This window comes from Hypomesus nipponensis, chromosome 14 (assembly GCF_054491055.1).
Source record: "Hypomesus nipponensis isolate SF chromosome 14, ASM5449105v1, whole genome shotgun sequence".
Classification (NCBI taxonomy): domain Eukaryota; kingdom Metazoa; phylum Chordata; class Actinopteri; order Osmeriformes; family Osmeridae; genus Hypomesus; species Hypomesus nipponensis.
The window spans coordinates 19,745,320-19,815,932 of NC_140374.1; the positions used below are offsets into that span (position 1 = coordinate 19,745,320).

At 49.6% G+C, this 70,613-nt stretch overlaps 2 protein-coding genes and 1 long non-coding RNA gene across 3 annotated transcripts in view; 2 read left to right on the forward strand and 1 right to left on the reverse strand.

Annotated features, from left to right (window-relative positions):
• Positions 1-2,376: 2,376 nt before the first annotated feature.
• LOC146259077 (LHFPL tetraspan subfamily member 3 protein-like) lies at positions 2,377-19,266 on the reverse strand. The gene is made up of 3 exons (XM_084671878.1): positions 18,345-19,266; positions 3,234-3,477; positions 2,377-2,491 (listed from the first exon to the last, which is right to left on the reverse strand). Exons 1-3 carry the CDS (start codon positions 18,769-18,771, stop codon positions 2,377-2,379), a joined length of 786 nt encoding a protein of 261 aa, XP_084528004.1. The 5' UTR covers positions 18,772-19,266.
• A 29,175-nt stretch (positions 19,267-48,441) lies between these two features.
• LOC146259078 (uncharacterized) lies at positions 48,442-64,054 on the forward strand. The gene is made up of 3 exons (XR_014729755.1): positions 48,442-48,579; positions 49,039-49,185; positions 63,920-64,054. It is a non-coding gene; the product is annotated as an uncharacterized LOC146259078 (long non-coding RNA).
• Positions 64,055-65,210: 1,156 nt separating this feature from the next.
• reln (reelin) overlaps positions 65,211-70,613 on the forward strand; it is a 70,447-nt gene continuing 65,044 nt past the window's right edge. Inside the window, exons 1-3 of the mRNA XM_084671879.1 lie at positions 65,211-65,282; positions 66,614-66,773; positions 68,218-68,325. Coding sequence (XP_084528005.1) covers positions 65,211-65,282; positions 66,614-66,773; positions 68,218-68,325 — 340 coding nt within the window. The remainder of the gene's footprint in view (positions 65,283-66,613; positions 66,774-68,217; positions 68,326-70,613) is intronic.

Below are 70,613 nucleotides of genomic sequence, written 5' to 3' on the forward strand. Positions count from 1 at the left end.
CACCTCGCATGCACATAACACCACCTCTTTTCATACCCTGTATGCCCCTTTGTTGATGGAGAAAGAAAGAAGAGAGAAGAAAGCGATAGAATGAAAAAGAGAGGGTTTATGGTCTGGAACTCTTTTGACTGTGAGGAGAGGTGGGTGTGTAGACAAACCACACACTCACAAATACTGAGACACACAGCAGCTACTAGTTATGGAGCAGACATGCCCATATTCAGTATACACATATGATCCCATCACAGTGATGAGAAGACAATAAACTACAAAATACTGAGATTCTCCTCAATGACAGCGCTGTGCAAAACAAGCTGGACAGGCTTTTTAGATGGGCTTACAAACAAAAATCTCTCTGATTTGATATTTACATTTTCAGACCCGACTTTGTAAAACTATTATTTTTTTGTTGTTGGTATTATCTATAATCATATAATATTAGGATGGATTACAGGGTTGTATTTTCACATGACTTAAAAGGAGAACAACCAGACACATTTTCTTTGTAGTCCACATATGAAATATAATAAAGTTCCATTAAATATTACATGAGAATGAGTAGATTCCTTATTTTATACAACTAAAACATAACACATACTCAGGCAGTGGCACACAAATCGAGCTATTGTTGTTGAACGTGATAGCATAATGGGTATGTTATAATTACAGGGTCAGTGTTTGACGATATTGTGTGTACTTTGTATGTGTGTGATTGTGCCTACCTACTTTGGTGTGCATACATATGAATTTGTGTGTGTGTGTGTGTGTGTGTGGAGGGTGGGGGGTGGGTCTACAGGGTTTTCAAACCTGTTCATCATGATGTACATAGACCATCTTGACTCAGTCAAAGTCTCTGGTACTGGCTTGGTCTATGCTCCTAAGGGTTAGGGGTATCAGCAAGGGGTTTGTGAAAAGCTGTGGGCTCCGTCTGAAGGCCGGGAGACAAGCGTAGACAGAGCACAGGGGACTGTGAGAGGATCAGGGTCCATCTAGAGGGTTGGTGTGAAGTAGATATCACTGGGATGCTGGCTGGATGGTTGGCTGGTGAATGGCTAGTTAGATGGCTGGTTGGATGGATGGGCTGGTTGGCTGGCTTGCTGACTGGAGGGATGGCTCCATAGCATTAGTCTCTCTCTCACTCTCTCTCTCTCTCTCACTCTCTCTCTCTCTCTCTCTCTCTCTCTCTCTCTCTCTCTCTCTCTCTCTCGCTCTCTCTCTCTCTCTCTCTCTCTCTCTCTCTCTCTCTCTCTCTCTCTCTCTCTCTCTCTCTCTCTCTCTCTCTCTCTCTCTCTCTCTCTCTCTCTCTCTCTCTCTCTCTCTCTGCCTCGTTCCTTCTTTTCCCCCTATGTCTCTCTTGGTCCTCTCCCTCTCAGACGCAGCCATGGCCAGACTTGTTCCTCAGGGGAAATGATGGGATCTGGTTGTGATGAGCACACACTGGGAAACACACACAGCTGAGAGAGGACAGAAAGAGATACAGAGGTTAGGGAATATGTACAGCATGTCTACATCATATCTGTGATTATTATTTCTGTGTTCCCTCTCACGGTTTATTGCTTTGTTACTTCCTTGAAAAAATACACAGCTTTCATAACTATTCATCACTCACCAGTGGAATGTTCTACGCATTTCCTGCCTCTGTGGAAGAAAAGATAGAGAAACACAGCTGTTAAAAACCCAACAATTTTAAGGATGCGTTTGGGAACATCAAAGAGACAAACTACTGTTTCTGACCATGCAGTGTATTGTCTTTAGTGTGTAATACAGGTAGTGGCCAGCAGATGGCCTCATAGGAGACCCGTTCCATGGACTCCAGTCTATACATAATTTACACTCAACCTCTAAAAAGCTTTGTCCACAGATTGGCACAGAGGCTAATCAAACCAACCACTTAATTTCAGAGACATAGATATGAGTATTTTTCAAATAACGTCTCCAAACCGGCTGATAATGGTTTTGTCCACATTTCAACAGCTGGATAACAGCGGCAGCAGCATGAGAAAACGAAGATGGGTTCCTATTCCCTGCCTGTGTCTCACAAGCAAGCCAAGAACTCACACACCCACAGAAGGACTGCAGTGATGTGTGTGTGTGTGTGTGTGTGTGTGAGTGTGAAGGTATACTATGCACTTTGTTGTAAAAAGGCAACAATTAGTAATTCATCACTTGATCCAAAAGCCTCTGGGCGCAAAGAACTTCTCCGCACATCTCTGCCCTCCAATATTTTCCTCCAATCTTTTCCTCCAATCTTTTCCTTTCATTTTTTCTTTCTCTGGCTTTCTCACTGGAGACTCTCACTCTGGTCGAGGAAAGGACGAGAGGAGAATGTCCATCCATGCTTGTCTGGCTTCTTTAAACCCTACAGGGTGTGGACACTCAGAGTACATTCTCTGTGACTGCGTGAGAGAGGCTTGGTGTGGACGGTGTCACCACGATGGTGGAAAGGGTCTGTGTTATGCCTAGGATGCTGTGTCTCTGAGGTGGGTTAAGCCTGAAGCACCAGACATGGGGACAGAATTTAAACCACGTGGGGACTGGCAGTGCTGTCTTCATACTGTCTAGTATGAACACATGGCATCCTGTCATGTTAGCATTTGAGTGTGTGTGTGTAGATGTATGTGAGTGTGTGTACAGTATGTGTGTATACAGTATGTGTGTGAGTACAGTATGTGTGTGTATACAGTATGTGTGTATACAGTATGTGTGTATACAGTATGTGTGTGAGTACAGTATGTGTGTGTACAGTGTGTGTGTATACAGTATGTGTGTGTATACAGTATGTGTGTGAGTACAGTATGTGTGTATACAGTATGTGTGTGTATACAGTATGTGTGTGAGTGTGAGTACAGTATGTGTGTGTATACAGTATGTGTGTGTGTACAGTATGTGTGTATACAGTATGTGTGTGAGTACAGTATGTGTGTATACAGTATGTGTGTATACAGTATGTGTGTGAGTACAGTATGTGTGTATACAGTATGTGTGTGTATACAGTATGTGTGTGAGTGTGAGTACAGTATGTGTGTGTATACAGTATGTGTGTGTGTACAGTATGTGTGTATACAGTATGTGTGTGAGTACAGTATGTGTGTATACAGTATGTGTGTGTATACAGTATGTGTGTGAGTGTGAGTACAGTATGTGTGTGTATACAGTATGTGTGTGTGTACAGTATGTGTGTATACAGTATGTGTGTGAGTGTGTGTGTGTATACAGTATGTGTGTGTGTGTGCCCCTCACCCTTGCTCTCGGCCAGCAGCTCCTCAGACATCAGACCGTCCTGCCGGTTGCCCAGGACGAAGGCCAGGAAGGAGAGGATGAGGGCGTCCAGGATGCCCATGATGGCCAGGATGTAGGCCCAGCGCACGGAGCAGGCGCCCAGGCTGTACTTGTCCGTCCTCTCGCCGCACATCCGCCGCACCTCATCCGAATCCCAGCCGTCGGGGTAGATCATGCATCCCAGCACCAGACACACGCCTACGGCACAGATGGGAGGTCATGAGGTAATGAGGTTCGGGGTAATGAGGTGTTGGATGGAGAGGGGGAGAGGCGAGGGAGAGGAAGAGAGGGAAGGAAGAGAGGGGAGAAAGAGAGGGGAGGAAGAGAGGAGAGGAAGAGAGGGGAGGAAGAGAGGGGAGGAAGAGAGGGGAGGAAGAGAGGAGAGGAAGAGAGGGGAGGAAGAGAGGGGAGGAAGAGAGGAGAGGAAGAGAGGGGAGGAAGAGAGGGGAGGAAGAGAGGAGAGTTAGCTGAAGTGCTCCTGCTGTCCGTCTCCTCGTGCAGGCCTCGCCATGCGCAGTGATGCCCTCGTCTATCTATTCCCTCGGGTAACCTATCCCTAACCCTGTCTGCTCTCTGCAGAGTAAACCACAGCAGCCCATGACGTTCACTACTATCAACAACAAGGGGTGTAAAAAAGACACTACAAATGCTAAGAGTTAGTTGACACCTCCAGACTGCAGAGAGAGAAGTCTCACCACCCCCCTCCCCACCCTCCCCTCCCCCCCAGGCCATGCAGCAGTCCCCAGTATCCTCCGTAGGATAGGGACTGACTGTGATCCTTCAGTGAGCAATCAGACACACGCGCACCGCGCTGTGCTGTTTGTTTGTTTGTTTGCAACAACGGTTCAAAAGCCTGTGCAGGGTGTCGCACGAGAGACCATGCACAGATGTGCCTCTTTGAATTTGCCTTTAAACCTCTTTACCCCCCCCCCCCCCACACACACACACACATACACACCCTTCTCCCCTCTTTAATATTTAGAAGCAGTTTCTCATTCGCTCTTTCCACCTAAGGGGTAAAACAACTCTCCCTCATCTTCAATCTGGATGGAATTCTTCTCTGAGGTGGTGCTGTGGCAGGGGAAGCAAGAGGGCTGGGAAAGGAGCTGACTACCCAGAGTGCAATGCACATGAATAATACAACATGCACTACACCCCCCCCAACACCCAAGCACCCCCCCCTTCCCCACACCTCCCCTCCATCCTTTTCCTCCATCACCAAACTTTGCTCACAACTCCTTACCTTTCAACCCCCCACCCCCCGGACTGTGTCACTGAGTGAGTTTGGGTGTTTGTCCGTGAATGTGATATTTTTTTTACTTACTCTTGCACTCTTCCGGCCTCTCAGGACCTTGCTCAATGGAATTCATTTGTTTGTATCTCGTGTTCCTCCCTCCTTCCCTTCCCTTCCCTTCCCTTCCCTTCCCTTCCCTTCCCTTCCCTTCCCTCCCCCCTTCTCTCTACTGCCTGTTACTGCGACTCACTCTCTCCTGCTGCTGTTTTAGAATCAATGATGTCCGTAGCAGTGCCATCTTAAGAATTAGAAGTGTGAATATTAAGGCAGGGTAGCTGAAAAAACACTCACGCACACTCAAACATGTGCACACACACAAAGCCGCGAGCGCACACTCACACACACTGCGGCTGGCGGTTACAGTAATGCTGCAGTCTTTAATATTCCTACAAGATCAGAGCGAAGGAGAGTACTACAATAGCACCACAGTGCGCCGCGTACAAACGTAGCATTGCTAACAGAATAGAGAACCCCCCCCCCCCCCTTTGGCCTCCTCTTCTACCCATCCCCTCTGGCACTGCCTGTCAGAACACATTCACACCAGACCAGAGAGCAGGGCAGGGCAGGGCACGGCCGAGAAGAGCAGAGAAGGAGAGAGGAGAGGAGAGAGCAGAACAGAGAAAGAGAGAGGAGAGGAGAGAGCAGAGCAGAGAAAGAGAGAGGAGAGGAGGAGAGAGCAGAGCAGAAAGAGAGAGGAGAGGAGGAGAGAGCAGAGCAGAAAGAGAGAGGAGAGGAGGAGAGGAGAGAGCAGAGCAGAGAAAGAGAGACTACAGAAGGAGAGGGCCCAGGTAGATGCATTGACTCAGATTCAGAACTGAGGCCTGACTCACAAAATTCAGCAAAAATGGCTTGAATACAGTTTTAAGCAATGCGGGTTGGCACAGTACTAGCAAGTGGTGCTATTTCCCCCCTCTCGCTTATACATGTATTCATGGTAAAGGTAAGAAAAGCTTGCAGATACTCTGGGGATCCATTCTGTGGTTCCTGCTTGACTTGACATTGACATCAATTTTACATTGTGGTGGAGAGACAGTGTGAAAAGAACACAAAGTCAGAGTAGGCTGGCACAGCTGATGAAGGACAGGCAGACTGGGAGGGGGTGGAGAGGTGGAGAGAGGGTGGAGGGGGAGAGAGAGAGAGAGAGAGAGAGAGAGAGAGAGAGAGAGAGGGGGGGGGGGCGAGGGGAAGAGAGGGACAGAGGGAATGAGAGAGGAAGGATGGGATAGAGAGAGGAAGGGAGAGGGGGAGAAAACCAAAGCCCACACAATACTGTTATAAAACGCTGGCGGAAGCAATGGAGCGCACCAGATCGCGGTAACACGCTGGAGAGAGAAAGAGAGCGAGAGAAACTGAAGTGTGGAGTGGATCCATCACGGTCGGCCACACACCTTGCATGTTGGATGAGGACATGTACCACAGGGTGAGTGTGTGTCGCGTCGAGCCGGCTGGAACCACCAGAGGGCGACATGTGGAGCCCCCCCCCCCACCCCCCCCCCACCCCCCCAAGACAACACGGCACCACAGAAGACGCACATGTCCCTCTCGCATCTGAGCAGACAGCCTGGGGCCACAGACAGTACCACAGCACCTGCCAGGTAGAAGTCCTGTTTCACCACAACGGCCTGCCAGGTAGAAATCAGTCCTGTTTCACCACAACGGCCTGCCAGGTAGCAGAAGGCCTAATTCGGCATTTCAACCATCTGAAAGGACAATACATTTCACCGGCTCCTAAATATGACGAATATCATCATATGTTTGTGGGATTTTATCATGCAACGAGCGAAGCCAAGGGCAGGTCTGTCCATCAAGGTCATTCTGAATGAAAAAGTCACGGAAGTATGTTCGTGGACTGGAACTTAAGTCCTTTTATGCGACAAACAGGCAAACAAAGTGTTTGATGTTACAGTCTAATGTGTAACACAACAGAGAATTAGTGATTGAGTAAGTCTGGATGCTGCTAACAAAGTGCCCTTCGTTTCCTCCGGCATACTCTCAGCCACAGCACCTGAGAGAAGGCAGCTGTCAATCACAGCTCTGGCATGGTATTACTAACTGATGGCATTTACTCCCCTTTTAGCTCTGCCCTTCTCTCCCACTCCCCCTTGAGAGCGGGAATAATAGAGAGCGAGAGAAAGAGTAAGAGGGAAGGAGAAAGTTGTTGACGAAAAGAGTTGGTATGAGACGAGAGAGTGAAGAAGAGAGATAGAGAGTAATAGAGAGAGAGAGAGAGAGAGAGAGAGAGAGAGAGAGAGAGAGAGAGAGAGATAGCTCGTGTGTGGGGTGCCTGGGCCTTTGCACGGCCCGCAGTGCGTTCCCGGGACGACCCACACGTCACAAAGGGCGAGCGCCATCTGCCGGCCCCCCTGGGCAGAGCTATTCTCAGCCACTCTCTGGAAGCATGGGGGTCCTGGGACTAGGATAACTCACCAGGAGAACAGGATATTATGGGATGGGAGACGATGGCGAAAGGACTGACTGACATTGGTGTGTGTTTGCGTGTGTGAGTGTGTGTGTTTGTGTGGGTGTGTGTGTGTATTTGTGAGTGTGTGTGTTTGTGGGGGGGGGGGGTCCGAAAGCAAGGCGACAGATGGCCTGACCGACACATGATACAGAGACTCTTATCATAAGCTGCAGGCATGTGATCTCATCTCATTTTGGCGTGATAACAGGGGACCCAGTCCATCAGGGTCCCTGGGTGGAGACCTGGTGAGGGGCAAGAAGAGCAGAGCACTGCTTAGACCCCGTGGAACGTCACTGGCCTTTCGCACCAGAAGAGAAAGACGGACATGTGACACTGAAGCCAGTACACCAGAGAGGACAGAATCTACAGTTGTATTGAATGCAGCTATGTAAACGCTTGCTAAATCCGCCCCCGTGTTTCGCTCTGTCTGCCTGGCTTTCAGTAGAGATGACAGAAAAGATGGGTTGCATGTCATTGGGAGTCTGGGAAATATTTTTAGCATCGGTTGTATGTCTCAGAGGAGAAATTGTGTTTGCGTGCAAATTGTGTGTGCAAATATGTGTGTGTGTGTGTGTGCTCATGCTTCTCTCTCTGCAGCGTTGAGTATCTCTGCTCCCCTCATCTCTCACACGACTGCAGGACATTCCAGTAGCCATGAAACGGGATTAACATTTTTCGGCTTGGGGTCTTTTGTTTCACTCGTTTTCTGTAGGGCCCTGTTTATACAGCTGTGACAAACTGAATGATACAGTACATACTGTCTGCACACAGTCACCCTCTTCTCTATCCCGCACAGCATATGGATCACCCTCACTCACACACCCTCACACACCCTCACACACATAAGCTGGCCCTTCCTTACTGCTGTGCAAAGGTAGACGTTGCGACCGCATATCTGATGGTGACACAACACAGTCAAATAAATAAATGAGCATGTTTACCAAGCAGGCGCTCTCAACATGCATATTCACTTGTCTATCAGGCCCACGGCTGACACCAATATGGCTTCTAAAATCACATTCTCTCTCGGGGGAAAAAAAATATGAGCACAGAATTTCTGAGATGAATGTCGTGTCCTGGGGGGACTCATATGAATATCAATATGTAGCGCCGACAGGAATGCAAAGCAAAGTCCTCACCCAACTGCAACAGTGACCCGAGTGAGGTCAAACCTCACTGATGATGACCGTGGCCGGCTCCTCGCTGCACGTGGATCCTAAGGCTCCCACGAGACCCTCAGTGTCCCTGGCTGTCTGGTGGCAGTGGGGCTTCAGGCTGCCGTGGGGGAGGGATGAAGGAATGGAGGAAGAGAAGGATGGAGGAAGGAGAGAAGGATGGAGGAAGGAGAGAAGGATGGAGGAAGGAGAGAAGGATGGAGGAAGGAGAGAAGGATGGAGGAAGAGAAGGATGGAGGAAGGAGAGAAGGATGGAGGAAGAGAAGGATGGGGGGAAGGAGAGAAAGGTGGAGGAAGAGAAGGGTGGGGGGAAGGAGAGAAGGGTGGAGGGATGGAGAGAGGGATGAAGGAAGAGAAGGATGGGGGGAAGGAGAGAAAGGTGGAGGAAGAGAAGGGTGGGGGAAGGAGAGAAGGGTGGAGGGATGGAGAGAGGGATGAAGGAATGGAGGAAGAGAATGGTGGAGGGATGGAGAGAGGGATGGAGGAAGAGAAGGATGGAGGGATGAAAGGAGAGGGATGAAGTTGGAGTGAACGGGTGTCGTGTGAGCGATCAATGTGGTGACTGTGGACGCCATGATTCATGTCCCGACAGAGAAGGGAACCAGAGACCCTCAGCCGCTGGCCCCCTCTGCTCTGCCCAGACTGTGGAGGAGAGGGAGGGAGCGAGGGAGAGGCCAAGGGAGAGAGAGGGAGAGAGGGAGAGGCCAAGGGAGAGAGAGGGAGAGAGAGGGAGAGAGGGAGCGAGGGAGAGGCCAAGGGAGAGAGAGGGAGAGAGGGAGAGGCCAAGGGAGAGAGAGGGAGAGAGAGGGAGAGAGGGAGCGAGGGAGAGGCCAAGGGAGAGAGAGGGAGAGAGGGAGAGGCCAAGGGAGAGAGAGGGAGAGAGAGGGAGAGAGGGAGCGAGGGAGAGGCCAAGGGAGAGAGAGGGAGAGAGGGAGAGAGGGATAGTCTCTGTGGATTGAAGGGGAGCTGGCGTTGTCCCTAGTGGCCTGCTTTCCTCTACATACTGTGAGGCACAACAGCAGCTGGAGATGGAAGTTGTAGTCTAACAAAATGCTCGTTAGACAACCAGGTCCACATACCCTGTGCCAGTGTGTGTGGACCTGAGTCACTTCTCTCCTTCTTTATGATCCGTCTCAGCAGAGCACAGGTCATCTCCCCAGGGGACAGAGATGAAGTTGGGGATGATCTCTCCACTGGCTGGCCAGAGACGATATTGATCTGGAACCTTGAAGGCTGAGTCTATGCCTAGACCTCTTAAAAAACAAGAGGCGCAAGGATACCTTACTACATCTGAAGACTAAAAGTACTTCAAATGTAAAATTATTTCATTCCAACCTTTGAACAAAATCTTTTCACATAGTTAACCTATTTTCCACCTCATTTCCAACCCGTAGTTGCTATACTGAGACCGAATGCCTTCCCTATCAGTACCGAGAGTAGATGCTGGAACGTTCGTTTAGCCTGCTGCGGCGATAACGGCACAGCAGCACTGTACTGCAATTCCGCAGTCCGCGATGCCAGTGATGAGCAGCGGGAAAGAGGCGATCACGGGAGACTCGGTCCTCGGCACAATGAAGATAAATCTGTGGTTTCTGGGATGAGCCCTGCGCGCAGGACTCCTTTACACAATGATGGAGCCTTAATTGAGGCAAGATAAATGGGGCAATTATAAAGCATTCTGTATGTAAAGCCAGTTAATGTACTGTGAAAATGTGTCACTCCATAAGACCGAGTAGCATTTGGGGTCCTGTTTTATGCAGTGTGTCGACTAATATGAGTAGAAAACATCAACGCCGTGGAGCGCGGAAACGCTTCCATTTGTTTTCTTTGTTTTCTATCACAGAGTTGGAAATAGTGTAACTTCACTCTTTTTGGTGACATTTTCTTGACTAATGTTTTCGAAACTTTCCCAGTCATCGCGTTAAAATGACAACTATAGCCTGTAGGTTAAGACAGTAAGGTAGCCTATCTGATTGGACAAAAGTTTCCAAAACGTAGGTTTCAACGTATTGTCATCTTTTTTTTACAGTATGCACTGTAAGGTACATGAGAAAACTTCCCAAATACAATTCTATTTCTGCCCCACTTATTGGCAAAACTTCAAATGCTTCAGGGAAAAGCGGAGCTTAAAGGCCCCTTCTGAAGCCCTCCCTGTCAACACCATCAGCTTTTTCGCACAGCAAGCACATAATGCCAGCAGCACCTATCACATCAGTACAAGGATTAGATAGAGCAGGAAACAGCTTACTCCATCAGCAACACCACCCAGATACTTTTTGTGGTTGCAGACACAAACTTCTCCCAAATCTGCAAATCTTGCAAAAATAATCTTTACAAACATGTCTTCGGAGTAGTGGCGAACCCCCATAGGCTGTTGAGAAAACCAGCTCGGAGTCAGATTAATTGTGACATGAGGGAAAAGGATCCGGTGGAAAGAATTCCGTCGTGGCCCTGCGCACTTTCAATAACGTCAAACGGAACTTCTCAATCAAATACAATTCTCCGTCATTAGTTACTTGTGTTGTCACAACCCATCTATCATCGCAGTTTTACTGTAACCTCCAGAACCGGGAAAAAGGTCAAATTGTGAATTGAACAATGCAGCACTTAAAAGCAACTCCTGTAAACCTAAGACTAATGTTGGTTTTGTTTTTTTTACCAGAGGAGACTGCCAGTAACATCAACAACAGCTACAGTCCTCCTCTCGCTGGAGCTGATGCCTAGCGACGTGGGTTAGCTTTGCCTCTGTAACCTTGTTTTTTTGCTCTGCCGGTTCTCCTTCGGACGGTTAATATATTCTGGGCGAGCGTGTCGCTTGCTCTGACTGCTAATGAGTAACCGAGTCCGTGCCCCGAGAGAGCCTCTCATTATCCCCTGTATCGATCCCCTCTGGAATGAGAAGAGAGGAGGGGGGGAGGACCACAGGTGACTGTGTGTGTGTGGGGGGGGGGGGGGGTTGGAAGGGTTGAAGCACGGGACCCTTTGTTTAGGAGCAAATATCAAAAGTCTGTTTGCGCCTCCGTGGGGTTAACCTTGATCTTAATCTGCCCTCAGTGAATGCTGACAGAGGCACAGCTCCAGGTCAGTGCAGTGCTTGGGATTGGAGGATGGGGGGAGGATGGGGGGATGGGGGGGTGGGGGGGGTGGGGGGGATCTGGTGCAGGCATGGAGTGCTGCATTAACAGCGAGCAAAGGGCGGGTGAGGTCTGAGGGCTTATGTAACTGGTCCACATGACGTCCAGTACCTTAACAGAGGGGAGGGGGGAAGGTAGTAGGGGGGAACAGCCGTGACGGCTGGGGCTGAAAGAAAGCTTTTGATTCATCTGGAAAAATAACGTTGGCCGGGTGGTGATCCACATCTTAGGGTCCGAAATCAAACAGGGAGGGTCTGAACATCGGCCAATCAAACAGGGAGGGTCTGAACATCGGCCAATCAAACAGGGAGGGTCTGATCATCGGCCAATCGCATCCCTCGCAGGACCCGGCGCTAGGGTAGCCACTCCTGTTTAACGAGGTCATTGACTAACGATGGGTTTACAACGCCGTCACGATGCCAGGACTGCTGAACAAGCTGAGACACACAGTATCTCATACAGCGGTGTCCTACTTTAACAGTGTTCCTGTTAGCAAACACAAGGATTCTCTCCCCTTCACAGTGTTACTTTCTAGTTCTTTCTGATTGGGAGAAGTATGCCGTCACTGTGATATGGGGATATGGTTTCTAATAGGTCACAGTATCCTTGTCGTCTCATCACCTCACTCTTCACTGGAATAAATCAGATGGCTGCCTGGCTTTCAGATCAGAGAGATTAAGTCTGATGGCCAATCTGTAGTCTGCACCAAACAGGCCCTTTTTACCCACAGGATATTTGTTTGTGTGAGACTTTGCAGGCCCTGGAGACGTGCTTTGAAACAAAGAGTGTCGTGTCACACACCACAGGAATGAATCCTCATCGATTCAGTTTGACTTCCAGAACCGTGTACTCTCTAACAATCTCTGTGAATCTGATCAGAAACGTTTCATGCAATGGCCACGTGTCGTCTTCTGCGTTCAGTCGACAGGTCGATCTCCCGCATGCAATCTGTACAGACTTATCCTCACAGCTTGATGGGAAGTTGGGACATTAAAGTGTGACCATAGAGCTGACAAAGCTTTCCAAAAAATTGGAAGAGAGAGATTCAGGTGTCTGTCTGTGTATCTTCATCCTCTTCCTATTTCTCCTCCTCTTCCTCGCTCAGCTGGGCTGTACGCTGCATGCCTGACAGCCCACCTGTGCCCCCGGCCCTAATTAGATAGAGTTCAATTGACTGTGTTTCTTAATTAAAGCAAAGCAAGTCAAGTAAGGCATTAATGCAGGGGTGGGTTCAAAACAGAATCAACTGAGCAGAGAGAAACCGAGAAGGGGTGGGTGGTGGTGGTGGGGGGGGGGGAGGGTAGAGAGAGAGAGAGACACATTTGAGAGAGAGAGACTGAGACACATGGGAGAGAGAGCGTGAGACACACGGTAGAAGGGTGGGGAGAGGAGACGAGGGCATTGCAGAGATATTTTTCGTCTCACCTTAGTGAGCGAAGTAACTTGCTGCAGAGGTTGCCATTGCTGAGAGAGAGAGAGAGAGAGAGAGAGAGAGAGAGAGAGAGAGAGAGAGAGAGTGACAGAGAGAGAGAGAGAGAGTGACAGAGAGAGACAGTGAGAGAGAGAGAGGTAGAGGAAGAGAGAGATCAATGGAGGGAGAGACACAGTGAGAGAGAGATGCGGGGAAGAGTGAGAAAGAGAGACGGAGGGAGAAAGAGAGACAGAGAGACACAGTGAGAGAGAGGTAGAGGAAGAGAGAGATCGATGGAGGGAGAGACACAGTGAGAGAGAGAGAGATGCAGGGGAGAGTGAGAGAGTGAGAAAGAGAGACAGAGGGAGAGATAGAGCAGACGAGCGTGCAGAGATTAGCGTGCAGAAGGCAATGTTGTGCATCCGACTCATTTCATTAAAAAGGGGTCATAGGTCAGCACGAGCAGTTTCCATGGCATTTGAAGAACACCCAGAAAGAATGCAGACGAACTTCGCTGTCATTCCAAAACGACTACTCCTTGCCTTTCCTCCTTGAAGAGCTCAACCAGCCTGCTTCAGCCTCCGCTCCCCTGGACCCAGGCCCAGTACATACTCATCCCTCCCAGCATGGACAAGCGCCCTCCACCTCCAACTGGGACACAGGACCTCGTCCACATCAGCTGTAGGGATCCTCAGATCTCGGGTGCCTTGTTAGCTCAGGTGCACGGATGCTAATCGAGCTCAGATGGGCTAAGCGCTGCACTGAGTACAGTGTGTGGACGAACTGACGCATCTGTGTCCAGACCATGATGACTGTGCCCTGTGTGCCTGTGTGACTGATTAAAGCAACGTTGAGTGAAGGCACCATACTGTGGGCCATATGTTCCATCAGGAGGAGAGGGTCATATGGAGTTCAAGAGGGCCCGCGCCACCACTGACATATATGCATACCAGGGGCAATTCTAGGATCAGACCTTTACGGGGGCTCAGCCCCCAATGAGAATGTGACATGGATACAGTGCCTTACAAAAGTGTTAAACCCCCTTGATAATAAATCACTAATTTCACTGGATAACAATTAATACATGTATGTATTATTATGCAAAACATTGAATGAATGGAAAAAAATAAGAAAGTCCCTTTCTTCATGAACTACCAGAATCAAATGAAATGATAATGATATGTCAACAATAAATAAACAACATATTATGACATCATATTAGTATTATTTTAAGGGGTGCTGAGATAAAATGTAGGTGTGCTTGAGCACCCCTAAAAAGAGTCTAAAATCACCACTGATGCACACAAACACACACACACACACACACGTGTCTCCACGTGTGTCTGCCGGGCCACGTGTGTTGTCGGCCCACTTGCTGGCCTTAGTCAGAGCGCCCCTTGCTAGAGCACTGTGGGGTCCTTCAGACAGGGCAACCTTCATATGTGTAGGAATCTGCCGCATCAGACCTAGTCAAACACCAGCCACAAATGCCACACATGCGCACACACACGCAAACACCCACACACAATCCAAAATACTAATAATGATGAATGAAATGGGAGGTTCCCTGCATATGAGTAAAGGTCCAGAACCTAACCAAGGCTGTCCATTAGAGCATTCAAGCTTCCACAAAGATGTGGAACCAGTTTCAGCAGGTGTAGATTTGTTGCAATGTATAAACCCAGTAAAAATGTGTTCTCCATCTTCCAGTTTAACTGGGATTTCATTTAGCTTTCAGTCCCAGCCTCAGTAGAAGAAAGAAAGAGCGAGAGCGAGAGAAAGAGAGTAATGACAGAACAGGAAGTGTTTTGGCTCGTCTCCTCTGGTCTTCTCCTTAGCTGCATTGTCAATTCAACTGAAGCTGTACTTTTCCTATAAGACCTTTCATCTTCCCTCTCCAGCTGTCTGTTTGTGGCGGCAGCTCCTTTCTCTCACTTCCTCCACCTTCGTTGCTCATTCTGTTTGTTTCCGGAGGTTTCGGGGTCTGTGCTGCGATGTATCGCTAGTGCCGGCCTGAAGGTGTTGATCTGAGCCTTACTAGGAAAAACAGGATGAAAGCTGTTTTCTCCATACCTCCCGTCTGAATTACATCTGAATGCTTACATGTCCACTTAGCTACGCAACGACAATCATACTGTACGCACTCCAAGGCGTTGATTTGAACAAAAGCTCGAAGCCGCTGTATACATTCAGAGCGTGTGTCTGTATGTATGTTGGTGTGAGTGTTAGTGAGTCAGGCATCCGTGCAGGTGTGTAATTACCAGGATCTAATGTGGTGCAGAATCAAAGAAGTGCCAGGGACCGTTTGATCAATAATCGATGGGTGAAACTAAGAAGTTCTCCCGATGTTCCATTCACAGACTGGGCTTTATCCTATCAGATGCTATGTGAACTTCAATCGAACAAGCAACGGAACTAGCATCAAAGTGTTAAGATGTGTGCATTGATCTGTTTTTAAAGCGATCGCTGAAACATTAGAGCAACAGAGCTAACGGAGGCACTGAGGGGATGCAGAGTGCTCTTTTGTCATCGGGGAGGGTCTGGCTAATACAATATGCTGCTCAGAATCACTCCACAAACAACGTGCTTTGTGCTCCCGGTCACATGGTACGGCTTGTTTGTTCCGAGCTTCCTTCGAATGCTCTCTGAGGAAACAGCGTGAAAACACAGCGGAGACTGAATAATGTGCACAACATGACAAAGAATTTGTAAGGGAGAACAGGAAACGGTGGAGTAATTATCATTGACCTCACGGTCTGGTTGCCTCTAAGGGCACTGCCAACTTTGTTTTGCATTTCTCAGTTAATTGGTGCATGGGGTTTAGAGGCGGCTGTAACGAGAGGGAGAGAGAGAGAGAGAGAGAGAGAGAGAGAGAGAGAGAGAGAGAGAGAGAGAGAGAGAGAGAGATGGAGATAAAGAGAGAGAGAGGGGATAGAGAAGGGAATGGAGGAACAGAGACAGGGAGGAAGAGAGGGAGCGAGAGAAGGATTGTGAGGAAAAAAAAGTGAGAGAAAGCACGTACTTTGCCAACTTACAAGTCTGTGAAAAAAAGGGGGATGGAGGAGAGAGAAAAGCGAAGGAAAGGAAGGCTGGGGATTGCTGGGTTTAAATGATCCAGAAATTCAGTGCTGGAGAGCAGAGGGAAGAGCAGAAATGGCATGAAGGTGATGGAGAAGGATGGTGGAATATCCCCTCGCATCCTACCTAGGCTACAGTGCTCAGCTCAGTGTCAAAAAACTGGATTTTTCTCCATCCAGAACATCAGACCTGAGCAGATGCCTGCACAGTAATCGCCCTCGAGAAAAGGAGCGGTTATACCCCCCAGTTCCAGAGGCTTTACAGTACTTGAGCACTTCTGCAGTCAAACTCGTTTGGCTGCGCGTGTTGCCGGCCTCACCAGGAAGACATTTTGAGAGCTTCCCTGCGGACGCTCCTCAAACGTCTCGTAGTGGTTCACTCTGTCATGAAACATTCAACCCTTTTCCTGGGTTTAACTGAGAGGAGATGGTTGGAGAGAGAGAGAGAGAGAGAGACAGAGAGAGAGAGAGAGAGAGAGAGAGAGAGAGAGAGAGAGAGAGAGAGAGAGAGAGAGAGAGAGAGAGAGAGAGAGAGAGAGAGAGAGAGAGAGAGAGAGAGAGAGAGAGAGGGAGAGAGAGAGAGAGAGAGAGAGAGAGGTACTGGTGAGAGGATTCCTCAAAGTTGTCTGAGTGAGTCACCTCCTCACCCTGCTGCAGGATAACATGTCTTGGGATTTGTGAAAGCTACAGTACTGTTCGTGCATGCAGTAGGCTCCCATCAATTCATGGATAGTGGGCCAACATGCATGACCTTGGTACTGAGCTGCCAATGCTAAGAGGGTTATAGTCTGCCTATGTAGACTGGAAGCTGTTTTCAAGTATGCACTGATTCAATCAAATCAATCAAATACCTAAGACTGTCGGCTGACAGTCTGGTTATGTCAAATGTCTTTGATTTGATTTTTCACAAACACAGCTGGGGCAAAGAGAAGAGCCTTTCTGCTCTGCCAAAACAAATTCTGTTTTTGTAATCTGGGGCTGTCAGACTATGACAGACTTTGGAACGAGAGAGAGAGAAAGAAAGAGAGCAGGCGAGAAAAAGAGAGGGACTGTGAAGAAAGAGACTAGGATGGAGGTAAACAAAGGATGGATGATAAATAAAGTAGCAGAGATGAAAACAAAAAGAGAATAGTGATGCCAGATTGTTAGCATCCTCGGTGGGAAGGAATGCTGTGAGTCCTGAGCAAAGCATTACTCTGTCCTTGGATCAATATTAGACGGGTCAGTGTAACGATCAAGTGTAACTCATTGTGATCACACAAACACACACAAAATCTCCTGGTAGCTCGTCAAGAAAAGTCAATGTGGAAGACGAGGGGCGTTAGCTAATCGTAAGATTTACGAGTCAAATCTCGAAGGCAAGAAAGCCACCTGTCCACCACTGAGCAAATACATGTCAGCTGCACAGCAGAGTAGTTAGCCTAACCTAGCCTGGAGCTAACGGTAGTGGCATTCGACTGTGAGGTGGAGTGAGTTCTGCTCATTAGCCGCTAATGCTAACGGGCTCCTGCGGTCAGGACTTCCTGTTACTCTCTTTCATCTCCTAACTGCAGAGCAGTGAGCCCAGCAGTGCCCTCGTTAGGGTGGCTCACTGCGTTAATTCAGTCTGAGACGACCAGGCGAGCTTGGATTGCTTCCAAATAATTCTCCTGAATTGTGCTTGTTGTTATCGGGGAAGGACAGTGGTTGACAGGGTGGTGAGCTGGGACAAACAGCTGAGTCTGGGTGTCTGGGCGTTTGGATGCCGTTCACAGTACGGAAGGTTCTGCTGATCTGTCAGTAGCTGTGAACAGAGGGTTTCTGGGCCCATCAAGTTTTATAGACACTGTGTAAATGTATAAGCACAGAATGGGCTTGTCAGTGAGCTGTTTGAGCGTCGTCCATTGCACAAGCTTGGCAAGCACATCAAGAAAGTGAGCTGGTGGAGAAATATGGTGTTCTCTGTGTGCACAGAGCTATGAGAATTTGTTTGTTACAATTTAGGAACCATTTGAGAAAGGTTTTATGGTATACCATCTGTTATTGTACAAAATAATATTTAGCTTATAGACATAAAAGCCTATCTACAATGAATTAACACAAAGCAACAGCATAGCGCAAAGTCGCTGTCCTTTCAGCACCACGTACACTCCGACGTAAACTTTACCATGGACAGCGACATCAGACGCTTCTGCCTTTTCAACACATCCTGCTGTCACTGAGGCTGAACTCTGAACTGTATGGACAAGTCCTGATTGAAAATTGCCCAAAACAATGTCACTAATTGTAACAATAAACCAGTGAAGTCGTCATACCAGTGTGAAAGACTTCTTATGGCTGGGAGAGGGCAGGACAACAGGGCAGGAACTATAGGCTAGATCTCTGTCAAACACAACCGTTTTAGTTTTTTTTGCTTACACACTGCCTTTCAATAAAGTATGCAGCTAGAGAGAACAGTTAGCCTAAAACACAGAGGAATGTATCATTGATTTTACAAAATAATAAGCCTACTAACAACAGCTCCTGGTACTCACTTGAGGACGCCTGCATCCAGCCACAAATCTTGTAAACGGTGGACGTGCTCAGGACAAAGAAGAGGACGAAACAGCCGATACAGGTGATGACCAGCGACATCGACATACCAACGAAGAAGGACGCGGCCTTGAAGGCGGTGGAGGGGATAGCGGCAAACTCAGTGAAGGTGCCTTGGCAGGTTAGGTCTCTGGCGATTGTCTCTCCGATACAGTAGTGAAAGAGGCCAAAGAAGCCGGCCTGTGGCGTGTCCACGCCATCCCCGATCCAGTAGGGCTGGCTGAAGATGATCACGTTGATGATCGCGAAAAGAATGGTGAAGATGGCCCACAAAAGTCCGATGGAACGAGAGTTCTTGACGTAATTTGTCTGGTATAATTTAGCAGCTTCCGATGAAGGAAGCATAGATGAAGGACCGCCTGGTATCATGTCTGTGCCGTTCTGTATTATTATTATTATGTAAAAATGGCAATCGATAAAAGAATATTCATTGGTTGTCTCAGTGGTCTACTGTAGCCAAGAATTACGTCTCATCTAAAGAGCGTGTACTGCAGAACACGAACATGCAACTAGAACACGCTAACATCTGTCAGGCGAATTCAAATCATGACGTTGCATGCATATATAGCACAGAGCTTGCTGCCTATACCCAGTTCTGATTCAGAAGTCGGATAACTTGTTTCGTGTGCAAGGTTACAGTAAGACTGTGAGAATTCCCCTCCCACCCCTAGTGTCTAACTGTTCAACTGACTGACAGGCATATTGCTACCGACACGTGTTCTCGACGCTTGTGTCAGATGGAAATATCAAACTGAAATGCAAATTAATGATGGCCCACATAAGAGAATAAAATCAATCTGATAGCTGACAATTGCAAGTCGCTTCTCCCCTCTTGATTTTAAGACGGCAGTGTTACATAGCCTATGCCACCTTTAAAACAATCTAATAGCCTATAATAACAATTGCGATTATATCACAGTAGTCTTATTAATTTAAAACAAAACAACAAGGATTTCAGGCCTACGCTGCGAAACAGCTCCCAAACCCCAGAGATAATTTGCATCTACCAGGATACCACAGCCTCGAGGATTAAACGGAGATCGCCTCCCAGGCAATTGCCTACTGCAGCCTCCGCCAATGTGATGCCGAAAATGGAGACCACGGAGAAATGATTTAAGAAACGCATCAGTCGAGGCGGATGTTGTTCGTGGTGTCGGTGCTGACGATGCTCGCGCAACCTATGCAGGCTTGCGCTGTCCCAAGAGTTGTTTAACTATGAGCTACTTTCTATGCGATACATCAAAAGGACCCGTAATTTATTACCGCTAAGCTTTTTCGCGTCATTTTCGTGGTATTCCAGTGCTAGAATAAAAATCCCTCTAAATCCCTACACAATCGCTCCTGCGCACAGGAAGTGTATTCAGAAACGAAACCTTTTTCAGTTGCTCAGTCTGGTAATATCTATGGGTAATATTGTCCTTAACGTCCTAGGAAACACATTGAGGTGCGCACGCGCATCCCTCTGCATCCCACTGATAAAATGGTACCTGCCATGGATAATCGAACGCTCACGTGAAGCAACTGGAAGAATGTGTCCCACTTTACTACAGTGCCCTCCAGCAAATATTCCACTATGATGGAAAACTGCCAAAACACTTTACATCTTAAATGGTGTAGGCGTAGTCATCATCGATCAATTGTAAGTAAAACTGCCATGTAGCTTGTTGAAAATAAATCAATGCAAGTCAACATTGAAGTTATCTGGTTTGCAAAGGGAAACTGACTTGAAACGGTATATTCTTCTAAACCAAACCCACACAGCGTAGACTTAAACAGGTAGGAAGGCTACAGCCCGATATAATTATTCTCTGAATCATAAGAGATCTTTCCCACCACTCCTTATATAGTTCTACTGTGCCTTCTACAGTACTGAGCACCATCCTGGTTACAAGCCATGGTTACATCACAGCAATGACTCATCATTAGGATTTATGGAGATTACCCAAACCTATATGCATGAAGACAGATATCTTTTGAGGGGGATTTTGCAGTAGAAAAAATACTGTACTTTTATAGCGCACAGATGGAACGCTCTTGAAAATTGTTTGTAGAGGGCAAAGAAATAAAGCAGTTCAAAACCACATTTAGTGGTTTAGTGTTTGTTCATACCACAACAATCATCGTTTTTACTTGACAATATGTCCTCAGTTTCAGGGACCTAATTTCTGGTTGTGGTCTGCAGGTGATTCATAAAATTGTTGTTATTGCATGTTTGTTGTTGGCCTAATTTATATCACAACTGTTGAGGAGTCCTTTATAATCCCCCATAATAAAACACATTTATTGAAGTGGTTGAGGGGGGGATTGCTCCGGGAGGCAGTACTCAGAATGAAAGGCCAACTTTAGATCAAACACAATCTCTCACATCCTTAATCCATATTTTTGTGTACATGCCAGACATTTTAATTTTAATCATAATATAATCTATTTTAAAGGAATGTGTACAATCATTCCCAGCGTAGTTTAGCCTATTGGGCAAATTAAGTATGAGCATGTTATCCTTATTCAAGGATGCTAGATTATTACTTTTAGGTTGTCAGCTCTTAAAATTAATTATCCTAATTATATACACAGGTCATTTTGATATTAGTTCTTGCGACAAGTGCATATTTGGCCACATGAGGGCGCCGCAAGCTTAGTTTTGATGACTTTTTTTACATTTACAGAAACATTTGAGTTTTTCAGTCACCTTTCTAACATGATTGTGAGCTTCTTGTCTGTGGTTTTTAGTGTGAATAGTCTTTAGTTTGATGCAGTATTAACACGCTTTTGGGCACAAGTCAATAGAATATATAGTGACACCACAGTATCCATTGCTTTGTAGAGAAGGCACACATGCTGATATAATCTTGTTTTATGAGACATGCTCAGGACACATAACTTTTCTGAAGCGTAGTTGATTGATGTAGTCTTCTTGGGTACGATGCTACAAGCCTGACACTTCTGCATTTGGGGAACTTCTCCCATTCTCCCATTTACATTTTACATTTTAGTCAATAAGCAGACAGTCTTATCCAGAGCGACTTACAGTAAGTACAGGGACATTCCCCCAGAGGCAAGTAGGGTGACGTGCCTTGCCCAGGGAGAGAACATCATTTGGCACAGCCGGGAATCAGTGACACAGTTTGTTCCGAGTTCCCATCAGTGGTCTGTCTAGACTGGACACTCACGACATGTCACCAGGTGGAAAGTGAACACGGTTTTCAGCGTGAGGTCCTGTGTGATTTGGAGTATGAGCACATCAAGGAATTTTTTGTACTTTTCTATGTTCATCCTCAATCTAGCCTCAGTCCTGATTGACCTGCCAGTCTTGACCATAATCTGTCAGCTCCAATAGTCTTGGTCTCATTTGACCAAATAATCTTGATTCTTCTGGTCTGAGACTCCTTTAGGTGTGTTGTGGCAAACTTCCAGCGTTCTGACGTCCTTCTTCTAGCGGGTTCATTGTTTGTTGATTGATGAAGAAAAAAATATGTGTAAAAAGATCAAACTCCCAGGTCACCTTGGAGGGACGCCATGTGCCCAGCAGGCAAAGCCCAGACTTACCGAGCTCCAGTCTTCCATCAGAATGTGGATAAGACTCATTATACACACTTGAAGCAAGTTTGGTTAATTAGCTGAGAACCATATAATGTCAGAGGATTCTAGTTGGGGGGGAGAGAGAAGTGACTGGAAGAAGTGTGACAGGACAGATATTAGTTAGTATGGAGGAAGTTGTGGATTATTTTCTTTTTTGTCCATCGACCCCAATTTAGGTTCCCTTGCCACAGGTCCTGGGAGAAGGACTGGTTCCATCATCTTCTTCAAGAAATAAACAAGCCAATTTGTGAGATTCTGCCTGGACAGTAGATTTGTTCCTGTTATCTGTTACAAAAGACAAAATATTGAATACAAGTTCTTTAGGAATGTACTGTATATTAGGCCTACATGCTTGGTTACTTTTGGTCATTCTATTGGATTCAAAGCTGCAGTTTTACAAATGTTCAACAGGGGGCAAAACAAGATCGTTTTGGACAGAAGTAAACCTCTACAACAGTGATTCTCAACCCTTGCACCCTTGCAAAATGTGTAAGCAAATTCTTACACTTTTCAAAATACATTTTGTAGTGAATGCGAACTGTTGGAGCAGCTGAATTCTGTTCTATTTGAATTTCTGAAGTTTTTGTTATTGAATTTTGGGGATCTGAATTTCCGAAACGTGGGGAAGGGGAGGGGAAGGGAAGGGAAGGGAAGGGAAGGGAAGGGAGGGGAGGGGAGGGGAGGGGAGGGGAGGGGAGGGGAGGGGAGGGGAGGGGAGGGGAGGGGAGGGGAGGGGAGGGGAAGGTGGAGGGGGAGGAGGAGGAGGAGGAGGAGGGGGAGGAGGAGGAGGAGGGGGAGGGGGAGGAGGGGGAGGAGGAGGAGGGGGAGGAGGAGGAGGAGGAGGAGGGGGAGGAGGAGGAGGGACGAGGAGGAGGAGGTACTGGTGGGAATTTGGAGAGATAGAATGGTTGGTAGGATGAGAGAGATTTGGGGGTGCTTCTTCAATGCATTTAGGATAAAAAGACAGCCAGTTAACACTATGCTTGGCAGTACTGTGTGTTTGTGTGTGTGTGTGTGAGAGAGAGAGAGAGAGAGAGAGAGAGAGAGAGAGAGAGAGAGAGAGAGACCAAAAGAGTGCCAAAAAGAGAATGGCTGTGTGTGTAGAGATAAGGATAGGTCGTAGGGAGGTTCTCTTGTGTGTTTGGGTCTGCGTACACTGTGTGTTTGTGTATGTGTGCGTGTTTGTTTAGTTGTGTTTGTGTGTGTTTGAATGAGAATACTGCTGTGTGCTCATGTGTGTTTGTATAATTGTGCTCATACTGGATGTGTATGTGTGTGTGTGTGAAGGGGTTGTGGCTGGTTTGTTGATTGGGGATTTGGGCCTGTTCAGCCCTCTTTGAAATGTCAGCCTTCGATGGCGCCACTCTGGACGAGGCTCTCCTATTCCTCTCTTCCTCTCTCTTTCTCTCCCTTCCTCTCTCTCTCTTTCTGTCCCTTCCTCTTTCTTTCTCTCTTTTCCTCTCTCTTACTCTCTCTTCCTCTCTCTCCCTCTCTCGTCCTCTCTCTTCCTCTCGTTCTCGTTCACTATCCCTTTCTCACACCCCATCTCTCTCTCTTACCATCACTCCCTCCAATACTCCGCCTCCTCTCTCTCTCTCTCTCTCTCTCTCTCTCTCTCTCTCTCTCTCTCTCTCTCTCTCTCTCTCTCTCTCTCTCTCTCTCTCTCTCTCTCTCTCTCTCTCTCTCTCTCTCTCTCTCTCTCTCTCTCTCTCCCTCTCTCTGTCTTTCTCTCTCTCTCTCTCTCTCTCTCTCTCTCTCTCTCTCTCTCTCTCTCTCTCTCTCTCTCTCTCTCTCTCTCTCTCTCTCTCTCTCTCTCTCTCTCTCTCTCTCTCTCTCTCTCTCTCTCTCTCTCTCTCTCTCTCTCTCTCTCTCTCTCTCTCTCTCTCTCTCTCTCTCTCTCTCTCTCTCTCTCTCTCTCTCTCTCTCTCTCTGTCTCTCTCAGCCCAGATGCCCTTTCTTCTTCTCTGAGAGCCGAGTGTTTGTGTGAAAGTTCTTTCTTGTTTTTTCTCCATCCCTGCTGTTGTATGCTAACTACTTTTTTCAAGCTGCTAAAAGTGTCTCTTATCTCTCCCGGGCTGGGAATGGTGCCTGTTTGTGATCTGGTAGTTGGCAGACTCTAATGGGCCTTGTGAGACTCCCTCTCTGCTGGGTTGTGCTCTGTGATGGCAGAGCGACCGGCTTTGGCCTTTTGTTGATTAACGTTTCTCCAACAAGCAGCTCTGGACATGAAATCTCCCCTCTGGTCCGTTCAATAGGACAGGCTGTTCGGATGGATTGACAGTGAGCGAGCTCTTGTTATCGCTGCCAGATAATAAACAACTTCACATGAAAGGAAACATCACAGTATAATGATGACGAGGGATGTGTTTACACCAAATGCTGAGGTCTCATCTTACAGGGGTTTTACCTCATCAAGAATCTAATGAATCTTGATATCAATTCCGGCCTTACCTGCCTGCCTGTCTGCCTGCCTGCCTGTCTCCCTGCCTGTCTCTCTGTCTCTCTGCCTGCCTGTCTGTCTGTCTGCCTGCATGCCTTGTTCTGGGTTGATGAAAAGTTTCCGGAATCCGGGTGGAAGTTCTGGCTGCTTTGTGGTAGACACACAAGGGCCGCTCTCTGGTGATCAATTTAGCATCACAATGCCTCACCCCTCACTGTCAGGCCTTGTTTTATGTATTTTCATTGTAATTAGCTGTATTTGAGTATTTTCCAAAAGCCCCCCCCCCACCCCTTCTGCCCCCCCCTCCCCACGCCTTTCATCCGTAACTGCGGATCAAACCGGACCGCTGCCAACAGTTTGGTGGAGTACTGCCCTGCCAAAGCCGCAGAGAGTAAATACCCAGGCAGTAAACAAAAGATAAAATGTCCAAATGAAAGCCGGTGGTGGGGGGGGGGGGGGTTTGCAAAACCAACACAATGAACCATGGATGCTTGATGTGGGCTGGATGCTGTGCTGCCCTGCGTGCTCACAGGCTTTCAGGATGACAGAGTCGCTTCGTCTTGCTCCGGCTGAGCACAAATCTGCCATGTTGGTTTTGTGACCATGCCCTCTGCTGGAATTTGATTTGGTGTGGTGGACTGAAAAGGATGCTACGTCCTATGCACAGGCAGGATAGTCTCCTTGTTCAAAGTTATCTGGGGATGGGTATAGCTCTGTGGTAAAGGGTGACGAGGTCATGGGATCAAATCCCCCACCCACCCCCCCTCGTGCATCGTTTTGAAATGTAGTTAGTACTAGACCTCTACTTAGACAAATGTAAATTGAGGAAAAGCAGAGCTCATTATCCTGGAAAGTGACAGGGTTTACTGAAAGGGAGGAGGTTATCCACAGTTTTAGCTCCAGTGTTGGTCTCTTTGGGAGAGGAAGAAGCCAGACCTCCTGTCTCGCTCTCCCCAGCCCTAACCTCTGCTCTCAACACTGGGCTTATTTACTCCACTGTCATTACAGAGATAGTACACTCACATGTGTATGTGTTCATGTCTTTTTGTGAGTGTGTCTGTGTGAGTGTGTCTGTGTGTGTGTCTGTGTGTGTGAGTGTGTCTGTGTCTGTGTGTGTGTGTGAGTGTGTCTGTGTGTGTGTGTGTGTGTGTGAGTGTGTCTGTGTGTGTCTGTGTGTGTGTGTGTGTGTCTGTGTGTGTGTGTGCGTGAGTGTGTGTGTGTGTGTGTCTGTGTGTGTGTGTGTGTCTGTGTGTGTGTGTGTGTCTGTGTGTGTGAGTGTGTCTGTGTGTGTGAGTGTGTCTGTGTGTGTGTGTCTGTGTGTGTGTGTCTGTGTGTGTGTGTGTGTGTGTCTGTGTGTGTCTGTGTGTGTGTGTGTGTGTCTGTGTGTGTGCGTGAGTGTGTGTGTGTGTGTGTGTGTGAGAGTGTGTGTGTCTGTGTGTGTGTGTGTGTGTGTGTGTGTGTCTGTGTGTGTGAGTGTGTCTGTGTGTGTGTGTGTGTGTCTGTGTGTGTGTGTGTGTGTGTCTGTGTGTGTGTGTGTGTGTGTGTGTGTGTGTCTGTGTGTGTGTGTGTGTGTCTGTGTGTGTGTGTCTGTGTGTGTGTGTGTGTCTGTGTGTGTCTGTGTGTGTGTGTCTGTGTGTGTGTTTGTGTTGTACAACATGTAGAGATATTTAGGGGACATGTCAGAGTTTTAATCTTCATGTTGGGATCAACACCACACATAGAGTAGTGTATGGACTTCATTGTGGATGTGTATTCAAAAAAACACCAAAAAGCTCTCAAATGATTGTTTGTTTTCTGTTAATATCTATTACATATCATTAACTCAATTGCAAATAATGCTCTTTGGTTTGTCTTTTTTAGGAATTATTAGAAATGTCTCTTACCACATAGAAATCCAACATATTTGTACTAGAAATTTTGCTGCATTTCTTTGTAGATTTTGTGGACTGTTTGGAGCATTTGAATCCTCCTGCTGTAGCTGTGTGCCTTTGTGTGTGTTTTGTTTTCTTTATCCTCTCTTCTTTTGAAAGTTTCAAACATCACCCAAGGCTTCAGCTTTCTGCTTGTCTCTCTTGTCCCAGTTTAGAAGCTCAAAGCTCACCTCCCTGTGGAGGTCATGTCCAACTCTCTCTCTCTCTCTCTCTCTCTCCCTCTCTTTCTCTCTCTCTCTCTGTCTCTCTCTCTCTCTCTCTCTCTGTCTCTCTCTCTCTCTCTCTCTCTCTCTCTCTCTCTCTCTCTCTCTCTCTCTCTCTCTGTCTCTCTCTCTTCCCTGAAGCGCTGACTGCCATTTCAGACAGAGGTTTGCGACTGATTCAGTTCACTTTGGCAGAGTGAGAAATTTGAAATGGCACAGAAAATACCAACAACATTCATCTAACGGGACAGCAGGTTCCCTAAAATGTAACCTTTGAAGTGATTTCTCACTAGCGTGCCTGAAAACTTCACCTGAGTATTACGTGCTGGATATTGAAGGTTGGTTGAGTCATATTTCCCTTAGTGAAAACTAGACATCGAGGATGATTTTAACTGCATGTCTCTCCAAGCACCACTAGGTGGCAGAGTGGCCCTGATCACACTGATTCCCATTCTCTTCACATAGCAACAGCATTGTGCACTGCCAGTATAAAATCATACCGGATTCTGGATGCATACCCACAGATCTTTGCTGAATGCTGACTGGAAGGGCTACAAACCTATGTACAGTCTGTATTGACCACAATGTGCGCCAGGTTTCTATTGGGGACGGGCTATAGGTTTCATTCCCACCACCTTGAGAGATGTGTTAGTGTGTGAGCCGTGCTAGTGAACAGGCAATGAGTTTGTCCCTGAAAATACATACCGGGAGATTGATCAGGGCACGGTTTTCTTAGTGTGTTTTGGGGATCGATCTGGTGTGTTGATTTTGCCATCGGAGTGTGCAAGTGCTCTGATTGTGGAATGCAATCTACAAATGAACCATATGGAGTGTGAGAATGGGTACACAGTGTGTGCTGAGACTGGAGTGTGTGTAGTGTGTGTTTGTGTGTGTGTGTGAGTGTGTGTGTGTGTGTGTGAGAGTGTGAGTGTGTGTGTGTGTGTGTGTGTGTGTGTGTGTGAGAGAGAGAGTCTGTGTGAGTCTGCGTTCCAGCTCAATCTGTGTCGTTCCACTCATCAAATCTTACAAAGAAAGTCTGGCTGATTGGTCAGTCTGCTTATCTGGAATAGCACCCTAACGCCCCCCCTCCTCCTCCTCCTCGCCCTCGCTGTTTGTGCCAGCCTTGCCATTCCCCCACCCCCTCCCCACACACACGCTTTTTTCCTGAGTCCTCGGGAAAGCCAAAGAATGCCACAGGCCTCCAGATTCCTCCACAAAGAATAGATTGTCCTCCGTGGGTCCTGTTTTATGGGAACAAATATACCCAGAGGAGGCTGAGCGTGGTGGGGAGAGGTGTTGTGTGAGGAGTGGCCGTGGTTCTGGAGTGGTAGGAGGCTGATGGGGCCTGTGGTGGGCTGGGGCAGCGTTTGCTGTGCGTAACTGAATGAGAGCAGAGAACCAGGGGCCAGCCAGCTGTGTACACCCAGGGACAAAGCCTGCATCTGGGGGAGAAATGTTGCACGGTCGCACTGGGTCAAAACCCACCTCCAACTGCGCTAAACCATATTAACGTGGTGGCTCCCTATCTCTTCCCTCCCTTCCTCCCTCTGTCCCTTCTCCTGCCGTCCTTCTCACTGACCCTCTCTCCAAATATGTCCATCTATCACCCCCCTCCCTCTCTCTCTCTCTCTCTCTCTCTCTCTCTCTCTCTCTCTCTCTCTCTCTCAGCTCAATCACACCCCCACTGGCTCTCTTTTCTTAGCAAACCTTTCCCTCATCCATTATTGAGGCTTGTTTTTTTTCCCCGAGTCTCAGAATAAAGAAGGAGAAAGGATCTTTTGAATTTTTAATATCGCGCATGAAATATGGATCATCAGTCATTCTTGACTGTACAAACTGGTAAACTTTTAGCAGGACACAACACTGGAAGTCACGAGATTATGCGCGAGGAAAGAAAAGGAGAGCGAGGGTTGGCGGTGAGCCATGATCTCAGAGATGAAGGGAAGAGGAAAGGTGGAGGGGGGCGGGATGGGCGAGAGACAAAAGAGGAAAAACATGGATGGATGGAGAGAGAGAGTGGTGGAGGGTTCTCGGCTGAGCTGGGAAGGGAACCGTTGTTGACCAGCAGTGTCAGGAACCGGGAGCAGGAGAGAGAGAGGTCCCACATGGAGACTCTGAGAGAGAGAAAACAAAGAGAAGAAAAAAAGGGAGAGATTGAGCGAGACGAATTGACCATAAGGGAGAGGGCAGGAGGAGAGAGGATGTGATATTGCAGTCGCTGAATACCTGTCCAGACTCATTGGAATTCCAAAGCTTCTGGTAGTGTGCATCGCCTCCTGGGCTGGGGGTGAGTTTGTTATGTGCTCGGAGAACCCACCAGAGTTCACCATCCCCCCTCCTTCAGTGGAGCACAGCGCTACCTGTTTGCACTTCAAACAGCTGTCGGGTCAAGGTCGGCCCTGTGAAACAATAAGGACCCTGGCCACTCACTGCTGTCACTCTTGTCTGTTTCGGAACACACAAGGAAGGAAAACAAGAAGCTTCTGAGCAAGTCACGCTGGTACTGACACAGGTGGTGTGTGTGAACGTGTGTGTTTTTGCTCATCAGGTTTTAGCGCATGCTTGCGAGTGGGAAACCTGCTGTTGTATGGATGTGAGGTGTGTGTGTGTAGGGTAGAGGGGGGTGGAAAAGAAGGGGGAGAGTGTGTGTGTGTGTGTGTGTGTATCTTCTGATTTCCACCTCTCCCCATGGGATGTAATTCATGTCTCCGCAGGATGCAAAGTGCTGTAGCATATTTACATGATAACCGTTAAGCGGCGTGTGTCGAGAGACGAGTGAGGCCGGGCGTGGCAGCAGGAGCTGGGGGGGGGGGGGCTGGGGGGGGGGGGGGGCTGGGGGAGCTGGGGGGGGGGGGGGCGGCTGGGGGAGCTGGGGGGGGGGGGGGCTGGGGGAGCGGGGGCTGGGGGAGCTGGGGGGGGGCTGGGCGAGCTGGGGGGGGGGGGCTGGGGGAGCTGGGGGGGGGGGCTGGGGGAGCTGGGGGGGGGCGTGGAGACGATGCTTTCGTTCACGATTTCACAGTATAATGGGAAACGGTGCGTTCTGTTCCAGCTGCTATCAGACAGACGCCCACCTCAGTTACAAGACAGACCAGTCAGATGATTGTAAATACATCTCCTACCAACCCCCCCCCCCTCCCACACACACACACACACCTCCCCCTCAGTGCTCCTCCACACGTACGTGTGTGTGTGTGTGTGTGTGTGTGTGTGGGTGCTTGGGTGATGGGGATTGTATCCCTGCCCATACAAGCCAAGCCTGGAGCGTGTCATCTATATTTACACCCTCATATGAACTGTTTGTGTCTGCTCATTGGCCCTGCTGCTCTTACCTCATAAATACTACACCGTCAAATTGATTTAATGCTCTCGGCTCCTCCTCTGGAACGACCTTGCGGTTCCCCAAATGGGAAGTTAGCGCACATGCACGGCCAAGGATGAATGAATGCATGAATGAATGCATGAATGAATGCATGAATGAATGCATGTATGACAGCAACAACAAAAAAAGAGCAAAAAATGTGTTTGGATCTCTTTTGGTGAACTGGTGGAAGATGGGTGATGGATGATGTTACTGTGCAGCTGTGTGTGTGTGTGTGTGTGTGCGTGTGTGTGTGTGTGTGTGCGTGTGTGTGTGTGTGTGTGTGTGAGAACATCCATGATGTAGCCTTTTAAAAACTGGAATTTATATTCCAGGATTTTATACGATGATGATCAGACTGTGTACTTCCATAGGGGCTCCATGCTCAGGTTTATAGCAGAGCGACTTGGAAGGCCTTGGCCTGTTCTCTCCATCCATCAGAGAGAGAAAAGAGAGATAGAGGGGACTGGGAGAGAGGAAGGGGGTGGGGTAGAGGGCAGCGATGGGGCAGGGAGGGGCTTCTGCTCCAGTTTACATGCATCAGATTGAAGGCTGAGTAGTGTGTCAGTGTGTGTGTATGTGTGTGTGTGTGTGTGTGTGTGTGGGTGAGTGGGGTTCTGTCCCAGACCTTGGCTGCCATGCTATGACAGTCAGAAGGTGGATCCATTAAAGTGAATCCCCCCCCCCCCTCCCCACCTCTCTGTGAACCCCACCAGGGGCCGAGAACATTCTACCAGCTCAGCAATGGGTGTGTATGTGTGTGTTTGTGTATGTCAAAGACAGAGAGAGAGAGAGAGAGAGAGGGGGGGGGGGGGGGAGTGGGTGCGGGAAGTTGAGGGCCAGCCTTACAAGGTAAATGTCACACACTCTTGAAAGACAGTGTGTTCCATCAGAGACTCCCCCCCCCCCTTCTCTCAACCCCCCTGACGGTTTCCCTCATGAAGGACATACCGCAGTGTAGATGAGTGGAAGGTACATAGAATCCATAGAGAAGATGTGTTTAAAAATACTGTGGCCCTGTTGTTGTTGTTGTTAATGTTGTTGTACCTGTTGTTGTTGAACTACCAGCCAACCAGTGCCGGTGTCAGGCGAGCCAGCTAACATGGCCGCCTCGCTATACTCTGGCGCTGTACAGAGCAGGTGTTTGATATGTGGGCTCTGTGTGTGCAGCTGCACTGTTCAGAACGTGTGGCCTGCAGCGGTGGACAGAAATAGGAGGAACAGCCTGTCAGCGAGCTGTGGAGAGAGAGAGAGAGAGAGAGAGAGAGAGAGAGAGAGAGAGAGAGAAAGAGAGAGAGAGAGAGAGAGAGAGAGGGGGGGAAGAGGTGGAGAGAAGGAGGGAGAGAAGGAGGGAGAGAAGGAGAGATTGAAAGTGAAAGAGAGTGAGGGAGAGCGAGAGCTGCGGGTTCAAATGTGGAGGAGGAGGAACTGCTCGAGCTATGCTGACGAAAGTGAGATTGTACTCACAGGAACTGGAGACATACCTCCACAACAACAGGAGGGAAAGAGCTGTAATCATATGGGACAAAGGTTACCCTTTTCTGTCTTCATTCAAAAGCTATTTAGCCTCCCCTCTCAGACAGGCAATGAAGTTCTAATAAGGAATTGATTTCCCCCCCCACTGGGGAGCGGTAGAGGAGGCGGTTGAGACTGTGACCTCTTCACCCCTGGAACTCATTCTAGGTGCGGTGGACAGACGGTCTTCGTCCCCAAGAAATCGATCCTCCGGAGATGCCTCCCCTCGGACGATTCCAGGGGGCCCAAATGTGTCATGAATGTGTCAACTGGAGCGCGGCTCGACCAGAGGCGACAGGACAGCCCCTCCCTCCCCTCACACGCACACCCTCCCGTCTGTCGGATGAGGAGGCAGGGCGCTATATTTCCCCCAATTCTGTGAAATGGTGCGGAAAACAGAGGAGGTGGGGGGCGGGAAGCTGGGGGGGGGGTGGGGGGGGGGGCGCCCATCGTTGTCTATCAATCCTGAGGCAGTGGCGGTGACCTCCTGTGAAACTTCATCTCCCATCTATCTGTCACTGAACGAGAGGAGAGATGGAGGAGGAAGGAGAGGGGGGGGGGCGTGGAGGGAACCAGCCGCTTACAAGCTCCTCTCCCCCACCCCCATTCTCTCCATGCATAATTCAGTGTTTCTCTCACACCAGCTTGCGCTATGGGCTCAGCTCCCCCAACCATGCACTGGGCCCACAGTCTGGAAATGTAAAACAAGTGTAGTCGGTTTCTTCATCTCCACGGACTCTCTCCATCTCCCATTCCACACACACAGAAAGACAGACACAGATCCACCAGGCTGAGACCAACGACCCCCCTCCCTCCCCCTCCCTCCCCCTCCCTCCCCTTCCCTCCCCCTCCCTCCCCCCCCCCCCCAGTAGAAGGCGCTGAAAATCAGTACTCTCATCCTTGTCAGGGACCCTGGCTGCGGAGCCTGGCACAGGAAGCGTGTCGGCATGGCTGTGGAGTGTCAGAGCGACACCAGAGCAGCCCAGGGTCCTGGTGGTGGTTAGTTTTACCGTGTCTTCTCCGTGGACACAGGCACTAGGCAGCTGCTCTAGTATGACCACACACGCACCTATTAAGTTCAGTCGGGGGAAAGTCAATGGGTTGTTTGGTTTGATTAAGGGTCAGGGTCAGGGAGAGGGTTAGCGTTCCGTTTAATCCTATAAAATAACCAGTTTCCCTTGTTCTTTCTGGGGAAGAAGCTTTGTTTATCACAGCGAAAATAGTGAGGAGATATTTCATTACAAAATGAACCACTGCTTCTCCCTCTGTATCAGGTCAGAGAGTCCCACCAGCGATGTGGAATATAATGAGAAGGTTTAATGGCTTGGTAAATAGCCTAGCGTAAATGATAGAGAAAGATGGATGGATGGAGGGTGTAAGGTCTGTGGTTACTGGCAGCTCTCCCGCTCTTCCTCCCACCATCACCATCATCATCTTCATGACCATGGAGCGGCTGCTGGCTCGTTAACACAGATATGATGAGCTTATCTCTCGGCTGCCACCCATTTGGAATTACTGTCTAATTGCATGGAAAGTTTCCACACACTGCCCCAGACGAATGCAGTTATATCACTCCATTCCCTCTACTTGATTCTCTCGTTCTTGCTTACTATCTCTCTCTCTCTCTCTCTCTCTCTCTCTCTCTCTCTCTTCTGTCTCTCGTGCTTTCGCTCTCTTTTGTTACTCTTTTTTCTCTTTCTATCTTCTCTGTACTTTCTAGATCCCTCTCTCTCTCACTCATCATCCCTCACTCCCTCTATTTTCTCTCTTATATCTGTCTCCTTTCTCCTCCCTCTCTCCCTGTGACGGAGGAAGGGATCAGCTTGTGAGGTAGGTTAATTACTGACGGGCTCTCGTTATTCATGTCTAATCACGCCAGTACGTTTATGGCGGATCGCTAAGCTGCAGCAGTGGGCTCCCCTCTCCTTTCAGAAATCCTTCTAATGTTCCTCTCTCCTTTTTGCCATCCGTTTATTACTGTCTTTGTCGTGTTCAACGTCCTTCAAGGCCTCTCTCCGCTCTGCTCAGTGCAACCCTTATGTAGGCTATAAGGGTGTGAGGTTTAGTATACAGAGATGAGAGATGCTGATACCTAACCAGAAGAATGATTTCGCCTCGACATCCTAATTAGAATGATTTCGCCTCGACATCCTAATGTATAATCTACGGCCGTGTCACAGCGAAATCAACTCCGATATCAAGTCTGTCTAACCTCATATGAAACGCGACAAGTCTCACAAGAATGTGTAGAAGCTTTCAGAATGTTAGTGTGACAACAATTTCTCTATATCCCGAATAAGGCAAGTCAGCTCGGCAGTTTAACAATTTAAGCTAGTTTCTGAAGCTAGGCAGAAGGCAACAAGAAAAAAACTAGAAACTTTTTTGTGTCGTGTTGTGTATGAAAAAACGTTTCAAATAACGTTTCGAAAGAAACAACTACAACTATTTTTGAGGGAAAAGCAGGTTTGTTTAATTGATGAGTACTTTAATGAAGACTCTACTATACTCTACTGTACTCTAGCCTATAGCTGGTTCTCTGCTCTAGGTTTCTCTGTTCTCTCCCCTCATACCTTTCCTCTCCATAGCCACGGCATAGCGGCCTGGGCGGGACTTGGTCGTTAGCATTGTTAGCATCATTAGCGTCTTGCCTAATTAAACTCATTTACAGACAGCGCTAATCTCCCGAGGTGACCTTGATTTTGCGCCTGGGGAATGTTTCTTCCCTCGCAGCCCGGTGGGCCAGTCCACTCCACGGTCGGCAATGCGGAGTCAAGACCCCATGTTTGGCCATAAAAGAGCACACTTCATTAGTCATAATTATTGTCCCTGCCATGGACTGAGTCTCTGGGGACAATCTCTCAGCACCAGACTATAGACATGGAGCAGAAGTGCTGAAAGAAAGAGAGAGAGACAGAGAGAAAGACAAAGAGAGAGAGAGAGAGAGAGAAAGAGAGAGAGAAAAGAGGGAGAGTGAGAGTGAGAGTGAGACAGATAGAAGAGTAGTGCTCAATTCTTTCTCGATTTTCTCATCCACCCCTCCCTCCCTATCTCTGCTCTTTGTCTTAATGCTTATCATAGATCAGACTCACTGCTGGTGGTGAACGGAGAGATAGTAAATCTGGGCAAGTTGTGCAGGACGTAGCAAATGCACTCGGGTGGTGGTGTGTGTGTGTGTAAGGGTGTGTGTGTGTTCGTGTGTGTAAGGTGGCACTTGTTGGCTTGTTGTTGGAGTGATGGATTAATTAGGCATGGCCTTGTGTATGTTTGTGTGGCTGTGTGGGAGTGTGTGTGTGTGTGTGTGTGTGTATAAGACCTCCCCCGGTACGAGGTCTCATCCCAGATCCCTGGCACCTCTTTAGGCTGCTTCCTCTCTGGGTGGTTCTATGTGTAAGCAGTTCTAAATATCTATATATTTCCTGATGCACTACATACAGCACTATTGACTTACTATAAACACAGTTTAACACAGTGACACACCAACATCCTGACACAGTGAGACACCGACATAGTGACACACCAACAACCTGACACAGTGACACACCAACACCCTGTCACACACAGGAATACACTGGTGGGGACCCGTGTAAAGACTGTGTGGGAAATATGTATTTTCTCTCTCTCTCTCTCTCTCTCTCTCTCTCTCTCTCTCTTTCTCTCCACAACTGTCTGCAACTGAGCTGAAAGGCAGATGCTTCCCTTAGGGATAGGGCTAGAGGAATAACGAGAGAGAAAGAGAGAAGGAGAGGGAGAGAGAGAGAAGGAGATGGAGTGGCAGAAGAGAGAGCGAGTAGGATAAAGGGAATGAGTAAGAGAGGGAGAGCGTAGGAGAGCGAGCGGGCGAGCGAGGAGAAAGGGCAAGGATTGAGAATAGAACACGATTATCAGGCAACACAAAAAAAAACACCACCACTCAGTTGAAACACGAAGAACAATTCTAAATGTCACATATTGGAGGATAAAGATGTGTTGAGCTGGCGGGGCACATCGTGGGATATGTTCCGTTGTTGATGCAACGTCAAAATAATTCGATTTGGGGATTTCTTTAACTTAACAGAGGTTTCGTGGTGATGATCAAAATAATAGCTGGAGCCAATGATTGACATACACATTTGTGTGAGGATAGACAAAGAGAGTTGTCTGTATGAATGGGCATTTAGAGGAGATGGAGTGAGGGATGACAGCTGAAATCAGGAGTGTAAGGACAGGGGGGGATGAATGGAGGAGAGGCAGAAACACAGAGAGGATGGGGGGAGGTGTGCGGGTCAGTTGGGCCCATATTGTAGTGGGATGGGACTGTCTTGTGACCCCGTGACCTGTTGTAGGGACACTGGAACTGTTTGTTTGGCTCTAGGGCACACAGTGGTGTGTGAGTGTGAGTGTGTGTGTGCGTGCTTGTGTATGTGTGTGAGACTGTGTATGTATATCTATGTGAGTGTGTATATGTGTGTTTGTGCGCATATCTGTTTGTGTGTTCTCTCTGTGTGTGTGTGTGTATCTGTGTTAATTGTTGACTCCAGTAATTGTCATAGTTGTAGCAGGTGTGTGCTAGACCCTCGTTGTCATGGCCATACTCTACTGAAGCGTGCAGTGTCCTTGGTACCTGAAATAAGTGGCTAGAATAGATCCAGACATTGTAGAATGTTGGAAGTAATATTGCAGTAGACAAATTCCATCTGCTGCAATCCTGTGAGTTTCTATAATGTATGGTGTATGTGGTGCTTTGTTTTGAGAATTCGGTTTGGGGGATTTTTTTCTATTGTTGACATCTTTTTGAGTGTGAAAATGTGTGTGTGCTTGTGTGTTTTTGTGTGGTCCTGTCTTTGTGTGTTGCTCCCCCAATGGATCAATGTTAATGAAGCAGTGCCTCACATTCAATTGACTGCAATTTAAATGTGTGTGTGTGTCTGTGTGTGTGCTAACCCTACATGGCCTAATGACCCATGTGATTAAAGCCAAAGGTCTCTCTCTCTCACATACCCTGTCTCTCTCTCTCTGTCTCTCTCTCTCTCTCTCTCTCTCTCTCTCTCTCTCTCTCTCTCTCTCTCTCTCTCTCTCTCTCTCTCTCTCTCTCACATACCCTATCTCTCTGTCTCTGTCTCTGTCTCTCTCTCTCTCTCTCTCTCTCTCTCTCTCTCTCTCTCTCTCTCTCTCTCTCTCTGTCTCTCTGTCTCTCTGTCTCTCTCTCTCTCTTTCTCTCTCTCTCTCTCAGTCGGTGATGTTATTTGTGTGACTCTGAGTCTTTTGGCCGGAAGTCAACATGGACTCAGTCGGTGTGATGGCTGTGCCTCATGGTGTCCAGTTTAATCTCTGTGTGCTTGAGCCAGTGCAGGGCAGGGTGCTCGGCCATCTGTGAGGACGTCACACGCCAAAACCACCAGCATCCACTCTCTCTGTCACACACACACGCACCAGCATGTAGACACAGGTTACCTCTACTTATTAGCCCAACGCAGGCTTTGGCTGAGGCCAGGGCGCGGGCTTGGATTGGGGTCGGGACGGGGAATTTAATTTGAACTCCTTTCAGCCCCCTGATTAGTGACTGTCTCCACACAGGCTTTAAATGAGAGTATGCTGTGTTGTCTCCCCCTGGACCAAACAGGCCTCCCCTTAAGCCTCCCTGACACCCAGACAACTCTAATTGGTTCCCCTTGTAACAGCACCACAGTTCAATGTAATGACCCATGAATATCAAACAAGGCCAATTGAATGAGTTACTGTACATCTGTCCGTCCTCCAGCTGCCTCCCCCTCCCCCCGACCTGTGCCTCTGGAGCCCGTCTGATGGACAGGTGTCAGGGTCAGGTCAGGCTGGTGCGCAGGATATGGCTGGGGAACCACACTGTATCCTGGGAGCGATAGGGAAAGAGAGAGGCAGAGGAAGGAGAAAGACGTCTCCCCTGTCTCAGAACAGAAGAGTAATGGATAAGGAGAGGGGGGGAGAGAGAAAGAGAGAGAGAGAGAGAGAGAGAGAGAGAGAGAGAGAGAGAGAGAAAGAGAGAGAAAGAGAGAGAGAGGTGGAGAAAGAGAGTGTGAGGGAGAGAGAGATGGGGGTGCTGGGAAGGGAAGGCTGGTCTTTGTGCTTCCTCCAGATGAAGCCTTGATCATCACCATCAGGGACACTGGGAGTGGAGGAGGAGAGAGGGAGAGAGAAAGGGAGAGGGATGAAGGAGTGAGAGAGGGTAGCAGGGTGTGAAGCTACTGGTTTAAAATGAAATTTCACTTCTTTATTTATTTAGCTGAACTCATAGCTCAAGGCTATCTGCTTGCTTTGTGTTGTATGTTTTCTGGCCTCACTGCCCCCTCCCCCTCGCCTCTTCATCCATGTGTTGTTGATGTGTGTGAGCGAGTGTGTGTGAGCGAGTGTGTGTGTGTGAGAAAGAGAGAGCCTGTGTATGTGTATTTGCGGGCGCGAGCATGTATGTTAGTGTGCCCTCGCGCCGCGGTGCTTAGTTCATGTTGCCCGTGGTTTACGAGTGGGTGTACGTGTTGTATGTAAGCATGCGTCATTCAATGCTGTGTGCTGTAATTGCATGTGTGCGTGTGCACGTATGTGTGTGTGCAGCCTTGTATGAGCGAGAGCCTGGGCTGGTGCCTTGGGAATCAATGGCATCTTTTGGGAAGGATCGGTTCTATTCTGTGGGTGCCAGACACGCTGTGCCTGAATCTGCACACAAAACACCCAGTGAAAACACAACCACTCCCTGTCTGTTGCTCTGCACAATGCCTCACAGCAACCCAGGCCCCAGGACACAGCAGACAGGAGAGGTTTTTTAATGTTTTCCTTCACTGTCAACAAAACTCTGGCGAGGCTGGTAGACAGTCGAGGCTCCGCAGTTGCGATTTAAAGCACATTTCTCTTGTTAGTAGTTGCATTTCCAATCCTTTTCATGTGAGTAATTGCATTGAGAACGGGGCTGGCGTGGTTGAAGTGAGGTTGTGTGGAGGAAGAGGAGGGGCTGGGAGTGTGGGGGTGTGGGGGTCATTTGTCCCCGTAAGACAGGAAACCAGCCTTGTGTCTGCGCCGCAGAGGAAACAAAACTCCCAGAGCCACAAACACAACGGTCATGGATGTTTCCCACGAACACAAAAACACATGTTTGCGAGGGGTATTTCCCCACATTTGGACCCTGGGTTCCACAGAGACACTGGAACTCTTGTTCCTCCGCTTCCCTCTCCGTCCTCCTCCGCCCCCAAACGACCCGGGCCCCCTCCGTCATGCGGCCATGGAGTGTGATGGATGAATGGGGTGTGGATGGGGGTGTGGATGGGGGTGCGGCTGGTGTCAAACCACTCAACACTCTCTCTGTCTCCTGACGCCGGGTTTTTGAGCGTCGAGGCCCAACTGTCTGTCTGGTGACACTTCTTCTGTCTCTCTTTCCTTTTCCAAGTAAATTCACAGTTCCGTCTTCCCTTCAGGCATGCCGTACAAAAGCCCTATCTGCCCAGTGTGGAAGAACAGGCGGTAGGTTCCGGGCCTCCACTCACGCGAAAGCCTGCCGCGAGCAAGCGCTGAGCGCCATACTCCCAACTCAATAAGAGCTATGACTCACAGCTGCTGAAAAATGTATCACTTCTAAATGGAACCAGACATCAGCTCTCTCTGTCTTTCCCTCTCCCTCTTTCTCATCACTCTCGTTTTCGCATCTCCCGCTCTCTCTCTCTTTTCTGTCTGCCTGTCTCTCTCTTTCTATCATATGTTTCTGTTTTCTATTTTTTGTCTTCTCTTTTGTCTTCTCTCGCTCTTTTTTTTGTCTCCCGCCATTTCTCTCCAACAAGTTTGACTAGATATCTTGGAAAAAGTGTGTGTTTGGGAATGTCTCTCTTTCTCTCTCTCTCTCTCTCTCTCTCTCTCTCTCTCTCTCTCTCTCTCTCTCTCTCTCTCTCTCTCTCTCTCTCTCTCTCTCTCTCTCTCTCGTCTGTTCCCATCGGTTGTGTCTGCTGCGCGGTGGAGTCTCTGACACCAGAGCCTCAGCCGGAGAGAACACGGGCCTCGCGAGGCCGCTTCAGGCAGGACCGGAGAAACAGCTCAACTCTTGACTTTGGAACATTAGAACATCTGAACATGCATTCCCCCAGCACACTCAGGACTCCATCACCATGTCTGCTTCGCTCTTCTTTTCACGGCCACCCCCCCCCCCTTCACCCCGCAAGCCTCTCTTGGTAGTGTACCAAAACAAGAGGGGTCCAGCGTTCATACTCGGTCGATGCAGGCTTCCATCCCCCCATCCCTTTCTCCTCCTCCGACCTCCCTCCGCTGTCTCGGTGGAATGAAGTCAAGTCCATCAGAGAGCTGAATGTTATGTGGAGAATGTTGATCCTGCTGGGGTTAACTAGCCTTGGGAGGAAGAACAGGGGGTTGAAAGGGAGAAGGAGGGGGGAGAGAAGGAGGGGGGAGAGAAGGAGGGGGAAGAGGGAGGGCTGTTTAAGCAGGAGGATCCAGCCTGGTGGGGCCCATAAAGACCCCGGGAAGGGCCTCATGTGTTAGGGAGAAGTGTCTGCCTGGCCACCCCCAGCCGCCAGCCCTCTACCCCCAGCCCTCTACCCCCAGCCCTCTGCCTCCAGCCCTCTGCCTCCAGTCCTATCTCCAGGCCCCTCGCCACCCCTGACACTCCTAATCCTGGATCTGGATGAGGGTAGGGTGGTCTGGCTCCTAGAGGGTCTGGGTATCATCCAGGCACCTGCTCCAACACCCAGACCTCCATCAGCGATGGCTCCCCTCTCCCCTCCCAGCGGCCGAAGTGGCTGGGATTCAACTGATTAGATAAACATTGTTTTCTGCTGGGTTTCTATTAACCATCCAACCTGCTGTAGAGCAGGAGAACACTAGTAGGAGTGTCAGAATGTAAAACAAGTTGATTTGTCTGACTGTAACGTTGTTTTCCAAAGGAATTGGAGAGGAGAGTGAAGACAGTCAGTTTAAGCCTTGTGAAGGCGGACGGTTCCATCAGGGTTTCAAGTCCTCTTGCGGGAAGCGGCACCTCAGTGTTGAGTTTGTGTGTGTTGAGTGTGTGTGTGTGTTTGTTATTATGTTGCATGGCTGCTGTCTCTGTCAGTGGATCTATGTGAAGGGCACGGATGTTGCTGGTGATCTTGGTGGGTATTATTTACACATCTACCCATTCCATCACCCCCACCACTACCACCACCACCACCCTACTCTTTTAGGGGGAGACAGAGACTGGGGCCTTTCATGGGGCTAATTGGAGTGTGTGAGTCATCAAAGCTGAAGTGCTCCCTCGGGGCCCTCTCTTTCTCTCCCTCTCTTCTCTCCCTCCCTCCATCTCTCTCCATCTCCCCCTTCGACACCCTCGGTTTTATTATCATTTGCCATATCGAGTAAACAACCTGTTAGTCTAAATTAGTGTCCCATGAGTGATGAAGCAGACAGCTCCCGCCCCCCCCCCCTTCCTCTTCCTTGGCCTCTCCTTGTCTCTCCGTCTCTCTCACTCCCTGTATCCTTGTGAGCTTTTCCCCCCTCTTTTGTGGTTCCTTCTGTTCTGCCTGGTTTGCCTCTATTCTGCCTGGTTTGGCACGGAGCCCTTTGAAAGAAAGTGGTGCTGGTGATGGTGGTGATCTGTGTGTGTGTGTGTGCGGGGGGGGGGGGGGGGGGGGGGGGGTGGAGTGTGTGTGTGGAGCGGGGATGGGGGGGTTGAAATGAAGATTGAAGCGGACAAAAAGCCCCGGCACAACCTTGAGGTGGAAATTAATAATGATAAAAATAATTACTGCCCCCTCCCCACTCCCCTCGCCCACCCCTCACCGACCTAGTTTTCATAATGGAGAACGATAGCCCCCAGTGTCCCTCTACGGTCTGTGTGTGTGCGTGTGTGTCTGTGTGGGTTTGTACGTCTGTCTGTTTATGTGTGTTTTGGTGTGCACGTATATGGGTGTGTGCACTTTTCTGTGTGTGTGTGTGTTAAGTGTGTGTGTGTGGAGGGGTGTACAACAGGGCTGTAGTGTGATGGGGATGGATGGAGGACAGGACCTACATGGAGCGTTCTGTTTGAAGGCCAGGCAGCTTAGGGAGGGGAGCAGCTGAAGTCCTCACACCACTGCAGCTAAAACAGACCCAGGTACAGGTAACAGACCCAGGTACAGGTAACAGACCCAGTTACAGGTAACAGACCCAGGTACAGGTAACAGACACAGTTACAGGTAACAGACCCAGGTACAGGTAACAGACCCAGGTACAGGTAACAGACCCAGGTACAGGTAACAGATGGCTCCACGCTGGCTCTCCCTCCTGCTCTACCACACCCTGAAGAACTTAGGGAGAGTTCTGGAGATGCTTGTCTGGACCAAAAATTCTCATGGCCTGCTGAAGTTTGGTGCTTAGCGGATTGTAATGTCTCTAGGCCTAGGTTGGGTTGTTTATGGTGTGCGTGCGTTTGTGTGTACGTGTCTGAATGTGCGTGTGTTTGCATGCGTGTGAGTGTGTGGGTGTGTATGCGTGTGTGTGTGTGAGTGTGAGTGTGTGAGGCCCAGCAGATAATGATGACTCTCTGTAGTTGATCTGAGTAGCTGGCAGAGAGCAGTCACAGCACAGCGCCCACCGTCTGTTCCACACACTCCCCTGCTGGACACACCTGCTCAGACACACACACACACACACACACACAGGCACACACACTTTTACTCACTGACAGACACTGGTAAACACACACATGCACACACACTTTCACACATACACACAAAAACACACACACAAAAAACACTGTTACACACACACACAAAGTACATACACAATCTGAAACCATGAACTGTGACACACTTACCCCCTTTGGTAACCTATGGACAGCACATTCACCCATCCACCCACGCATCCTCCATGTGTTTCATCTACAGCAGACCCCGCCATTGGGACAGGATAAAAGCCTTGCAAGGAAATTCATTATTCCTCAGAAGCAGTCTTGTTTGTTTGCCTGTGCAAATTACCCTATCAGGCATCTTCAACATTTAATCACATTAATGAAAGTAGCCAAGATTGCTTGAATCTAATGTAATGTTCAGTGAACTTCCTGTACTGCATCCAGGCTTGATTTCCTCAAACACCAACGGGGACACTGCTACCATTATTGTGTGGCCTGTACTGTGCTACCAAAGCCAGACACGTCCTACAAAGCTCTCTCCCTTTCCACTGCCATCTCCTGTGACTTAACCATTGAGATTAATTAAAAGTGTTTAATTAAGCCAGCGAGGAGCCAGGGGGCAGCTGTCTGTCTGTTTGCCTGTCTGTCTGTCTGTCTGTCTGTGTCTGCTCTGTGCTGGAGCAGAGATAACCTCTGACCCTCCCCCTCTCTCTATTTTAGAACGCCCTCTTCGATTCGTTGCTGTCACTTCTGAAAGGTGCTGCAGGTCAGTCCACAATCACAGAGTGACCAAGGGGAGTTGTGAAAGACTTAATGGATTATTTTAACTGTGGGCTGGAACTTGGTGTTATTAGGCTTTAGCTACCTGTCCATGCATACTGTATGTAGTGCTTGTATTCGCGTGTGTGTGGTGTGTGTGTGTGTGTTTGAAGGATGGAGGTTGAGAAGAAGGGGCTGTCTACAGAAGAAGTCTCCCCCCCACACACACACACACATGCACACACACTTTGTCACAGTGCTGCAGCAGCAACACAGATGTAGATACGTGTGTATTCTCCGTCACACTAACCTTGGACTGTCTCACTATGTGTTCCACTCAGCAGAGGGACTCTCTCTCATGAGGAAGGGGGTGGTTTTTGCGTGTGTGTTTGTGTACTGACTGGGACTGGCTAGATTCCACAGCTGGCCTTCCCAGGTGAATGACATCACCACAGCCCAAAATAAAACAGGCTCGGAGAGTGGAGACACACAGGAAGAGGAGGATCATTGGTCAGCCGTACTTCAATGTGTGTGTATGTGTGTGTGTGTGTTTGTGTTTGTATGACCAATGCATGTAAGTGCTGTCATCTGGGGGTTCAGGAATTGCTTTATGCTTTTATGTGTTTGTTTGTGTGTGTGTGTGTGTGTGTGTGTGTGCGTGTGTGAGAGAGAGAGTGTGTGTGCATGTCGGGGTCAGCCTGTTTGGATGTCTACTTCCTCAGTGCAGCCACAGACCCTGCAGCCGCTGAAGGAGAAACCACAGAGGAGTCGTTCCACTGCCAGGCCCTAAGCCCCGTCCTCAGAACAGATATCACTGCCTCAGTCTCCTTCAATTTGTCCTTTTATCATTGAGCTATTCTTCTGAGAGAGGGGCTGTGAAACAGTGAGCCTGAAACCCATTCATCACCCTGAGACCACCTCACACGGCGAGAACATTAGCCCCCTTTTCTCCAGGAGTGGTGGAAATAGTTTGGAGAACTGGGGGGGGGGGGGGGGGAACAGTACAGTTGCAAGGTTGTGGATGGAGGAAAATAGGAACTAATTTTACTCACTAGCGCTGAGAGGGAGAGGGAGGGAGGAAAGGAGAGAGATGGAGAGAGAGACAGATGGAGAGAATGTGCGACAGAGAGGAGGGAGGGATGCAGCCTCATGCTGTTTGTGTTTATTCCAGAGAGAGAGAAAGAGAGAGGGAGAGAAAAACTAAACGATGGGAGTGGGAGGGGGGGGTGGGGGGGTAGAGAAAGTATGTAGGTAAAGAGACAGAAGCTAAGCTATCATTTTGGGAGCTGGGACAGAGATAACACGGAGGGAGAGACCAGCAGATCAGCAGCTAGAGACTGCTGAGCTGCGTAGCAGTGGTGAGTTATAATCTAGACCGCAGAGGAAAGGTGGAAAAAAAGGATGAGAAATTAAATGTGTTAGAGAGGAGGAGGGGGAGAAAGAGAAAGAATGAGATAGAGAGAGATGTACAGAAAGAGGGAGAAAGGGCTAGAGAGAGAGAGAGAGAGAGAGAGAGGGGGGGGCGGGAGAGAGAGAGAGGGGGAGAGGTGGCTCAGTGCTCTGACAGTCAGAGAAAGTTGGAGAATCTCCTGGAAAAGGAGATTCTGATGGAAAACCCATTAAAAAAGCAACAGAGGCCAGTAGGAAAAACAAAAAACTGGAGAAAAAAGAAGCGGAGGGAGAGACAGAGGGAGAGAGGGAGATAAGGGGGGAGGGAGATGAGCAGAGACATGGAGAGAGGGAAAGAGACATGTAGCAAGTGAGAGGGAAGGGGGGTGAGTGGAAAGGGGGTAGAGAGAGAGAGAGAGAGAGAGAGAGAGAGAGAGAGAGAGAGAGAGAGAGAGAGAGAAAGGAAGGAGAGGGAGGTGTGATGGTGGGTGGTGGGTGGGGGAGAAGGGGAGACATGCATGCTGGTGGATGGGCAGAGAGACAAAGGAGAGAGTGAAGGAGGGATCTGCAAGGGAGATGGTTGGAAGGAGAGAGAGAAGCTAAAGAGGCAGAGAGATCAGACAGCAGAGGTCTCAGGAGAAGGATGGAAGGGTGTTATGAGGACTAATACGGGGAGAGAGAGAAAGAGGAAATAGAGAAGCAGGGCTCTGCAAAAAAAGAGAGAAAGAGGGAGGAAGAGAAACAGCGAAAGGGAAAAGAGTGAGTTTGAGAGGGAAAGGGAAACAGGGAGAGAAGCAGAGAGGGGGCTGGAGAGAAAAAAGCAAGAGTGATAGACTGACAGAAAAGAGGGAGGAGAAATAGAAGGGAGGGAGGCCGTCTCATACAGCGTACAGCACGCGTGGAGCCAGCACTGGAAAGAAAAGGAGGGAGGGAGGGTGGGAGGAGAGAGGGAAACAGAGGGAGGGGGGTGAGGTATTTAAGCGCTGGAGCAGGACAGCACAGGCGAAGCTCTGAACTCCCAGAGAGAGGAGGCTGAAGAGAGAAGACACACAACAGAAGAACAGAGCACAGCCTAACACACACACACACTCACACTCACTCACACTCACACACACGCCGTCCTCAGCCCTGTGGACCATCCAGCCGGACGTCCTCCCAGCCCGCTCTGTGGAGCTCAAGCCATCCTCTTGGACCCTACCTGTGTGAGACTACCTGTTCCCACGCATCCCTCTCAGTCCTCTCCTCCTCCTGCACCCACCCCCCCCACTCTCTCTCCCTCGCTCGGCGTGAGGGGATGGCGCGGGCCTCTCTCGGGGGTGCCCTCGGCTGTGCCCTGCTGGCCCTGGCGCTGGGGGCTGGCTTGGATTTGGCGAGCCCCCCCGCGGGCTTCTACCCTCGCTTCAACCCCTTTTTCTTCCTGTGCACCCACCTGGGGGAGCTGGATGGGGGTGGGGTGGCCGAGGGCGGGGGCGAGGTGATGCTCTCCCTCCAGATCGCTGGGAGCCCCACCGTGTACACCCCAGGACAGGAGTACCAAGGTGAGTGACCCCCCCCCACTCCCTAAGAACCAACCCTCCCCACCACCTCCACTGCCGTTCTGTGGCTATCTTTGTCTACTAGGGAGATGGTTCGCCGCTATCAATATTGGCAGGTTTTTAGGGGGTGTTTTTTCACGTGAAGCATGTGGTTGTTTATTGATAAATGTTATTTCATAGCCATTTGGTTTTCTTTCTTCCTTTTTGTTACACTTCTGCAATTTTCTGTAGCTTAAAATTTGGTTTCTGGAGGAGATGTGAACTTCTATTGTTATATGTTGTCCTCAGGTGATAGTCATTGCAAGTCTGGCCACACAGCCTGTGGTTTCAATGGATATTATTGAAGGAGATTATTAAATTAGGTTGCAGGGGTTCTGGTTTCCAATGGTCTGCTTGTGATTGAACATAGTGGTTGTTTCCCTTTATTGGCAATTTGAGCTAAATAATTGGATATAGGATGTTAGAATATTATTTTTAATCCGGAAAATAAGTATTTCCTTTAAAACTGAGCCTTTTCTGTGTATGCCCTAGCAGGTGTTCAGCATTGCTAATGACACTGCAGAGCTGTTTGTGTGTGTGTGTGTGTGTGTTTGCGTGTGTGCTTTGTGGGGCGGCTGTGGCTGGTAATGGTGGTTTATGTAACTGTAATAAGTATGGATGTGGAGTGGGACTGGGCTCTGAGCAGTGAGCTCTGCTGTGTTCCAATGTTGTGAGTCCAAGTGTTGAGTGTGTAGGTGCCTTATCATACAGAACAACACAAATATCACTAAGCCTGAATAATAATAAACAAACATATAAAAATGAGAGAGCGAGAGAGATTGACTGAGACAGACAGAAAGAATAAGAGAGAGAGAGAAAGGCTGAGAAAGAGAGATGGAGTGAAACAAGGTGAGAGTATGAGAGAGAGAGAAAAAGATAGAAAAAAGAGAGAAAGATCCGCTCTGTGACAAACAGAAATCTGAGCAGGTGATCAGTAAACACAACAGGAGGGAAAGACAGCGAATGCCGGTAATAATGTCACCATTCTCACGCTCTACCTCTGCTGTGCTGACACCTGGTTTGGGGGAAAAGATGAGGTGACCTCCGATGCCTTGGCACCATGGCTCAGTCACTTACACTGGCCGCAGTCTGCTCGACACACAGGACAATGACCCAACACAGGGAGAGAGAGAGACAGAGAGAGAGAGAGAGAGAGAGAGAGAGAGAGAGAGAGAGAGAGAGAGAGAGAGAGAGAGAGAGAGAGAGAGAGAGAGCGAGAGAGAGAGAGAGAGAGACAGAGACAGAGGAGCCACACTGACACATCCTTTTTCTGAGATATCTAATCAAACTTGTAGGCCTTCCATGAAATTACCCCCCCCACACTTCCTGAATGTAAGCAAAAGTAAGAGTTCATAGTCACACTTCCTGTGACACACACTCATCCCATCTAATTAGGGGTGTGCTGGATAGCTGTGGCTTTGCTGCGCTTGTTAACAAGCAGACAACGTCTGGGTAAATATTGTCACACAAAAGACTGCAATTTGAAGTCCATAAAATCAAGGGACCACGGACACACACCGAGAGAGGAAGAGAAGGCGGGAGTAGAAAGAGAGAGAGAGAATAGAAAGAGAGAGAGAGAGAGTCCGTCTGTTTGCTGCGCGAAAATAACAGCCAGGCTCAAGCCTTCAGTCAAGCACCTTTTTAACTAGCCACGGGGAGAGGGAGGGAGGGAGGGAGAGAGAGAGAGAGAGAGAGAGAGAGAGAGAGAGAGAGAGAGAGAGAGAGAGAGAGAGAGAGAGAGAGAGAGAGAGAGGAATAGAGTGAGAAGGAGAGAGAGATTTGAATAACTAGTTGGTGGATGAGAGGGATAGAGTGCACGGAGAGGTTTAAATAATTAGCATTAGAAATGTGTGGACCGGGAGGAGGGAGAGATTTGAATAACTAGAGCTTGAACTGGAACCACAAGCAGGAGGGGCAGGTTGGTTGGGGGGGTTGCAGAATGGGGGGGGGGGGCAGATTTAAATGACAGGGAGAGAGGATTGAGCTGATAAGATAAAGACTGGAGCTGGCACCTTAATAGTCAGGATTCTGGGGTTTTAACTATATTTTCACCAGCATATTTTTGGGCATACATCGGATATGTTAGATACTAGGATTATGGGAGTGTGTAAAGGAAAGGGAGGGTTTAAATGAAAAGTGGGCATGTGGGATTGGAACATGGTACAATGATGATTCTCTCTCTCTCTCTCTCTCTCTCTCTCTCTCTCACACACACACACACACACACACACACACACACTGTTCGGTGAAGCAAAGAGCACTACTTCCTTCCATGTGGTTAGCCTACCATCTTCCACGAGTGGGATTAATGTTTCCAATGTTGAGAATAAAAGAGTGATAGAAAGGGAGAGGAGAGGGAGACTAGATAGACAGCTGGCTACGAGGGGGTGGGTGGGGGGGGGGGGGGGGGGGTGTAGTGCTTTTAATCATCCTCATGCTGGGATCTGTTTGTCTCAGTAAATTATGGCTTTTTTCTCTCTCTCTTCTGTGTTCTTTTGTTTGGTTTGATCTCACTTGTCTGCTTATTTATTCCGCTGTCTTTATGCTAGATGTTGGTGTCTGTTTCAGTCTTCCTAATGGTACCCAGTAAAAACATTGTACGGTTGTGAGTTTTAATAGCGGTGTCAAGCAGTGTGTCTCCACAAAATAAATCTGCCAATCAGAGCTCCGGAATGGTGCCGCTTCGTGATTGACAGTTACGTAGTTATGTTTCAGCTGCTAATTTGAGAGCAGCAAACAGCGGCCAAACTAAATATGTTGTAACTTTAATAAAAGTTGACGAAGTCAAAATATTATTGTAAATATGGTTGCCGGAGTAACTATTGCCACAAACAAGCAACAGTGAGTTTATTAGTATTTATTTTTGACGGTCCCGTCGTTTGTATGTGAGCCGTTAGCAAGGGAAGTGGGATTCTACTAGTGCTAATACTGAATTATGATAATCCACCTGCTCACATTTTCATTTAGACTGGCTAGCTATATTAAGAATTGTTTGTAAATTAAAACGTATTAAATGTAATTGTTATCAAACGTTTTAAGGGTATACCGGTAGTCTAAGTAGCGTTAGTAATTTTGGGGGGGTCAAATTCAGGTGTTACCACCTAGATCTAGGTTCAACAAGTTAATTTAGCCGTTAGCTACAGTACTGTAGTTGGTTAAAATGGAGTGTGGAATGCTGTAACGGGGGCGAAAATATATATTTACTAGTGAAAATGTAGACTACGCCGATTTAACAATGAACAAATTCAGGTTACTGCATTTGGGTAAAGTAAATGGTTCGTATGTTTATTGCAATTATAGTAGCCTACCGGCACTACAACTTCAGAGGCGCCGAATGATCGAGAAGAGCCCGGCACCCAGCTTGATCTCGTGGTTATTATAGCAGTAAGCAGAAAACGGAAGATTCATCTGCGGTAACGGAACTGTACCAAGCTTCATGATAGTCTGGTAGGGCAGTGTTACACTTACAGAACACGCATTCACTCAGAGGGTGCACCACAACAAATAAAAAAAGCCCAAACTGACTTAATTGCATACAACCAACATTACTGAACAACACAAGGTTAATATCTAATATCTAGCATTTTCATGTGGGTATAAACTAGGATATACAATTGGATTACATGAAGGTGTGGCTTCAGAACCATCTGGGGGGTGGGGTAGTATTTTTGGTTAAAGGGAGACACAGGGAGACTAAGGGAGCTTAGGAGAGACTGAGAGAAGATGTGGAGGGGGAAAAGGGATGGAGAGAGACAGAGCAAGAAAGAGAGAGACAGAGAGAGAGAGAGAGAGAGAGAGAGAGAGAGAGAGCGAGCGAGCAACAGAGACAGGAAAGATTACTGTGAACATGACTGTACCCATGGATACCTACTGGTTACACAGCGAAGCCTCTATTAAATGTCCTGCCTGAGTAAACCAGTTGCACTGCAGGCGTTGCAATGCCAATACAGCAGGGCTCAGACACCTTGCTCCGAGGTGGGGGAGGAATAATTGTCTTCCTGACCTCACTTACTCTCTCTCTCCTCTTCGCTTTTCTAAAGATAAGGCAGTAGGCAGTGCGCCTTGTGGGTGTGTTTATAAGACAGAAAGGAAGTAGGAGAATATGAAGAGAAGTGAGTCAGATGGCTGAGCGGTGAGGGAGTCGGGCTAGTAATCAGAAGGTTGCCGGATCAATTCCCCGCTGTGCCAAATGACGTTGTGTCCTTGGGCAAGGCACTTCACCCTACTTGCCTCGGGGGGAATGTCACTGTACTTACTGTAAGTCGCTCTGGATAAGAGCGTCTGCTAAATGTAAAATGTAAATGAAGAAAGGAAGAGGAGTCAGAGTGGACTCATATATAGTCTCCTAGCATGACCCTTGACCTCTAAACAAACACACAACTCTAATAAGACACACACGCTCACACATTCAAAACACTGGCCTCTGCTTTCTAAATACCCTGAGGACTCTATTGGCCCTTGCTCTCTTCATCCAGGAAACAGCTCTTCATTTTAGTCATCTTGAAAGGGCTTATTTTCCCAATTTTCTTTCATTTAATCTGTTCTCACTGCTGTGAGATAGTTGTATTGCTCCAAATGTGAGGTTTGATTCCTGGTTAAATGAAAGCAGTGTTTTGGGTGAGGGAAAAACAACCCTATAACTAAGCACACTGTCGACCACAGCCAAGTTTCAGTGAAGCCCCACTTTAAGTACGGTAACCCTGTCAGACCAAACCACGTGACACCAGCAAGTACATGCATAGATGAGCAACAAAGTCCCCAGATTAATCTACAACATTTAGGTGGAGAGAGAGAGTAATGGGGTAAAGTGGCAAGTGATTTTCCCCAAAAAGGATCTTTCATGTAATCTTTTTATCTATTTTTTTTTTTTACCTTAGGAGTTCATATTGGGGGTATGTAAAGAAGTGAACTGGTCTTTCAGCTCATGGCCATGTCAATAAAGTACAACGAATAGCGTTTTTCGTGGACAGTTTGATTTGGCTTGTGGGGGAGGGGGGAGGGGGATCTCTAAACAGCCTAAACTGAATGTTGAGAGAGACAATGGAAAAGGTTAGCTGGAGGGAATGTAATGACAGTGATGTCCTTGGCATGTTGAAACAGAAAGGAGCTGGAGAGATTGAGATGCACTGAGGAAGGGAGGAAGGGGGCAGGGGGATTGCGCCTTTGTGAGTCTGGGAATTCATCCATTTTCCTCAGCGGTTTAATCTCGGTTTCCGATTCCATATTTTTAGATGAGATGGAATCTACGGCGTCGTGCTTCAGTGGTTTGAAGCACGTTCATCTTGTTCCACCGTAGTGGAAGTTGTGGCTGCTGTTTTCCTGGATTACGTGTGCTTGTGTACAATGCACACAAACAAATTGTGTTTCGCTGTGTGTTCATTGTTTGTTTGGCTCAAGTGTGCCTATTATGGACATTTGCATATTTGAAGCAGTGTGTGGATAATTGTGCTCCGCTGTGTGTGTGTGTGTGTCAGGCCGGGGTGTTGATCTCAGAGTGAAGTGATGTGTTAGAGGGGGGCTGGTTGACTGGCTGGTTTTCTGGCTGCCTGGCTAGCTGGTTTACTGGCAGGTTTGCTGCTTGGTTGGCTGTCTGGTTTGCTGACTGATGTACTCTGGCTTCTACAGCACCATCCCATGGTCACCAGCTCACTCCCACTATGGAAAACCCCCAACAGAGATCTGCTTTCAGTGTCCACTTGAATAGTATTGAGCTGACAAATACTGAGAGAGAACAAATGGATGTAGGGAGAGGGAGAGAGTGATAGAAGGACAGAAAGAGACAGAGAAACAAAAAAAACAGAAGTAAATATGACCATGTGGCTTTTCTGTCAGGGTTTGAGAAGACGTTCTCCCTTTCAGGATTGACTTGAAGGAGCGCAACTAAAACAATCAACTTTTCAAACAAACCACAACAAACCAAGGTTATAAGAACTTGGCCCCAGATAAACTCGGCTTGAAACAGATGTAACTAGATTCTGCAGTCAATCAAACTGCAACCACAACAGGGCAGAATAGAAACTGAGACTAGAGAATAGAGCAGATCCTCTCTGCGGCTTTCCTTTGAATGCAGAAGCGCAATCCGTCGATGACATCTGTCTCATTCCATGTGGGCCTCGCGGCATCGCGACACTTGCCCTCTGAATGGTCTGTGGAGTGTTGGGCGTTTGACCCCTGACCTTGCCGCGTCTCAACCTCCTCTTTGAAGGTTCGGTTACCGGAGAGCTAAATGGATAAGGCTGGATGTTGACGTGTAAGAAACAACCTCATGTCCCCCCTGCCAGTCACGCCACGCTTGTCCTCCCTTGCATCTCTGTTCGGCATGACCGCTCGTTGCCACTGCTGTGTGTGTGTATGTGTGTGTGTGTGTGTGCAGGGGGAGTGTGTGTGTGTGCAGGGGGAGTGTGTGTGCGTGAAGGGGGAGTGTGTTTACGTGTGTGCAGGGGGAGTGTGTGTGCGTGCAGGGGGAGTGTGTGTGTGTGCAGGGGGAGTGTGTGTGTGTGCAGGGGGAGTGTGTGTGCGTGAAGGGGGAGTGTGTGTTTACGTGTGTGCAGGGGGAGTGTGTGTGCGTGAAGGGGGAGTGTGTGTTTACGTGTGTGCAGGGGGAGTGTGTGTTTACGTGTGTGCAGGGGGAGTGTGTGTGTGTGCAGGGGGAGTGTGTGTGTGTGCAGGGGGAGTGTGTGTGTGTGTGCAGGGGGAGTGTGTGTGCGTGCAGGGGGAGTGTGTGTGTGTGCAGGGGGAGTGTGTGTGTGTGTGCAGGGGGAGTGTGTGTGTGCAGGGTCGTACTAAAAGAGCAGGATATGCAGGTCTCTTTCTACAGGGCGCCAGTCGCCAGCGATTGAACTGACTTGGGGACAGGAGAGTGCCCTAGTTTTCCTACAGATGGCCAGTATGGGGGGACGTGGAGAGAGTGAGGGAAGAAAGGGAAGATGAGGGGAGGAAATGGGGGAGCTAATGGTTTAATAGTGCTCTCCTGTGAGTATTCGGGGAGGGGGGGGGGGGTGGGGGGGGACTCGCTAATAGCATCAGCAGTTTTTCAAGAGGCCTGGAACATGTCTGTTCATTACCCAGTGTGCTACAGCCTCCTGTTACTCGGTGTGATTAGGTCAGAAGGGGGCTGGGGGGCTGGAGAAGTGTGTCAGTGTTTGTGTGTGCTCATCCCCTGGAAACGGACCGTGTGTGTTTGGGGTCAATCTCTATGTCAATCTCTATTTTTGTGTATCGGACAAAGAGGGCATTGAATGATGAAGTGTTTAGAAAACATCACCTTCCTCCAGATATGCTCATCTCATTCATTCTCCTAGGAGCAGATGGGTTAGAAATGAGAATGGAAATTTGTAGGAATCCTTTTGTCACACACAAGCCCTCACACATGCACATTCGACGGCACTAACCGCTTGACTCTTCGTGGGTGATCCATCATGGTGGACAGGTCACATGTTCCGTTGGGTACATACTAATGTCCTGATTTGGTAACTTTTAGGAAACTTTTGTGTTCCTTCAGCCAGGATGTGACATCACAGTCACGTGACCATCCAGCAAAAAAAAACGCCACGCTAAAAACTAAAAGTGACTGTCATGCTTCAACAATATCCCAGCTTTTCACTATCCTACCCATGGAAAATGAGCAGAAATCAAGGTTCTTATTATCGAATTGCAGTTTTGCACTGAACCTTTCGATGTGTTGTGTACAGCTCCTGCCCAGTGACCAGGGGGTTGATGTGATGGCTCAGGGCTCTGCTTTCATGAGTCTGAAGGCTGGCTGGTTAAGCACCGGCCACCGGCCACGTCTCCGCTAAATTAATCCGTCTCATCTGGGCACGGGAAGTCTCCTCAGATAACAGTGACATTGTTACCCTGTGCCAGTGTGGTGCCAACACCATGGCGTCACCATGCCAGGTGTGGTCACTCAGCACGATGGAGGGGGCCAAAGATGGTGCCAGCGATGAGGTGTGCCAGGCAGCGGTGTTTGTGTGTGTGTGTGTCTGTGTGCCAGTCTTATCTGGGCAGCCAACACAAAACTCACTTACATTTTTCATTTTCAATTTCCTCGCCCCTTTTCATTTGGCTGCCAAGACCAGAAAGCTCTTAACGAGCAAACGAGAGTTGTGTTTTCACTTTGGCGAGGCAGGCAGGCGGGCGGAATGATGTTCAGAATTTTAGGGAGAATGTGTTTCTGGAGGGCCTTTGTGAACACACAGACGGGGGGTGCACATATGCTGCACCCCAACCTTCTCTTCAATCCAACCCCACCACCCTCTGCCCCACCACCCTCTCCCCCACTCCCCTCTCCCCCACCACCCTCTGCCCCACCACCCTCTCCCCCACCCCCCTCTCCCCCACCACCCTCTGCCCCACCACCCTCTGCCCCACCACCCTCTGCCTCACCCCCCTCTCCCCCACCACCCTCTGCCCCACCACCCTCTCCCCCACCCCCCTCTCCCCCACCACCCTCTGCCCCACCACCCTCTCCCCCACCCCCCTCTCCCCCACCACCCTCTCGCCCACCACCCTCTGCCCCACCACCCTCTCCCCCACCACCCTCTCCCCCACCCCCCTCTCCCCCACCACCCTCTGCCCCACCACCCTCTGCCCCACCACCCTCTCCCCCACCCCCCTCTCCCCCACCACCCTCTGCCCCACCACCCTCTGCCCCACCACCCTCTGCCCCACCCCCCTTTCCCCCACCCCCTTTCCCCCACCATCCTCAAGTAGGTAAAGTGGCTGAAACAGTGACCACAAGAGATCCTTGCTCTGGCGTGACTGATGGAGCATGTGAACGCCCCTTTCAAAAGGCCATGGAGAGACCGTTCCCTCTGCCGTGGTGCACTAAAGCCTTCTACCCCTTCACCCGTCCTCTCACGTCCGAGGACAATCTGCCGGCGTTGGGTTTCGACGCCGTCTCTCGGCCCTCACTGAATGTTCTAGAATGTTCAGGGAAATCCAGCCGACCTTCTGAACACACAGTCACTCCCTGAGGGTGTGAGAGGCGGAGGGCTTCCACTGAAGGACCGATGCCAAACCCTTTCCACGAACCAACCAGGGGAAAACACCCTCCAAACACAATCATTTACTTTATTGGGTTAATTTGGCTTTCTTTCTTTCTTTTTTTCCCTTCCCCAGGCCTCTTTGAAGTCTTGCTCCAACTAACAAACAGGTTGTAAACATACTGTAAGTAGATGTTTTGCAGGAGCAGCCTCTTAATTCAGTCTGCATATGCCGTCAGGGTTTGTATAACCCAGCGACACGTAGCGGGTCTGATATCCTCCCGGCCCTATCTCAAACCTCCCAACAACGAACGACTGTTCATCTCCGTGAGTTAAGCTTGCCTTTGAGAAGTGCTGTTTTCTTTCTCCCCTTTCTCAACATCAACCCCCACCCCTCTCCCCGTTAATCTTTCCTCTCATTTTAAAAAATGTATTATTCTCTGGGGGGGGGGGGGGGAGCGGAGCTGATTGGTGTGTCTGCTGAGCCCACGGCGCCTTCTTCCTTGTTGATAGCCCCCCCCTCCTCCCTCCTCCCCCTTGGCTCTCCATTGAGAGGGCTGTAATCCCTGCCAGGGGGCCAGTGAAAGGGGAAGAGAGGAGGAGGAGGAGGGGGGGGGCAGAGTGTCGTCTGAGCTGATAGCATACAGCTTGCTGTGTAGCACTCCCACGACTACAGGAGGGGCGGAGCGGGCAACGACTACAGGAGGGGCGGAGCGGGCGAGGTGAGGACGCCTGGGCGTGTGGGTACGCGTGGCACGGCCTGATTAGCCCCCCCTCCATTGGTCGCAGCCCCCTTCACATGACGCAGGCTGGGGGCTTGGCAAGACGCACACACAGACACACCTAGAACATAAAGAGGGAATTCGAGGGAACTGATCCAGCCCTTACACTAGATCAGTACTTAACTCACCAACTAACTCCCCCCCCCCAGCACTGTGTCTTCTACCCACATGTAGTTTACCCTCCAGACCCTCAGCCTCATCTCCTCCCTCCACACCCCCACACCGAAGGCTTTGCCTCAGGTTAGCGTGGGAGCTATGATAGCCATTAACATGCTCTCCCACACTGACGCCCAGGAGGATCTGTTCTCCTGACAGAACATGCTTCGAGGCGTGTTCTCCAAGGCATGTTCTCCAAAGCGTGCACACGGGAACGGACTCCGAAGGGGGACGTGAATTGAGACGCTGTTCTCGTTTCGGCGGAAGAACACGTCTGATGCTCCTCACGAGCGCACGGATCCCTCGAGCTCCCGTCTCGCACCTCGCTGGGTCAGGTGTTTGATTAGACACGCACACACACTGTTCTTTGTACACACACTCACACACAGAGAGACACAGCTCTGTGTACAAAAGCACAGTCATGAGCGCGCGCGCATACACACAGACACAGCTCTGTACACCCACACACACAGTTATGTCCACACAAATATACAACGATTCAGTCCCTCATGCCTCCAATCACAGTCTGGGAATGAGTGAGATGTCACTCTGTTGGGGGCTCAGTACTACTGGGGTGTGTTCAGCCCAGAGTCACTGGTCCCCCCTTACACACACACACACACACACCACCAGGGTCACTATCAACGCTGCCCCTTGTCCCAGCCGCTCTCCCTCCCTGACCTGCCGGTGTCTCTCTCTCACCTGCCCCCCAGCAATGCAGTCTTCTCCAAGACTCTTCCCCTCTGAGACCAAGAATGGCAGATTGGACCGGCTCTCACCCCCACACCTCAGCAATTACCACCCCGCCCCCGCATCCCCCCGCCCCCCCTCAGGCTCCACTCAGTAATAAGGAGAGCAAAACACCGGCTCCAATGAGACAGACCCCTGTCGCACGCGTACTGATCAGACAGTTCGCCTGGTAGAACGGCTGCAGGGCGTCTTAGTGACTCTGCACTGGTGGGCCTGAGCTACTGTCGTTTCAGTGCCACGGCCAATCTTAGGGAGCTGAGAGCAGAATGGCCGGACACAAAAGCTGGCCTGCCTCTTTCCCTCTTTTTTAATGTCTCTTCTAACATGGGCAAACTCTGGCTTCGCACAAAGCGCCACGCCGGAATACTAATGGAGCGGTGAAATCAAAGACACTCTCTCACCTTTCAAGTGAATGAATGTGTATTTTTTTGAAGAATTAAACGTGATCGCAAAGCTCAATTTGATGTTTTGACAGGGTGATTCTGCAGGCAAGACATTTGCTATCGCGGTGTTATAGAATACAGAGTTGGAATGAAAGGCCAATCCACCACGCTGACACAGAGCAGGAGAGAGAGAGTATGGTAAAAGAGTGAAGGCGTGTTGGCAAGAGAGACGCAGAGAGGGTGCGGCGTACAGCGGATATAAAGTGAACCTCTGTATAAAGCGACAGCTCCATAATTCATATAAAAGCTATTATATCTGTGATAGTGGTGACATGGTGGTGACTGCTGTCAGGCTGAAAGCCCTGGAGGCAGTCTTAGCTAGAGCCGGAGACACTGAGGAACTTGGCTGGGGCTTGGATGGAAGCTAGAGGCTGGGGCTGAGGCTGAGGCCGGGGCTGGGGCTGGGGCTGGTGCTGGGGCTGGGGCTGGGGCTAGTGCTTGGATGGAACCTTGATGCTGGGGCTGGGGCTGGGGCTGGGGCTAGTGCTTGGATGGAACCTTGAGGCTGGGGCTGGGGCTGAGGGTGGGGCTGGACTTTTCCCTTCTTAGAGGAAGTGTGGTTACCATGCCAATAGTAGGAATAAATACACAACACCACGTCTCACGTGTGATTGGCTGGTTGAAGAAACAGCTAATCCTGAATCATCTCCCTCTACTTAAACAAGATCATCTTTCTCATTTCATCCAAGCTCTGACCAAACTGGTTTTCTTTGGTAAGATATTGAGAAATCTGGATTTGAAAGAGGATTATTTTTTTCTTTAATGAAAAACCTTGCTAGCAGTTCAATATAGCAGCAGACTGATTTGCTAATCAAAAGTGCCGTTTGAAGTGTCAGAACCCCTGAGAAGATCCACAGAACGGACAGGTATGGACCAACATTATTCTCTTTCATCTCTGGAACCGGAGTGTTGGCTGGAATGTAAAAACGGTAGACATTCTTTCCCCCCCCATAGATTCAATGTTGAAATGGACATTTGGGAGGAGGATAACTGCTAAGGAATGTGGAGAGGAAATGGACGGGACTGAAGCTGTGGTCATGTGCACTCCTCTGCAGCTCCTCCAGTCAGTCTGGGTGTCAGTCTGGGTGTCAGTCTGGGTGCCAGTCTGGGAGCCAGTCTGGGTGTCAGTCTGGGTGTCAGTCTGGGTGTCAGTCTGGGTGCCAGTCTGGGAGCCAGTCTGGGTGTCAGTCTGGGTGCCAGTCTGGGTGTCAGTCTGGGAGCCAGTCTGGGTGTCAGTCTGGGTGTCAGTCTGGGTGTCAGTCTGGGAGCCGGTCTGGGTGTCAGTCTGGGAGCCAGTCTGGGAGCCAGTCTGGGTGTCAGTCTGGGAGCCAGTCTGGGTGTCAGTCTGGGTGCCAGTCTGGGAGCCAGTCTGGGTGTCAGTCTGGGTGCCAGTCTGGGAGCCAGTCTGGGTGTCAGTCTGGGTGCCAGTCTGGGTGTCAGTCTGGGAGCCAGTCTGGGTGTCAGTCTGGGTGCCAGTCTGGGTGTCAGTCTGGGAGCCAGTCTGGGTGTCAGTCTGGGAGCCAGTCTGGGTGTCAGTCTGGGTGTCAGTCTGGGTGTCAGTCTGGGTGCCAGTCTGGGTGTCAGTCTGGGAGACAAATTCAGTTCAGTCACAAATTCAGTTCAGTCACAAATTATTTTGTATATACAATTCTTTTTATATTGATATTGGATGTTGAGAGGCTCTGTTTGGAGTCGGCACAGGAGTGTGTGTGTGTGTGTGTGTGTGGGGGGGGGGAAGGAAACAGCCCAGCTGTAAGGGTGTGTGTGTGTGTCACAGAGGCTAACAGGATAGTGTCCCTGTTTGGGATGCCCCAGGGCAGACCACACAGGACTACCCCAGAAGATGAGTGAGGGTGAGGGCTTGTTCCTCATTAGGACTATCCTGTTTCCTTTCAGAACAGGTCCCTGTGGAACAGGTGGGAGGGGAAGGGGGAGGGGCAGATGGAAGGAATTACATTTTGGGAGACACGAGCATTTGTTATGCAACTGCGGTGGGCCACAGCCAGGCCTGCGTTTTTCTCTGCTCTCTTCCACAGCTGGTGTGAGTGTTTAGGTATATGCACGTGTTTGAATAAACCCATGAATTTGTTTCGCGAGTGTATTAACAGATATGTGTGTGTGTGTGTGTGTGTGTACAGAGAAGTTATGGTTGGGTTCTAACCAGGTTTGTGAGTGTGACTGGGCTGTAGGAGCTTGCCACTGCATTCCGAAGATTCTCTTGAAGATGAGGCCAAGCCACAGTTACCACCCCTTGCTCATCTGTGTGTGTGTGTGTGTGTTTATGTCTCTGAGTGTTCACGTGTGTGTTTGCATGTGTACACATGCATTGCACACACAAAAACGGTGTGTTTACCGTTTGCTCAGTGAGTTAAGGTTTACTGCAGCCAAGTGGTGTTGCGTGCCTGTTTGACAGCATTACATCTTTACGTTTCACATCGGATTCATTTCGCAGACGCTTTTAGCGACGCACAAATAATGCACGCAGAAAGTAGAGCAGACGAATATGAAGATATGCAGAAGTGCTTAGAGCTACAGTATTTCGGTGGTCAGTCAGGGAACGATCTGTATTTTCAAGCCACGTCGCAAAGAAACCACTTTTCAGCTAGCAGGCGCGATGACAAAACCATAAGAGTCAGATGGGAGTCAGATGGTTGAGCAGTTAGGGAATCGGGCTAGTAATCTGAAGGTTGGCAGATCGATTCCCGGCTGGTGCTCATGTCGTTGTGTCCTTGGGCAAGGCACTTCACCCTACTTACCCTTGGGGGGAATGTTCCTGTACTTACTGTAAGTCGCTCTGGATAAGACCGTCTGCTAAATGTAAGAGTGCTACGGTGGAACATCTCAATTGCTTTGAATACACCGCCTGATTGACTGGCTGTTGGACTGCCTGTCTGACAGCTTATTCCTTTGTTTAAGCTGTGTTTGGCCACAGCCGGATTTTGAGTGCCTCCTCAGTCCTGTGTGGCTGTCTCCGGCTCAACACATGGAGAGGATCACTAGGACAGCTCTCATGCCTGGCTCCTGGAAGCAGATGGACAGGCCAAGTCACAGACTACAGTACTCCTTCATCTTACTCTGTGTCCTTTGTTCCTCGGGAGGGAAAAACAGACTCAAACACAACTGCCATGTGTGAGAGATTTCTCAGTTCTGCTTCCTTCCATACGATCAGTTTATGGAACAGCTCTATAGATTTTGTATCAGACTCTCAGAGCCGGTGTTCCGTGGAAGGTGTGACAGCTTGAGGTGGTTCGTTGGAATCTTGAGTCCTAGCTCGTCTATGAATGATGCTGAAAGCCCAGGGAGAGATGATATCTCGCCCACACCTATCTAAAGAGTTTGGTTGAGTTGTCATGAGAAACCAGGGTGTTCTGGCACAAGGGCAGAGAGGGGAAAAGAGACTAACCCTAACCCTGAAGAAGGACTGCGGTTCTAAGGTAAACGTCACCCTTCTGGTACATCATTAAAAATGAGGAGGAAGTAAGTACTGTATATTCAGACACTCTCTCTCTCTCTCTCTTTCTCTCTCTTTCTCTCTCCCTCTCTCTCTCTCTCTCTCTCTTCTCTCTCTCTCTCTCTCTCTCTCTCTCTCTCTCTCTCTCTCTCTCTCTCTCTCTCTCTCTCACACACACACTGTGTGATCCTGAGGCATATTATGTGTGAGGAACAGGATGCATGTGACAAGCAGCCTCTTCACTCTTGTATTTCTGCACGGCTGTTGTAGGGGCTGTTGCAGGGGTGAGGCCAAGGCAAGTAGCCTTCGCCAAGGCCAGACTGACAGACAAGTAGGCAGACAGACATACAGACAGACAGGCAGGCATACAGACAGGCAGACAGACAGGCATACAGTCAGGCCGAATCTCTTAAAAAAAAAAAAAGATTCACTGTCTTATTCTCAGATGAACTCCATGATGCTAAATCTTCATGGCGGTCCTTACTGCCATGGACAACTGCAGGTCACAGTGTCCTGTCTTTGACTGCAGGTCTAGATGCAGATTTTCTCTTCCTAAAACCTGTCTCTAATGTGTGGCGCTGGACCTGCAGCCGGCTGCAGGGAGGTGTGTGAGATATAGGCTTTCACAGCCGCAGATGGCACTGCCAGCAGGCCAGGCCTGTGCCAGAAGGTTACGCAATGGAATGATGCCTCACTGGGACATGCTATGAAACATACATGTGCACCAACACACGGCCCACATACATGCCAAGATGGCAACAGAGCTCTGTTGACATGCTGGTGTTTTTGTTCTTTCGTTTTCAGGGCAGTTTCTCTCCTGGTGACCTCTTCATTTTTTCCGTCCCCGCCTTTTTCTACCCAGACAAAATGGTTTGGCCCATCTTCCCTTGGTGCCCTGCACAGGTGATTGACAGTTTGAACCATTTCAGGAAGCACAGGGGGAGGTGAGACCCCCACATAGGGCTGGGTTGGGAAACAGATGGACACAGAGCTTCCCCCGTCGCTCCTGCCTCCATTTCCTGGTCTTCTCTTGGGCACGTGTGTGTGTGTGTGCCAATGGGATGTGGGTCAGATGGCAAGCTATCTTTAACCAGCCCCTCTCTCTCCAGGAAACCGGCATCCACTCGGCTGGTTCAGAATGAAATTCCACATTGACTGGACATGTCATCCTACAGTCCATTCAGAACGACTGAACCGATTTAGAATTCCCAGACTTGATTGTGACAGACAGCAGCGAGTGACTGCGCAGGTGCGTCTGTCCTGTCAAAGTCCACCACGGCGTCCACGCCAAAGGCTGTGGTGTGGCCAAGGTAGTTAGTAGAATTGTGCTTACCCTGAGCAGTAACCTGAGCCCTGCTGTTCTCTCTTGTAGACAGAACTGTACGGACCAGTGTGGGTGTTGTTCAAAGGGCCAGCCTAGCCTGGGAGAGGATGTGACTGTGGGTGTGTTCGCTCTGCTAGAACAGAGAGGGGACTGTTCTGCAGACCTGGCGGGGGGAGAGGCGGGGGTTGGAGGGCGAGGGGGGACTCGACTCGCCCCGCCCTGACGAGGGGTTATAAATCAGCGCTCCGCCCGGCAATCCCGCTGGCTTCCTGTCTCCCTCTAATCCCGTGCCACGCTGTTACCTAGCCAACTGTGAGCTCACGCCGCCGGCCCGGCCAGCCGCTGTCTGGCTCCGCTTCACTGCGCCCAGAGGAGACGTTAGCGGGGCGTTTAGGGTGCCCGCCGGAGCCCTGTCGCCTCCGGGCCGGGCCTCACTCCCAGACGGCTGTCAGCCAATCAGGGCTCCTCTGATGCTTTTCCCCTTAGCAAGGAGTCCGAGTCTGGCAGCAGTGCTGTAGGCCAGAGGTGGTCTCCATGGACTGGGGGTGTCGGTCACTTTATGTCCCTCAGTGAACGTCGGCTCCAAGCATGTGGTTCCAGAGACCTAACAGAGGTTCACCTTCCTAGTCACTGTTCTGACACCAGGCACCTGAGTCTGCTCTCACTGTGTAGCCCCGACCATCTGGAGATTCCCCCCCCCCCCCCCCGCACACACACAAACCCTCGTACAGGAACTCGTACATAAAAAACACACACACACACACACCATTCCTCCTCCACACACAAGAACAAGGCCAATGTCAGGCTGGAGACAACCAGATCCCTTCCCCCCCTCCCCCCAGATTCAGATCCCCCCTCCCCTTCCCCCCCTCACCCCAGATCCAGATCCCCCCTCCCCTTCCCCCCCTCCCCCCAGATCCAGATCCCCCCCCCCCCCCCCCCCCCCCAGCCCGCAGTGTGACACCTCCACTGGCAGAGGGCACCAGGTGGATGAAAGTTTAAACAGCGTGGCTCGTGTCGTCGTGCCCCCACCGCACACTCCCCTTCTGACCCCGGTGTGTAGACGTCGCGGAGGCTTGGGTCGTGTCAACAGCATGGCAGCTAAAGAGGTGCTAAAACACAGAGCTTGTTTTGGGGATTCCACAGGGGCGCAGCACACACTGTGACCTGGAGTTACACTGAGGGAAGACTACAAAGATGAAAAGAACTTACATTTTTTTACACGTTGGCGCGCATTAAATATGAAAACAAACTCTGGCGTGGGAACTTGGCCTGATGGGGTACAAAGGAAACATTTCTTGTTGGGATCTTGCTTGTGTTTGTGAAGGTAATGGGAGTTTTCTTATAACTTATCCCTGAACTGAAATGAATCTGAACCATCCCTGTTGGATCTCTCTCTTCTTTGTGCTCAACTTGGTTTAATGCCAGTCTGCCTTTCTCAGTGTAGGACTGGATGTGAGGGGTTTGTGTAGTCCAAGTGGAAGGAGAGAAGAATGGAGGGAGGTGGAGAGAAGAGGAGGGCCCAAGGCCCATCAATAGTTGAACAGCAGTAGGGCGGTGTCTGTAATGAGGACTACCACATCAAATCATCAATATTACATGCTGGAAGAAGACTGCAGGAGGTGCTCTGGAGTGTGTGTGTGTGTCTGTGTGTGTGTGTTGTAATGAGTGTACTGTAGTGGTTGACTAGGTGCTTGTTGTAAGGGGTGAGGTTATGTTTGCGTGGGTGTCCACTGACTCTAGACCTTAGCTCGAGTCCTGCACGGAGGGAGGTGAAGGAGAATGGAGGAGGGGTGAGAGGAGCAGGGAGGTGAAGGAGAATGGAGGAGTGAGAGAGGGAGGGAGGTGAAGGAGAATGGAGGAGGGGTGAGAGGAGCAGGGAGGTGAAGGAGAATGGAGGAGGGGTGAGAGGAGCAGGGAGGTGAAGGAGAATGGAGGAGGGGTGAGAGGAGGAGTTTGAGGCGGTCAGGCTCGAGCAGAGCCGTGGTCTGTTGACATAGTGCTAACAGATGCACTCTCCGTGCTTCTCTCTAGATATTCACTCCTCTCCTCCCTCTTTCCCCAAATAGAGGAATGTTCATGAAGAGAGAGGGGGCAGAATGATCCGAGATGTTAAGAGCCGATTGGAGCTCCTTGGAGGCTAAGACTAGTCTTAGAACCTTGTGGAACATTCTCCAGACCTCAATAAATAAATAAAAGAACCTTTCATAACATAAGATGGTCATTCAAGGTGTGTGGATGCCTGGTAACATGCTTGAACTCAACTCATGCTTGAATTTGGTTTCTTTAAGGGAATGAGATGCCCCAGCTTGTACCAAGCTGGCACGTGGGTGGTCGTGAAGCATTGTCCCAGCATCCACACAGCTGATGTTGTTATCAGTGATAAGGAGGGGGACACAACTATGCGGATGGTGGTGACTTCAGGAGTGAACGATTCCTCAGTTACCCAGGACACACTGCTCTCTCTCTCCCTCTCTCTCTCTCTCTCTTTCTCTCTCTCTCTCTCTCTCTCTCTCTCTCTCTCTCTCTCTCTCTCTCTCTCTCTCTCTCTCTCTCTCTCTCTCTCTCTCTCTCTCTCTCTCTCTCTCTCTCTCTCTGTCTCTCTGTCTCTCTCCCTCTCTCCCTCTCTCTCTCTCTCTCTCTCTCTCTCTCTCTCTCTCAGACATGGCTGAAAGTAAACAAAGAGCACAGACTTGTACAGAATAAATGTTCCACACGTTTTCCGTCTCGCTCCTCTTTACTTTCTTTCTTTCTTTCTCTCTCACTCACTCTCTCTTTTCTGTCTCTCGCACACACACACACACACACACACACACATACACACACGTACACACACACACACACTTGGACTTGAGAAGTTGCATCTGTGGCGTCTTCTTTCTGTTATGAGGAATGCCTAACAATTCAATCCAGATGTTTGGATAGATCATGCAAACACCTGTTTTCTTCAAACACACACTCTCAAAACACATGCGCGCACACATACACACACACATACACACACACACACACACACACACACACACACACACACACACACACACACACACACACACACACACACACTGGATGAGTGTTGTTGATAAAGCCCTTCTCTCTTGTCCCCCACGGCCAAGTAAGGAATATTCAGAGATGGAGTGTGGGGAGGAATGTTAAAGGCTACCTTCAAAGGTGTGTGTGTGTATCAGAATCCCCCACAGGTGATAAGATGTGATCTGATTGGCTCATGTGTCTGTTCTGTTTTACCCCTGGGTGAGAGAGGGTGTAGTGGGGGGAGGGTGGAGCGGGGGGAGGAGGGGGAGCGCGCGGGGGGGTGGACGTTGTCTGTCTAAATAATTGAGATCTTGCATCTGTATCGATCGGGCCCCAGTCTCTATGGACTGCCCCGCTGCACTAGACCTTGTCTCCCTCCCTCCCATCTCCCTCCCTCCCATCTCCCTCCAGCCCATCCCCTGGCTGGCCCTCGATTCCCCCCCCTTGCCCCCTCTCCTGCCCCTCCCCTCCGCCAGCCCTCCCCCACCCCACCTCTCCACCTCAACATCAGACAGGGCCCAGGTACACCGCTGTGAAGGAGTGGAACTCATGCATAAAGAGCTGAACAGGAGGAAGAAGTACTCTCACCATGGAGGGAGCTGGAGGGAGCTGGAGAGGGATGTGAGAAGGAGTAATAATGAGAGAGAGAAAAGAGAGAGAGAGAGAGATGGAGAGAGAGGGGGAGAGAGAGAGAGTGAGAGAAAGAGAGAGGGGGAGAGAGAGAGAGAGAAAGAGAAAGAGAGAGAGAGAGAGAGAGAGAGAGAGAGAGAGAGAGAGAGAGAGAGAGAGAGAGAGAGAGAGAGAGGGGGGAGTGGTTGCAGAAAAAAATACATTTTAACACGTGTGTGTTGAGGAGAGGAGATGCAGGTCAGGGAGAAGGTAAAAATGAACACATTCAATTCGGAAAGAATGGGAAGCAGTTTAGCACAGCCCAATCCATTACTGCATTCAATACTACACTGGTCCCCTCCAAGGTTGAATTCATTGTATATAAACACTAATTATCTGTCTCTTCATACAGCAAAATAGATTTGTTCAATAGATAATGTCATCTTTGTGACCAAAATAGCAAGGAATGCAAATGGTTGAAATACGGTTAGAACCTGTGAATGAGAATACTGGCCTTCGTCAGGTTTGCGGTGCACAGACACACACACACACACACATACACACGAACACCCGCAAGACGTGCTGCACAAGCATCCTTTCAGAACCAAGACTGACTACTGCTATTGTCAGTAGGCCCAGTAGTTTAATGATAATTGTGTTTATAGACTTGTGCCCGAGACAGCGTCTGTGACCAGAGGGTGTGCAGAACAGCAGACTGCTGAAGACAGGGTTCTCTGGAAGCTGGGAGGCTGAGAGGGCTGGATATTACATTGGGGAGTGGTGGGATGAATTATTGAGGCTTGGATTTGGAGGAGAAATGGGAGGTTGGGGTTTGTGTGTGTGTGTGTGTGTGTGGGGGGGGGGGGGGCAGGGGGGGTTGGGGTAAGCCCCAGCCAGAGTTATAGCTGACAGACATACACACACACGGCATTATCCGGAATACACACCTTTTAGGATTTTAAAAGTCCTCTGAATGTAAACATTGATCCACATTAGACAGACAGAGACACCACAAAAACAGTCTGCTCAGCCCAGATTCATACACCCAAACAGACCCACACCAGAGGACACATAGAGGGTACACACACACACACACTCTTACGCACGCTCAAACACAGCTTCCCTTACCAAAACAGCTCAACACCACTAGTATCCAACCCACTGTCTCATTCTTCAAACTCTTCCCCACAAACCAGAACAGTCAAAGACGCTTACTATTCTGTCAACAGCAGGACTCTCATGTCCACAGTGTAGCGCTGGTCCAGATCCTGGATCCAGACCCTGGATCCAGACCCTAGTCCCAGACCCTGGTCCCAGACCCTGGTCCCAGACCCTGGTCCCAGACCCTGGGTCCAGACCCTGGTCCCAGATCCTGGATCCAGACCCTGGTCCCAGACCCTGGTCCCAGACCCTGGTCCCAGACCCTGGTCCCCGACCCTGGGTCCAGACCCTGGATCCAGACCCTGGTCCCCAACCCTGGGTCCAGACCCTGGGTCCTCCTCGGTGACAGAGCTGGAGCTGTGGTCCTGCCACTCACACACTTTTGTTTACTGGGCGGAAATCGATAAAAGCGCACACACACACACACTACTCACTCTTTCCATCTGTCGCTCTCCCTTTTTCTCGGTTTCTTTTTCTAAATATCTGTCTCTGCTTCTCTCTTTTTAAAGGTCTCTCTCTCTCACACACACACACACAATTCCCCAGGCTCAGAAGTAGTCTCCGTTGATGAATAGACCCTCTGCTGTGGCAATCAGGGCCCACGCCAATTAGCTCATCAATCTCCTTTCACCAACTCATCTATAAGGACAGCATTCAATTACCCTGTTTCGATTCTCCAGGATGTAGACTAGATTGTGTTGTATATCAGTAGCTGGTTATGGGTGTAGTCAGACTGGATGTTGGCAGTAAGTGTTTGCTGGGTGAGGTGACGGGGAGGAATAGTCTAGAATGTGACTCAGAGCAGACAGAGAGAAGACATGAAACCCTCAAGGCCTCCTGGAAGGCTAATACTCTTCTCTGATAGGTGGCATCTGTGAGCGAGGGTGGTGACACCCTCCTAGCACCGCCCAACACCTGCCCCCACAGCTGTGTCTCCACCCTCTCTCTCACACACACCCTCTCTCTCTCCTTTCTCCTGCTCTTCATCATTCTCTCTCTGTCTATCTCTTTCTCTCTGTCTTTCTCTCCTTCGCTCTTATGGCCTTCCCCCCCTCACTCTCTCTATATTTCTCTCCGTCTCTCTCTCTCTCCATCTCTCTCTCCATCTCTCTCTCTCCCTCTCTCTCCATCTCTCTCTCTCTCTCCCTCTCTCTCTCTCTGTCTCTCTCTCTCTCCATCTCTCTCTCTCCCTCTCTCTCTCTCCCTCTCTCTCCATCTCTCTCTCTCTCTCCCTCTCTCTCTCTCTGTCTCTCTCTCTCTCCATCTCTCTCTCTCCCTCTTTCTCTCTCCCTCTCTTCCCCCAGAGGGTCTTGTTCTCACCTGTCCTCCTCTAACCGCCAGCGCTCGTTAACACCTGCTGTATGTGGTTAGCGGCTGAGGGCCAGGGCGGTGGTGTGGGGTTCCCCCTCTACCCCCCTCACACACGTGGACATCCCACAAGCTCTTCAGCAGCTGCTCATTTAGAATGTGTGAAGTCATGTACTGTGTGTGTGTGTGTGTGTGTGTGTGTGTGTGTGTGTGTGTGTGTAGTGTGTAGTGTGTGTGTGGTGTTATGGGGAGTCAGATGGCTCAGCGGTGAGGGAGTCGGGCTAGTAATGAGAAGATTGCCGGATCGATTCCCCGCCATGCCAAATGACGTGTCCTTGGGCAAGACTTGCCCAAGGACTACTTGCCTCGGGGGGAATGTCCCTGTACTTACTGTAAGTCGCTCTGGATAAGAGCGTCTGTTAAATGACTAAATGTTATGGTCATGACTCTAACCCCCCTCTTCCTCTCTCCTCCTCAGTAACTGTCTCCACCAGCACGCCGTTCGACGGCCTGCTGGTGACCGGTCTCTACACCTCCACGCCCGTCCAGTCGGCTCCCATCCCGGCCCCCGCCGCTTTCGGCTTCGGTAAGTCACCCAGGCGCCGACTGACCAATCAGCATGTCACAATTTCAACATTCAGCCAAATAGAAATGTACTTGAGAGGAAGTACTAATATCGGAAGGATCCTGGGAGCAATTCAGAATTCCATTCACTTTTCTACTGAGATTAATAGTAGGAGACATATGGCCTCTATGAAGCATTGACTATCACCCCAGGATCAAATGAACCATCATTTACATGCTTTCACTCAAACGTTGAGTTACTGTGGGAAACTGAGCCACTGTAAAGTATAGAGACCCAGCCCCAGCCCCAGAGACCCCATAAGCCTGTTTCCCAGGCCCAGTGCTGTCACCCAGCCCACCTAGCCCCAGCCTCAGCCCCAGCCTCAGCCCCAGCCTCAGCCCCAGCCTCAGCCCCAGCTACTGCCTCACCCTCAACTCTGACAGACCATGATGAATGAGACTGAGAAGATAGAGTGAAGAAAACCAGTTGTGTGTGTATAGGAGTGGGAAATACATTAGTAACCACAAGAGAAACACTAGCTCAGGCCCTGGAACAGTAGACAATAGTGGGAGAAACCCAACCAAAAAGCCCCTAGACAGCGTTACCAGTCCTGACTGGCAGTGTGCACTCATCACGTCTCCCTGGGAGGACTTCCTGAAGCTAAATCTGATGTTATTATGGGATGCTCTGTATCTCATTGACGGTGTACACATAGACTAGAAAAAGAACAAGACACATAAAAATGAAAAAATAAACAGATTGACGACAGGTCTCCAGTTGCTCAGGCCCCCAGTTTTCCTGTTCCCCGCCGCCCAGAGCCTGTCCACTTGTGTGGGTGCTGCTGTGTGGTGGCCCTGTCTGCCAGAGGTCCAGTGGAGCTGTTCTCTGCTGTTGGCAGGCCTGGTAGTAGGGAAGGTTTCCATCCTTTGGGCTACAGGCATTGCGTCACCTCTGCTTCACAGAGAGGTCTGGAGTTGTAAATAATTCATTTGAGGAGTTTTGAACAGAATAGATAGGCAGGGGTGTGTGTGTGTGTGTGTGTCAGAAAGACAGTTTTTACAAAAGAACATCTCATCAAGGCTTCCTCTCTGCTAGTCCACCAAGCAACTACATCGTTTCCTGCCTGTTCGTCACTAAAACATGTCCCCCTTTCTCCCTGCCCCGCCATCATGGACCTCGGCAGGAAGGTTCCACAGCGCTGGTTCCCCCACGCTGTGCCCTTGGATGCTCTGCTCTGATCCCCCCACATGCTCCCCCTCTCTGCATCTCCTTTAGGACCCTACCAAGACAAACACACTGGGCGAATGAAAGTTCCTGTAAAAAGGAAACACTGGGGTAATTTATTAGTGTAACACATGCGGCTGAACTCCATAGATCCCTGCAAGACGCCGGTCCAAGTCATTTAACCGCCTTGTTTTATTTTTCCGCTACTTGATTCACACACAATTAGGCGGGGAAGGGAGTTCGGTCAGACGTTCTCCATGCTCTGGTGAGCAGACCCAGCTGGCCAGCAGACCTTAGCCCAACCCCGGGGCTCATTTCTGGGGGTGAGAAGACACACAGAGCCCCTGGGCCCTTTGGTTGTGGCCCTGTCGGCTCCGAGAGAAAGAATCTCTTCTATGAGAACATGGAAACCACGGTGAGATAGTGCCATGAGGGAGAGCCAGTGTTTTGAAGGTTGGCTCTTTGAAGATAATGCAGTGGAACGATGACGGAATGAGTGGAGGCTGTGTCCCGTGTGCTGTGGCGATGTGCACTATGCCGGCCAGGACACCGGGGGTCAGTGATCACGATGAGGTCGCCGGGACTAAAGGGTGTGGTTTTTAATAAGATCTCTGTATTAGACACACACACACACACACGCTAATTACAACATGAAGTGAGTGTGTGTGTGTGACAGGCCAGATGTGTTTGGCTGGCTGATCCTCTGGTGGCTGGGTCGAGGATCCATGTGGCCGGCAGATGTGGGTGTTCAGGCAGGGCAGGGGAGGACAGGGACCCCGGGAACGAGCTCTCCCCCCACGCCCGTCCGCCATAGAACAGCGTTTGACGCCACAGTCCCCCTCGGCGGAGGTGAGAACGCGTTGAGGGGTGTGGGCGAGTGCTGTTTAAGAGACTGGAGAGTGATATCTGAGTGAGAGAGAGAGAAGCCGATGAGGGTAGAGAGACATAGACCTGTTGGTGGGAGAGAGGGGGAGCCAGAGAGGGCTGTGTGGGCCTGGTGTCTGGTGGTGTCTGTGGTCAGGGCTGTGGTGAGGAGCAGACAGGCCGACTGCTCCCCTCGACCCTGCAGGGAAAACACCCAGAGG

What these genes read in the sequence shown, in the direction of transcription:
- LOC146259077 (XM_084671878.1), bottom strand. Translation starts at nt 18,771, where the DNA reads ATGATACCAGGCGGTCCTTCATCTATGCTTCCTTCATCGGAAGCTGCT. An exon ending in CTGGATGCAGGCGTCCTCAA is followed by an intron (nt 3,478 to 18,344) that starts GTGAGTACCAGG and finishes TCTGTGCCGTAG; the next exon opens with GCGTGTGTCTGGTGCTGGGA. An exon ending in GCCGAGAGCAAGGGTGAGGG is followed by an intron (nt 2,492 to 3,233) that starts GCACACACACAC and finishes CTGGTGCTTCAG; the next exon opens with GCTTAACCCACCTCAGAGAC.